This window comes from Mercurialis annua, linkage group LG3, assembly GCF_937616625.2.
Source record: "Mercurialis annua linkage group LG3, ddMerAnnu1.2, whole genome shotgun sequence".
NCBI classification, from domain to species: domain Eukaryota; kingdom Viridiplantae; phylum Streptophyta; class Magnoliopsida; order Malpighiales; family Euphorbiaceae; genus Mercurialis; species Mercurialis annua.
This window is the reverse complement of record NC_065572.1, coordinates 17,362,190-17,434,278: the sequence shown is the minus strand read 5'-3', so window position 1 is coordinate 17,434,278 and position 72,089 is coordinate 17,362,190. Positions and strand designations below refer to the sequence as shown.

The 72,089-nt window shown below is 38.4% G+C and overlaps 1 protein-coding gene, 1 long non-coding RNA gene and 1 pseudogene across 2 annotated transcripts; 1 reads left to right on the top strand and 2 right to left on the bottom strand.

Annotated features, from left to right (window-relative positions):
* The window catches only part of LOC126675032 (cytochrome P450 72A397-like), a 2,516-nt pseudogene extending 1,765 nt beyond the window's left edge, over positions 1–751 (bottom strand).
* A 34,872-nt stretch (positions 752–35,623) lies between these two features.
* LOC126674361 (uncharacterized) lies at positions 35,624–36,276 on the top strand. Its single transcript, XR_007639517.1, has 2 exons — positions 35,624–35,871; positions 35,946–36,276. It is a non-coding gene; the product is annotated as an uncharacterized LOC126674361 (long non-coding RNA).
* Positions 36,277–36,303: 27 nt separating this feature from the next.
* On the bottom strand, positions 36,304–42,197 carry LOC126674360 (pentatricopeptide repeat-containing protein At4g35850, mitochondrial). The gene is made up of 13 exons (XM_050368804.2): positions 42,089–42,197; positions 41,881–42,016; positions 41,630–41,792; positions 40,756–40,821; positions 40,569–40,666; positions 40,221–40,338; positions 39,926–40,135; positions 39,718–39,794; positions 38,767–38,860; positions 37,816–37,881; positions 37,661–37,738; positions 37,389–37,490; positions 36,304–36,830 (listed from the first exon to the last, which is right to left on the bottom strand). The coding sequence occupies exons 1-13, from the start codon at positions 42,114–42,116 to the stop codon at positions 36,732–36,734; spliced, it is 1,335 nt and encodes a 444-aa protein (XP_050224761.1). The 5' UTR covers positions 42,117–42,197; the 3' UTR covers positions 36,304–36,731.
* Positions 42,198–72,089: the final 29,892 nt, after the last annotated feature.

Sequence of the window (72,089 nt, the reverse complement as noted above, 5' to 3'; positions counted from 1 at the left end):
AAAAAACATAAATAATTGAGTGTTAACCTTTAACTTCTCTTGATGGAATGCTGGGTTGATGATCTTTCTGTGCTTAACCCATTTGTGGCCCTCACGAAATATAAGTCCTGGGGCTAACATCTTACCCTGTGGATTCAACCTTTGCTTCTTAAAATCACTTACCTTTGTAAGAACATCTTTTATATGATGAGGGTTCATGATATTCACTCTGGGAGTTGGTCCAGCCCAATAAAAACAATTCTTACCTGCATAATTTTTACATAAAAATGCATGACCAAAAACTGAGAGTGAGTAGAATTGATGAGACAAGATTACCATAGGTGTGAACAAGTTGAAGGAGAAAGGGAGTGACACGAAGTGCAACATTGTCAGAGAAATGAATAGGCGAAGCAGCAGCTTTGTTGGTCATAGCCACACTCTGTTTCAAGTCTCCATAGAAAAACCTGTATGAATTGCCTTTGAGACCTTGTTTTTTCAGATCATTTTCAAGTTTCTTGGGTCTAAACCAGATCCAGTTGAGTAATTTGCATGCCCAGGTTGCTATCACCGCTAAAACAATGGAAACTGCAATACCCACCATTAATATTCTGAAGATTTACTTAGTTTCTGCGGAGAGGAGTACACTTTTTTTTATGAAAAAGAGAATCTTGAGGAGAGTGCTTGTGTTTATGCTAAAGGAGATGAAATGATCATTACAGTTTTGTTTGGTAGCCGTTGCAATCAATGGAGGAGTTGTCTGAACTGTTAAATTCGGATTTTAGTTGAAAAGACACTTCACTCCAAGTCGGACTACCAAATGCTATCAACTTTTTCTGGATTTACCAATGTTGTCAAACCCGACCCGACCATCGAACCGGTGAGGACAGAGGTTCAACTGGGGTTAAACTGTGGTTGAACCGGTATTTTAATATAATAATATACTTAATAGTTATTGATATAATTTTTTAGGAAAAAATATTTTATATAATAAAATTATATATTTATAAATTATAACATATTATTAGAATAATAATTTAAAGAATATGAATATATTTTGGTGAAAGAGTTATATATATGTATATGATATAAATAGAGATTTTATATAAACAAAAGAATTTGGCATAATGATTAGTAGTGCACACAAGGGACAACAGTGGGCAGAGTTGGACTCCCACAATTCCTCTCATTTTTAATGAGGATTTGTACACTTTTTGACCAAACCGGTGGCGGGTTAACCGGATTAATTGTTCCAAATTATCTGTTACCCGACTAGTTTGATAAGAAAAAAAGGGGTTTCTAATATTGCGGTTATTTGGTGCAGCCCGAATCGACGATGTGACCGGTTTCCGATTTTTCGGTCGAACTGGCTGGTCCGGTTCGGATTTGACAACCATTGAATTTACACGTACCATTCTCTTATATTTTGGGATTATTTGCAAAATACATGTTTATCCTAAAATATTTACAGCAGAATTGGCAATCTTTGAGTAATTTTTGTCGCTAGACTATTCAGTAACTTATTGGGCTTCTTACATATATACCTCATTTGTAAGAGTTAATTAGACAATATACTACAATATATCATTTTAATTTCAAAGATACTGGCCTAGGTTTCACTTTTGACAAATACGTTTTGATTTTTTTTTATTAGATTTCTACCTTTTTGGTTTTTCACAAATATTTCTTACTCCAATAAATTCCTTTAAAGCAGCAAAACCTAATTTCATTCAAGAAACCTAATTAACTCGCCGCCTCTTCTCTTCTTCTCATCCCGGCGCCGCCTCTTTTCGTCTTCTCTTCCCGTCCTCTTCTCTGAGCTTGAATCTCACTCACTCACGCCGTCGTCATCTTCACTATTGCTGCTATTGAGATTTTCGATCTTTCTTTTCTGTCGCTGTCAAATGCCGTAGCCGCTCTCCGTCTCGTTTTTGCTTCCGCTCCATTCCACCGCTCTGCCGCTTCTGCTGCGTTGCGCCGTTCGAAGATGCCGCTCCCTTTTTTTGCTAGTTGCGGCTGCTCTCTTTTATAACAGGCTTTGTTTTGTTCTTTGATGTGGCTGAATTCTTGAGTTTTGTTGGGTTTATTGTGGAGGTTGGTGGTGGATTGTCGTGGATGTATATATATAATCAATGTTTAGCCTGCACTATAGGTGTTTGAAGAAATGCTTATGAGAATTATAATATTTTTTGGGTGTTGGGTATCTAATGGTTAACATTGGGTAAACCGTTTGGTAACTTTGTAATAAATTTTATTTTGAGTATATTATTAATAACATCGTTAGTTAACTGGTTGTCGTCGCCGGAGGTGGCAGACCTGTTGTGATGAAATTTATTTTGTTGCTATTTAACCAATCGTTAGTTAACTGGTTTTTCTTTTGTGAATGACGGTGGTGATGTGGTGGTGGTTCGATTTTTGGTGTTGCACTTCATGCACTCTAAGTGTTTGAAGAAATGCTTATGAGAATTGTAATGTTTTTGGGTGTTGGGTAACCAATGGTTAACATTAGGTAAACCGTTGGATAACTTGTAATAAATGTATATATTATTAATAAAAGCGTCAGTTAACTGTTGTTGAATATTTTTTGTTGCTATTTAATCAATAGTGTACTAAAAAATACACCAATAACCTTATTTTTAGTACATTGAAGATATTTTTTATATTTAAAATTTTAAAATGAGAGTTTAATTTAAATAAGGTATGTGCAATATGAGAAAAAATTTATGTTGATTTATATAATAATTAAATTTGGATATATAATTCCTAATTTTAATAGTATTTTCACCTAATTTAAATTGCTTATCAGATTTTATTATATAATATTTTTCTATACAATTTAATGATTTTTTTTATCAAATCCAAGCAATACATTAATGGCACGTTGCCTTTTACTATTATACAAAGTGACGAAGTGTAGTTAATCCATAAACTTAGGTTATTAGACTATGTATTTTTTTTTTAATGTGAGGTATGACTCAGGCCCAACTTGGCCCTACCTTACATCCGTCTCTGATATCAGAGAACTAACGTCTAATAAGAAACTGAACAAAAAATAAAGGGTTAATTTTTAAGAAAATCACGAACTTTACACGAAGTTTTATTTTAATCATGACCTTTAAAAGTTTACATTTAAAAGCACGAACTTTCATTTTATTTCAAATCTATCACCGAAGTAAAATTCGGTGTATTTTATCTACTAAAAATTCCTAATCCTACATACTCTAACTGAAAGATAATAAGATTTGATGTTGATTAATAAGTTGGGTCTTTCATTAATGGTTTAGTGAAGAATTTCGTCAATAAAAATACATTGAAATGATGAATTTGAAACAATATGAAAGTTCGTACCTTTAAATGGCAACTTTTAAAGGTCATGATTAAAATGAAATTTCGTGAAAAGTTTGTGATTTTTTAGAAATTAACCCAAAAATAAACGGCAATTAAAAGGAGAGTTATTTTGGTAAATAAAAAAAAACAGGTAAGCCTAGTTAGAAAACAAATTCATAAAAGAAAAGTCGAAAACCATTAGGTAAAGTTGTAAATAAGTTAGCGAATAGGGTATTGTAGGAAATTACCACTTATATTTTCTCTCTTTTTGCGCCATATTAATAATAATTCAGATTGGGAGGGGGTCATGTTCACGATCTACACCGTTTATTATAAAATGAACGGTGTAGATCAATTTGATTAAAATTGTACTTTTTTTATCTACACCGTTTATTTTACAATGAATGGTGTAAATCGTAAACATTACTCTTGAACTTGACGGAATCCCAATCCAAATAACCCACATTAAAAAATGTCATTTTCTCTCTCTTTGTTTCTCTTTTAGCACGTTGAAGTTAAGGTCATACTAGTGCTTCGTTGTTGTCAGTATGACGAGAAAATGCTCCGGAAAGATGATTGCTACTCCAGTGACAAAAACGACTGAGAAAGTGAAAAAGATTGGCGAATTTAAATAGATTGAGATAACTGAATGTAGGGTTGAAGAGGATTTTCCAATAATTATTAGTGAGCAAATTGAGGAATGCAATAAGTTGTTAGAGAGGGGATCTAATGAAGTTGAAGGTCCATAAGTGATTGCTAAGAAGACTGCCGAGTGTGATGATTATGAGAAGATGGAGGATGTAAAAAAAACCAAAAGAAACAGAGTAACCTGTTTGATAACCGGCTGAGAAGTGAATCGAGTGAGTGAAAGTTTATTCCTCCCTCGATTAGGGATCGTACAAGATTTATTAGTTTCAATTCAAAAGATATTGTCAAGGAGGAACATAGATGGAAAAATGCAGTTGTGGGATGTGTTTATGGTATGTATCCTAAATACGAGAGAATCAATGCATTTGTGAGAAATAGATGGGAAAAATTTGGATTGTTGAATGTAATCGAAATCAATACCTCGATTTTCTTGTTTGAGTTCTAATCAAAGGAGGATTGCAGTAAGGTTTTGGGGTGTGGTCCATATACATTTGACTAGAAGTCTTTACTATTGAAAAAATGGCAACCAAGAATGTCTATGGACCCAAGTGAGATTAGATCGGTGCCGCTGTGGTTGCAACATCCAGGTCTGCCTTGGGATTCTAGTCTCCGGAAATTTTGAGCGAAATTGGAAGTATTTGTGGTAAGCCTCTTTACTAGTGATAAATGTATGATTAACAGATTGAAACTAGGATTTCCTAGAGTCCTGGTGGAGATGGAAGCAACTGGTCCTTTCCTAGTTGTGGTTGAGCTGTGTAACGAAAATGGTATATCCTTTAGACAGATTATAGTATATGAGTGGAAACTATTGATATATGAGAAATGTTGCATAATAAGTCATTCAAAAAATATATGTAGAGTAATTCGGGATACCATAAAAGCTCTAGAAAAGATAGAGAGCCAAGAAGCTTAAGATGTTGAGAATATTAATGACAAAATTGAGCATGTGGAAGATAGAATAAGTAACATTAGTATTGAAGCACATATTGTTATTGAGAAAGTTATCATCAATGAGAAGCCTGTTATCCATAAGAGTCCTAGAACCTCTAACTCTTTTAGTTCTTTAGTGATTGACCAGATGGCATTGATAATCTAAAGGGGAAGGATCATTGATGAAGTTTGAATACGTAAGGGAGGGAGTAAGGCGAGGCTAAACTCTAGGCTTCTAGATGTAGATAGATGATTGAAGTCTGTAATATGAGGGGGATTAACAATCCAATCAAGCAATTTGAAATAATTTCTTTTATCCATAAAAATAGTTTAACTATTGTTGGTATTGCTTAAACTAGGCTCAATTTGAATAAATGGGAAACCGTTTGGAGTAATTTGAAGAATAAAATTAGTGATTTGGAGTTGATTAATAACTACGCTTGCTCGGTTTTGGGTAGAGTTTGGATTCTGTTTGATGGTAATAGAATTAAAGTTAAAGATATTGTTGTTCTTAGCCAGTACCTTCATTGTAGAATTAAGAGTGAAGATATGAATTGTCGGTGTACCTTTGTCTATGGTTCCTACTTGACAGTTGGGAGAGTTGATTTATGGAGTCAGTTGATTGATGTAAGCAAGATGATGATTGATAAATGGATTATCTTATGTGATTTTAACTCTATGACGAGCAATAGGGATAGAGGTGGAGGTAATGAGATGGCTAATAATCACACAAAGCCCCTGACTTTAGGGGTACCTTACGACAAACCCCCTGATTTAAAAAAACGATCAGTAAACCCCCTGATCTTTGTGTCGGCGCTCGCTAAACCCTTTTTGGACAAAAATACCCATGGCGCCGTCTTTCTTGGTCAACTGACTTAAAAAAATCTGACGACGCCGCGTGTCAGTTGACACGTCAGCAAAATATCTTAAAATTTCCAAACACCCAAAATACCCCTAAAATACCCAACCCAACTAACCCCAATCAATAAAATCTAACCCAATAAAATCTAACCAAACTCAACTCAACCCACTGTTCTCCGGCCACCACCATCCGCAGCCACTATGGCCGGCAATTTTTTTCCGGCCACCGAGGCTGTTCTTCGTTGAAGAACAGATCAATCTGTTGTTCAACGAAGAACAGACCTAGATGAAGAACAGACTGATCTGTTCTTCGTTGAATAACAAATTGAAGATGACCGAAAATTTTACGGTCATCTCGGAGAAGATGACCGGAAAATTTTCGGGCGGTGGTTGGGGTGGCAGCGGTGGTTGGATGGTTGGGTTGGTTATTGTGGTTAACCAAATGGTTATTGGATTGATTTGTTTTTTTTCTTTTTCTAAATTAAATTAGGGGTATTTTGGTGTTTGAAATTTTTAAGGTATTTCGCTGACGTGGCGCCGTCATATTTTTTTTTTTTAAGAATGGCAGTTGACTGAAAAAGACGGCCCCAAGGGTATTTTCGTCATATTTGGGGTTTAGGGGGGGTTTAGCGAGCGCCGTCACAAAGATCAGGGGGTTTACTGGTCGTTTTTTTAGATCAGGGGGTTTGTCGTAAGGTACCCTTAAATTCAGGGGCCATGGGTGATTATTAGCCCAATGAGATTGATGAGCAGGCTGCAGATCAGTTTAAAAACAAGATTATTGAATCTAATGTTGGTGAGCTAAAGAAAGTGGGGAACAAGCTCACTTGGACTAATAACCAAAATTGGCTTGATAGAATCTGGAGAACTATAGATTGGTGCTTTGTTAATGATTGTTGGCTTGAGGATTGGAATAATTATTTTTGTGAAGTTCAAGCTCCTGGAGTGTCTGATCATAGCTCTATAGTGGTCAAGATGCAGAATAACAGGGAGAAGAGAGTATTTGGTTTAGAATTCTTTAATGCTTGGTATGACCACCAGGACTTTTTAGATATGGTTAAAAGAGGTTGGGATGTGGATAGCTCTGGGTTCTATATGTACAGAGTCTACCAAAAGCTGGAAAAAAACTAGATGCGAGCTTAAAAAGCTAAATAAGGAAGAGTTCAGTGACAATTCTATTAGAGTTGTTAAAACTAGAGAGATTCTTAGTAAGCTTCAAAATGATCTTCAGGCCAATCCTTCTAGTATTGAGCTAATAGATGAGGAAAGAGCAGTTAATAAGCACTTCCAGAGACTAATTAGGTAGGAGGAGAGTATATTGAGATAGAAATCTAGAATGAAATGGATTTCTTTTGGGGGATATAAATAATAAGTTCTTCCATAGATGTATGAAGCAAAGAGTTACCAAGAAAAGAATAGTGAGACTAAAGGTCAAAAGGAACTATATTGATGATTCTGAGCAGCTTAAGGAAGAGATTCTTAAGCATTACAAATTGTTCTTTGGGGAAAAACTGTTAAATAAAAGAAATGTAAATCATGTAGTCTTTGATGAAGGATGTCTGGTTAACAGTGATGAGAATGATATGTTATGCGATAATGTCTCTGATGAAGACATTAAAAGAGCCATGTTTAGTATTGATGCTAATAAAGCCCTTGGGCCAGATGGGTTTGGAAGTGCTTTTTTTTTTTAAAAGCTGGAGGTTAGTGGGTGGGACATTTCTAGAGTTGTTATGTTGAAGCAAGCTAACTCCACCATAATTATGCTGATTCCAAAGATGGATGTTCTTGATTTTATTAGTGACTATAGGTATATGGTTGCTGCAATATCCTATATAAAGTTATCTCAAAGATTCTGGCCAAAAGATTAAGCAGTATTTTGGATAGAATTATTTCTAAGAGTCAATCAGATTTTGTCCCTAGGAGAAACATAGCAAATGACATATTACTAGCCCATAAGTTAGTTAGAAACTATCAAGGACACAATGAAGTTTCCTATGCTATGAAAGTTGACAAGTAGAAGGCTTATGGCATTATGGAGTGGGACTTCATTGTGGAAGTTTTACTAGGGTTAAATGTTGATAACAAGTCCATTAAGTTGGTGATGAATTGCATAAGAAGTGTTATAATTTAAGTTCAAGTAAATGGAGAAAGTTGTGGATGTTTTCAAAGTGCTAGAGGCTTAAGGCAGGGGGACCCTATCTCCCCCCTCCCCCTTGTCTTTGTGTTATGCATGGATTATCTTTCTAGAAGCCTAGAGCTGAGCACCTTAGAAGGTTCTGGCTTTAAGCACCACAAAAGCTACAAGAAGATCAATCTCTGTCACTCTTGGATTTCTAAGTGCCTATCATATGCAGGTAGACTTCAGTTAATTAACTCTATTCTCCTTAGTATGCATGTGTGTCGGTGTTTAGTGTTTATTCTGCATAAGTCTAAGATTAATGGTGTTGGGGAAACATTCAAAAGATATTTGTGGCATGGTATTAAAATCAAAAAGGGTAGTCTTATTAGTTGGAATATTATTTGTTCTAGCAAAAAGAGAGGTAGGCTTGGTGTTAAAGCTGTGTTTATATGGAATGTAGCAGTTGTGGCTAAAAATGTTTGGAATATTATTTCCTTTAAGCCTTCCCTTTGGACTAAATGGGTCATTATCAACAAGCTTAGACTGTCTAGATTTTGGGGTATTGCTAAGCCCTTAGACAGCTCTTGGACTTAGAGAAACATGCTGAAAGTGAGACCAATATTGCTCCTATATTTGAGTACAAGTTGGGGAACGGGGAAAAAATTTCTTTTGGGGAGATCATTTGGTGGATGGACAGTCTGTGGAGGATAGATTTAAGGGCACAGACATTAAAGGTTCTGATATTAAAAAAGCTACCAAGATCAGTAATCTTTGGAAGAATGGGTGCTGGTTCCTGCCTAACCCTATTGATGGTATCACTAGTGCTGCTTGGGATTACATAAAAGATAATTGTAGAGTCAGTAGTAAGGTGAATGATCATGTGATTAGTAGAGCTAAAACTGATGGGAAATTCACCATTAGTAGTGTCTGGAAGAGCCTGGTGCCTTTGTCACGATCCAAAATCGTGGGCCGCGACCAGCGCTAGGGAACGCGAGTGGTTGCTCGGGAACCCGTAGCAAGCCTAAAAACGAGTAAAAACTCTTTTTTAAAACCGATAATACAATCAATCATAAAACGATTTCATAAAGTTTCTTAAAATAATTACTTGAAAACGTTGAAACCACTTTCTGAAAATCGTTGCACAAAACTTGGAAACCAGAGTCTTACAAAGCGATACTACATGTCCAACACTCCCCTATTTCAACTCGAACAAAATATCATAAAAACTAGTTCAAACCACATTGTAAAGTCAAACAAACAACGGGTATAAGGCGCAAACAAAACTTTATTAAAATAAATCATTGGTCAGAATACATAAACATATAACCGTTTACTACAAATTAGATCTACTAGGTCAGTCGACACTGAGTGAGTTCGTATTTATACAAGGTATTATAAACATAAATTGCAATAACATAACACAAACTAATATCCACTCTGAAAACACACATCAAAGAAAACCAACAATCTGATCCGATCAAAACCCTAATCTTAAACTCATAATACCATATTGAAAGTCTAAATCTTTATCAAAATATATCAATCAAATCAATCCAAGTGGTAAGTTCCCGAGATAGTTCAACCGAGTTAACCTTCAGCATGTGACTTAGTCCCGAGATAGTTCTGCCGAGTTAATTCATGTCACTTTTATTACCCAAGGTGTGAGTCTCGAGATAGTTCAACCGAGTTAACTCACTAGATACGGGTCCCAAGATAGTTCTACCGAGTTAACCTCGTATCTACCAAACATAATCATCCTTTCCATTCCCAAACATAAAATGAGCTCACATCAAACATTTCTAAACACAAACATCTAGACTCTTAACAGCACTAGTGATCACACAGTCCTATTGGCGCCCAATAGGTAGCTTGTATCTTCGGATCGCTAAACCAAACATCACACTTTACAATCAATTACTAAATCAAACATCATCCCAAAACCATATTGTATGCAATGCATTTAATTAGATCATAGTAGCAACACACTAATCAACTTAGAAATACACTACGCAAAGTAAATAGAAAAATCAAGAATTGCTATCCAAAACCAAACATGTAAAGCAACTCTGTAATGCTCCTTGAACTTCTGGTCCCGCTGGTAGTTGTCTATTCGAATCCAGATCGAAAACGATAACAAAATGCAATTAAAACCAATCTTAGTCTAGGAATATTCTAGACACCAAACTCACAACAAATAAATTAAATAATATCGCGTCGAACTTGTATCAAACTCGCCTCGACATAAAATCGATAATCTTTAACTTAACAATTTCGTTTGTTAAATAACATTTTTCGAATATTATTTAATTAGCTAAAATAAATAAATTATCGAGCTAATACGATACTTAATTTATTAAATCACTTTTTCTATTTTTATAATTAACTTTATCTCTAAACGTTATCATATTAACCGATTAATTATCGAACTAATAAAACTTCTAGTTAAAAAATCAACTTTTTCCAAACTGTTTTCGAGCCAAGTTCGGCCTGTAAGACGTCAGATATTAGCCTGGAAGTTGCTTCCCTGGGCTGGTTTAAGGGCTGCTGCCCGCACCATAAATATCCCTGGTTCTGCTCCTCGCAGCAGAACCGAGCTTGTCGAGACCTATTCTGACGTGCACACGCCATACCCAACACATTTCTGACAAGAAAATGCTATAAACGACCACCAAACGCCATACAATTTCATCTCACCATCAAACACCAAATCAGAAAATTATATTTAGTTAAACTCAACAAAACTCACAAAATACACAACCAATCTTAATTTCATAAGTTATAACTTGAGGATGTATGAGTTAGCTCTCCAACCGAACTTGAATTATCAAAAACCGATATCGGAAATGGAAGAAACACTCCCCATTGTGACGATTGCTCCAAGAAAACACAAGGTTGGTGATGGTGTTGACGGTGTACACGGCAAATTGAGGTTTGGAGAGTTAAGGTTTTGAATTTTGTAACTTAAAGAAAAATGATGATGATGAAGTTGAGTTAGTGGAGGATTATGTGTATTTATACTAAGGGTTTAGTGGGCTAAAAGAATATGAAAGTCCTTGCCAAAATACCATTTAACTCAACCACTAAACATCTTATTTAATTTAATCCAAATTGATTTCATAACGAAATTTTGACGATACTTTCTTAATAATAATTAACGGACTTTGGTATAGTAAATTTAGTTTGGAATCTTGATTTTTTTTATTTTCAATTTTTATTTTTTCCGTTAATCTTAACCAAGTTAAATATCCAATTTAACTTATCAATTCACAATAATAAAAATAGACATTCCTTTGTCTAAAATCAAAATATTTTAATTTATTCTCGATCTCCTTGACATTAATTATCGCAAATTAGGACACGTGGTAACACTTAATAGCCTTATAAATACGGGGGTATTACAGCCTGAGGGAAGCAGGGTGATATCCCTAGATTTTCATTCATAAGTTGGATGGCTATGCATAACAGATTGGTTACTAAAGACAAGTTTAAGAGGTGGAAAATCATCAATGGAGAAGTCTACAGCTTGTGTAATGTAAAAAAAGAGAATAGGGAGCATCTATTCTTTGATTGTAGGTTCTCGAGGGAAATTTGGATGCAAATTCTGGAGGCTAATCACTTGTAAAACTACCGACCTTTCAATTTTTTTTCAATAACACTCTCACTTTGTAAAAACTTCAATAGCACTCTATTTCGCGTTTTTACGTTTCAATAGCACCCTAAATTTAGAAAAATAGATGATTTTATTATTATAAGGATTAAATTGTGTAAAATAACTAAATGAAAGGATCATTTTATATCTTTTTCTAATTGAACAAATACAAACAAATCCCTTAACTTAAAATACATCCAAATAAACTCTCTTCTCCACTAATTTAAATAAAAAATTAAAAAATATTAAAAAAGATTCCCCTACTTTTTTTCCGGCATCTACCTCACCCCGCCACCTAAAACCCGACGCTTCTCCTCCATCGTCCTCCATGGGAGGACGAGCTGTTCTCGTTCTCCCATGGAGGACGAACAGAGCTCGTCCTACCATGGAGGACGAACAGAGCTCGTCCTCCCATGGAGGACGAACAGAGAGGACGAGCTGTTCTCCAGATCTGTCCTCCTATGGGAGGACGGACAGATCTCGTCCTCCTACGAGAACAGATCTCGTCCTCCTATAGAGGACGAGTTCTTCCTCAAAAACAAGGAAGAACTGTTGTTCTTCCTCAAGAACGAGGAAGAACAGTGTTCTTTCTCAAGAACACTGTTCTTCCTCAAAAAAATATGGCGAATCGTGGCCGCGTTGGGTCCGAAAGAGTCGGTAACGGATTCGAGGGAGGTGGCGATTGGTCGGAATTTAATTATTTTAATTAAATAATTTTTTATTGTTATCCATCTTTAAATATGGAGAAAATAGTTCTTTTGTAGTATTTATAACATTAAATATTATTTAGAATATGTGGTAAATGTAAAGGACTTATATTGAATTTTATCCAATTGAAAAGAGTTCAATTTAATGCTTTATGGTGTTATTGAAACGTAAAAATACGAAATAGAGTGCTATTGAAGTTTTTACAAGGTGAGGGTATTATTGAAAAAAAATTGAAAGGTCGGTAGTTTTACAGGTGATTAGCCAATTCTGGATAAGATGTGTATCGATAGAAGGACTTTTTCTTGGAGCAAAGAAGTCTCCTTCTTCTCCATAAGAGCAGTTGGCATATTCTTATAACCCAGTAGGAGAAGGAAAGCTTTCACAGATGCTGTTTATTACATTTGGAAGGCCAGAAATGACATGATTTTCAATGCGAAGAGGACAAGAGTTGAAGATTTTGTAAGGGAAATTATTGATTGTATTTAAGTTGCTTTTGCTTTTAGCTTTTTCTGTTGCTTTCGATGTTGTTTGAATCAGTCTTGTGCTGAATAGTGTTTTTTTTGTCTATAGCAGTCTCTACTCTTTTTTGGTGATTTGCCAAAAAAAATAACCCACATCATCCCTAAAACAACTTGTCATTTTTTCGGCAACACCTAAGAAGCATTGAAACTTTGACAAAGTTGCGTATTCTGTTTCGGAAATACTTTGAAAATTGAAAATTCTCAAAAACTCTCAGAAACTCATTAGGAAATGTTTCGAGCCGTTTCTGTAAATAAAAAAAATAGTCACTTGTAAAAAAACCGAAAATATTCTCGAATAAATAATTTTTTAATCAATTATCCATAATTTCTATTATTTACATTATCCACAATAAATCTTATCTTCATATTTTTTTTTTGGGTTTAATTATGTTTGGTTTATTTTATTGATTGGCAAAAATATATAAATAAAATTTAATATATATAGCACTTTATAATTTATAATAATATAATATAATATAACTGATGGATACCGAATCCTACAGTAAATATAATGGAGCCGAGTCACAGGAGATCCACTCTCAGGTGATACCGGACTCCCCCTGTAGATCCTAAGATATGAAGGAGACGCCGAATCCCTTAAGATTTGGTGATATGCCAATTGATACCGAATCCCTTGAGATTCGGTGATATGCCAATAAAGACCGAATCCCACATGATCCGCCCAAAGCGCGTTAGGTCCGGGATTCGGGTAATCGACCACGAATGGAAGTATTGTCCTATTCGGACACAAACACTATATATGGAAGGATGAGCTCTACTTTAGGAAGATAAGACTATTTAGGAAGACGTTCCTAAATAGGACTCTTATCAGATTAAGGTAGATCTCGACAAATCAGGAGAATCCCTACGATATTGCCGAATCCCTACAAAGAAGGATTCACCTGCCTATTACGACTCTACAAGGTATATTCGACTACTATAAAAGGAGCACGAGGTATGCCTAGAATCACAATTACATTCATATACACAAAACGCGGCTCAAAGCTCTAGACTGACTTTAGCATCGGAGAGTTAATCGGACAACCATCGTCCGGTTAGCTTCTACCTTGTTTTGCAGGTCTTACTGACCGGTTCAGGAGGCAGACTCCATCAATTGGCGCCGTCTGTGGGAAAAGCTTAACCAAACTTCAAAAAGAAGGAGCTTTTCTGAACTCAAAAACAAATTTCATTGAAGAAGATGACTTCTGAAAGAGTGAACCTGAAAGACAAACAACCAATGGACCCAAAAAACACTCCGGAGATAATCAACGTGACGGAAGACGGGCTTCACAACTCTGGGGAGAAAAGCAATATCGGAGGGCCCTCTTTTTCAACACCTCAATACCAAACTAATCCGATGAGGGAAAGCAACCCAATTGCTTTCAATCTGAACACTGAAGAACAACAAGCACCGAGCGTAGCAGCACAAGATTCGTACAACGAAATGCTGAAAAAGGTACTAGAATCGGTCCAAGCAAATCTGGACAGATTGGATAGCGAAGCTAAAAGAACAAATGATAGGCACGAAGAAACCATGAAAATCCTGAGGGAAAATTTCAGCCCTACAGCTCCCAGAAGAAGAGGAAGAACAGAAAACGCAAACCCAAGCCGCCGAGAGACGAGAGCAGAAAACAATAAAAGCAAGGAACCCCGAACCAGAGGGAATGAAGAAAGAAACGAAGCAAGAAACCAACGAGAGAATAGAACAAGCGATGAGGAAAGTCCGAATAGAGACAAATCTAACGAGGAATCACCAGAGACACCCAGAATCGAGCATAACCAGGAGGACGCCCGAAGTGGTTTGCATTCAAAGAGAGACGAACGAAGAGAGAAGGAAAAAGAAGACGCCCCACCAAAGAGCAAGCGACAGGAGAGAGATGCAGGGAAAGAACAAACTAAGAAAAAACACCAAGACGGAGAGGGCAAATCGTCAGAAACACCCCAAAAAAGCAAGGCCACATATGTAGTAGAAGAAGATTTGGAAGAAAAGATCGCCAAAGCACTCAAAAAACTAAAATCTGAAGAGTTGGACATAGACGATCTCCGGTTGAAAGGATCCCCCCTCTCGCCCGAGATCATGGAGGAAACCATCCCACACAGCATGAAGCTGCCGATCCTGCCAACTTTCAATGGGGAAGGAGACCCCCGAGATCATACATCTAGATTCACAGCGACTATGGGGCTACTCAGCGTATCAGACGCCATTCTATGCAGGGTCTTCCCTACCACACTCACGGGCACGGCCCAGAGATGGTATAACAAATTAAAATCAGGCTCAATCAAGAGCTTCGCTTCGCTCTCAACAGAGTTCCTCAATTGATACCTCACAAACATCCCAGCAAAGACTACTACTAGCATCCTAAGATCCTGCATCCAAGAAGAAGGAGAAACCTTACGAATCTACATTGAACGATTCAACAAGCAAGCTATGAAGATTGACAACCTGAACGTCGACATGGCGACAGAAGCATTGCAAGAAGGGACGCGATTCGGAAAACTGGTGGACAAGCTACTAGTCAATAAGCCCACGACTTTCTCGAACTTGATGGGCATAACCCAGAAATACTTCGAGCTAGACGAAGGGCGAAGGGCGATTCGTGGAAAGGAAGCAAAAGGAAAAGAGTCAAAAGAGAAGTCCAAAGAAAAGACCAAGTCCAAACCTGATGACAGGAGAGGAAGGCCAGAAGAGAACAGACGATTCGCCTCCCAGACAAGATATGAATCGAGATATGATCCCAGAGATGACGAGAATAACTTCACTCCGCTAAACACCAGTCGAACTAATGTCTTCATGTGGATCAAAGAAAATGTCAAAAACGTGGTATGGCCACCAAAGATGAAAGCAGAGATAAGAGACACCAGAAAATACTGCAAATTTCACGACGATTACGGACATGAAACGGATAGCTGCAGAGACTTAAAGGTCGAGATCAAAAGGATGATCGACACAGGCGAGGTGAGGAAATTTGTGGCCCGAAAAGAGAAGAGCAATGACAAAGGAGAAAAAAGAAGCAGAGAAGACAAGCCAAAAGAGAAAGAAGACGAACGCCCATCCAAAATACTGGGAACCATACACATGATCAATGGAGGAGGACATAGCAGCTCTACGATCAGGAGAAAGCAGAGGAAAGAAGTGATGAACATTAGAGAAACTCACATGCCACCGGTGATCTTTGATGTAGAAGACTATGAATACGTCAAAGCACCCCACAACGATGCTTTGGTAGTAACTACTATCATTGAAAATTGGAACATGGAGCGAATCCTAATCGACGAAGGAAGCGCGGTAAACCTTATGACAAACGCAGCGTACAAAATGCTTGGAGGAACAGCGTCAAGGCTACGTTGTCACGACCCAATCTCAGAGCCGAGACCGGCGCTAGGGAATGGGAGTGGTTGCTCCGAAACCCGTAGCAAGCCTAAAAACGTAAAATAATTTCTCGCGAAACATAAACGTCATGCATGACATAAATAAACACGTATCATGCAGAAGCACACATGCCAGGCACATATATCCTCTGGCAGTCACAATATAAATAACGCAGCAAGCGTAAACGTTTAAAACTTTGAAACGTTAAAGTTATATTTACAGAAAACTACACATACAAGCTGACTTGCAAAATACTTATCTACTGCAGCTCTAAGAGTAAAGTACTGTTTCTTTACATACTCAAAAATACAGACTTCTGGGAGTAGGATAGAAGTCCGTTGCTTCAAAGCGTCTTTATCCTGAAAGGAAATCTGTGAGGGGTCAGTATATTGGGATATACTGAGTGAGTTCATATATTTACTAATAAGTATTCAAATAAAACATAAAGTCGTAATCAATCATATGCAGCCAAGTACAAGATCCGATTGAAACCTTAATCCTCGAACATACTAATAATCAATCGATCAACCCAATCATAAATATCAATTGCGAGTCCAACTCGCTGGTGGCCCAGCCACTAGATACGGGGACTTCCAGGCTACACCGTAGCCGAGTTCACTCTACGTATCGAAATCATAACCCAATCGTAAATTTCATATTCATCATCAACTCCCAGCTGAGTTATATCAAAACTGGTGATCACACAGTCCTATTGTCGCCCAATAGGTAGCACGTTCCATCGGATCAATACTGGTTTCAAATCCAGCATATGCAATTCGTATAAACGTTTCACATATAAAACATGCGATTCAATTAATAAGCAATATAAAATAATTGCTTAAATAAATACTTTAAAAGCAAATCGTATAAACTCACAGAAAACGCTTATCCAAAAATACGTCGGGGCTTTAGAAACGTCAAGCTTCCCGAGCTCCTGGTCCAGCTCCTTCTTGTCTCACTGGATCTAAAACAATTTCAAAACATTTGACTCACATCAGAATCCTATTCTAAGATTGACTCTAGACTCAAGACTCGACACGTTTTACTTTCATTAGTCGTCGTGCTTCTCACGCATATCCCATTAAACGATATCAAACTCGTTTACGGATCGTAAATTACTTCCAATTCAATCTTCTTATAACCTCATTAGGTTAACTACTATTCGATTTCTGATTCAATACGTGAATTCCATTAATTCAATCGAAGTACGAAGACTCAGGGTGCGAGAATCGAAGGGTGCACGCTCGTGCAGGGAGGTACACGTTCGTGTACCTTGGTACACGTTCGTGTACCATATGATGGTACACGTTCGTGTACTTTAGTACACGTTCGTGTACCATTGATGGTACACGTTCGTGTACCACAGTACACGATCGTGTACAGTCGTGCACGATCCCCCGGAATCAATTTCCGGGGTTTCCGACCTGCTATATACGTAAAAACGCTCCAAACTCAGCCAAAACGCGTATTCTAAGCTCAAAACGCTATATATCAATCCTATACTCGATAAAACGATAAAATCGTTTCGTGGCCTAAAACTTTGAATCGATATAACTTAAAATATAATCAACAAAACGGTAAAACGTCAAGCTTACCGTGATTCGCCTCGAGAGTACGATCAATTCGAGCTATTAAACGTCGAAAATGGACGAGAAACGGAATCGAGCGACGGATCGATCGGAAACGAGCGAGAGAAATGAGAAAGAGATGAAGAATGAAGACTCTGGATCTTTCATTCCTTCATCTGAAGGGTTTTAGTACATAATCGGCTAATTTTCACTTTGGTCCTTGAAACTTTTCAAAAGTTTCAATTTAGTCCAAAACTTATTCAATTAATCTTTCTATTAATTCAAATACGTATTATTTATCTCCGAATAAATAATACTAACTCAAAAATATAGATTTTCATCGAAAATCCTCCAATTTCTATTTTCGGGCTTAATTGGCTAATTTGCACTTTAGCCCCTAAACTTTTCAAAATTTACAATTTAGCCCCAAAATCTCTCCACATCCAAATTTTCAAAATTAACTCCTTAAATCCCGCTAATTGACTCATTAAATTTTATTCTGAATTTCCGATATAATTAAATTAAATTCTCCTTAATTTAATTTATCGGAAATCACGACACGTGGCACGACTTAATTACCTTAAAATATTTTGGGGTATTACATTCACCCCTCCTTAAAATAAATTCGTCCTCGAATTTAAAATTTAGCCACGTACCTTGAGTAAAAAGGTAAGGATACTTCTGTCTCATATCCTCTTCTGTCTCCCACGTGCACTCTTCTACGGATTGACTTCTCCAAAGAACTTTCACCATTGGAATCCTTTTCGTTCGTAATTGTCGTATCTGCGTGTCGACAATCTGCACTGGCCGTTCTTCGTAAGTTAGTTCCTCGCTCACGTCCACCACTTGTGGTTGAATTATTCAAGAAGGGTCTGGTACATATTTCCGAAGCATGGAAATATGAAAGACAGGATGAATTTGCGACGTCTCCTGTGGCAAGTCTAGCTTGTAGGCAACAGAGCCTATGCGCTCCACAATCTGATATGGTCCGACATATCTCGGAGCCAATTTACCCTTCTTTCCGAAACGAATAACTCCCTTCATCGGTGATACTTTGAGAAATACGTAGTCTCCGATCTGAAATTTGATATCTTTCCTCTTGGGGTCCGCGTAACTCTTTTGTCGACTGGAAACAGTATTCAAACGCTGCTTTATCAACGGAACTTTTTCTGACGTAATCTGGATAATCTCTGCTCCAGTGAGCTTCCGTTCACCGACTTCATCCCAACAGATAGGAGAACGACATTTGCCACCGTATAACGCTTCGTATGGTGCCATCTTGATGCTTGAATGATAGCTGTTGTTGTAGGCGAATTCGACTAGAGGTAGGTACGTATCCCAACTACCTCCGAAGTCTAATACGCAAAGTCGAAGCATATCTTCTAACGTTTGAATCGTCCGCTCAGACTGACCGTCTGTCTGAGGGTGAAACGCAGTGCTGAAATTTAATCGCGTTCCTAATGCGTCTTGTAAGCTCTTCCAGAAATGAGAGGTAAATACGGAACCTCTGTCTGAAACGATTGATACGGGGACTCCGTGTAGGCTTACGATCTTATCGATATAAATCTCCGCCAACTTTGCTGCAGAATAAGTCATCTTGATAGGAATGAAGTGCGCTGACTTCGTCAAACGATCCACAATTACCCAAATAGAATCAAAACCTTTCTGCGTCTTAGGCAATCCGATTACGAAATCCATCGTAATTTTCTCCCACTTCCACTCTGGAATGGGTAAGGGCTGAAGAAAACCGTAAGGTCGCTGATGCTCTAATTTGACTTGCTGACAAGTCGGGCATTTCGCTACGAACTCTGCGATGTCTTTCTTCATTCCGCTCCACCAGTACGTTGTCTTGATGTCGTGGTACATCTTCGTGGAACCAGGATGAACGCTATAGATCGTTCCATGAGTCTCCTCCATGATCTTTTGTCTCAAGTCTTCCACATCTGGAACGCACATTCGATTACCATACTTCAAGATTCCGTTGACGATACTGAAATCTTGACTCTTTTCTTGTTGAACTTCCTCAATTAAATGCTTCAATTGAGGGTCGTCTGCTTGCAACTCTTTGATCTGATCTATCAACGTCGATCGTATCGTTAACTGAGCCATTAGGTTTCCGAGAGATGAAATCTCAAACTTAACCCCTTGGCTAAACATCGTATGAATATCGTTAATTAATGGCCTCCGCCATGTTGTTGTAACGTGCGCGAGACTTCCTGCCGACTTCCTGCTTAAGGCATCTGCCACTACGTTGGCCTTGCCTGGATGGTATTGTATCGTACAATCGTAGTCTTTCAGTAGCTCCATCCATCTCCGCTGTCTGAGGTTTAACTCTCGTTGGTCAAAAATGTACTTGAGACTCTTATGATCCGTGAATATCTCGCACGTGGCACCATATAAATAATGTCTCCAAATTTTTAGCGCGAAAATCACCGCTGCTAACTCTAGATCATGCGTCGGATAATTCGCCTCGTGCTTCTTAAGCTGTCGCGATGCGTACGCTATTACTCTACCGTGTTGCATAAGAACACATCCTAGTCCAATTCTTGATGCATCACAGTAAACTGTTAATCCTTCCGTTCCTTCTGGTAGCGCCAAGACTGGTGCCGTTGTCAGACACTCTTTCAGTTTCAGAAAACTGAGTTCACATTGGTCCGTCCAATTGAATTTCGCGTTCTTTTGAGTTAACTTCGTCAAAGGTACAGCGATCTTCGAAAAGTTCTGTACAAATCGTCTGTAATATCCCGCTAAACCAAGGAAACTTCTAACTTCCGTAACTGATTCAGGCCGCTTCCATTCTATCACAGCTTCGATCTTCTTTGGGTCAACCTTAATGTCGCTTTGTGAAACCACATGACCTAAGAAAGCCACTTCCGTTAGCCAAAATTCACATTTAGAGAATTTGGCGTAAAGCTGATGCTCTCTTAGCGTCTGTAGTACTATCCGCAGATGTTGAGCGTGCTCTTCTTCTGAACGTGAATAGATCAAAATATCGTCGATAAACACGATTACGAACTGATCCAAGTACGGTTTGAATGTTCTATTCATCAAATCCATGAAGGCTGCTGGGGCGTTCGTCAATCCGAATGACATAACGAGGAACTCATAATGTCCATATCGAGTTCGGAAAGCAGTCTTTTGTATGTCATCGTTACGAATCTTCAATTGATGATAGCCTGACCTTAGATCAATCTTGGAGAAAAACTTCGCTCCTTGTAACTGATCGAACAAATCGTCGATTCTAGGTAACGGATACTTATTCTTAATCGTCACCTTATTCAGCTGTCGATAATCGATACATAGTCGAAACGATCCATCCTTCTTTTTCACGAACAACACTGGTGCACCCCACGGGGATACACTCGGTCTAATGAAACCGCGATCAAACAATTCTTCTAGCTGATCCTTAAGTTCTTTGAGCTCTGCTGGCGCCATTCGATAAGGAGGTATCGATATTGGCTTCGTGCCAGGAGCCAATTCGATACAAAATTCAATCTCGCGATCTGGGGGTAATCCAGGTAATTCCTCTGGAAAAACGTCTGGATATTCCGACACAACTGGCACGTTACTTAAATTTATACTTTTCTTCTCCACGTCTCGTACTACTGCTAAGAATCCTTGACATCCCTTCTTCAACATACTACAAGCTTTAATAGCTGAAATAATACTCGTAGAAGATTCCATCTTATCACCCTGAATTGAAACCGCTTCAATTCCAGGCGTGTTAAACGTCACCGTCTTCTTCCGACAATCCACGTTGGCATAGTGCTGAGCTAGCCAATCCATTCCTAGTATAACGTCAAAAGCTAATACTTCGAGTAAAATTAAGTCGACTAACAAATCTCGTCCTTGAACTTTCACAGGACAAGACGGGTAAACGATACTAACTTCCACACTTTCGCCAACTGGGGTAGCTACGGATAAAGGATTCCTAAGGTACGCTGGTTGCACTCCTAACTTACTAGCAAAACTAGGCGAAACAAACGAATGCGTAGCGCCCGGATCAAATAAAATTAATGCGTCTTGAGAAGCGATAGAAAAGGTACCTTGCACCACCGCATTGGAAGCCTGAGCCTCCTGAGGATTCAGTGCAAAGACCCTAGCCTGACTTCCGCCAGCCTGCGAAGTCTGGCCAGTACCGCGTCCTCCGCCATTTCTTCCTCCTCGATTCGCATAACCACGGCCTCTCTGGCCAGTAAAAGTACTTCCTGTTTGATCATATCCTGACACTATCTGCTGCGCAGTTCTCTGCTGCTGATAGGAAGGCTGTACTACAGTAGTCATCGAACCCTGAGGCATCTGCCTCGGACAATCTCTAGCAAAATGGCCCTGTTGACCACAGTTAAAGCATGCTCCATTAGCAGTGTAACATGCGCCATAGTGCCTCTTATTACAGTTCAAACATAAAGGAACTCCGCCTCCCATGTCACTCATTGATCTGGCACTAAATCCGGTGCCCGAAGTGCTGACTCTAGTTCCATACCGAGCTCTCTTATTTCTCTGTTGACGTGATGGAGGTCGAGAATAACTCCCAGCATAAGATCGGGTAGGTGCGCTCTGTACGCTGCGAAACGTATTATCTCTCACAGGTGCAACATTGGAAGGGTCAGGAATTCTTCCAAAACGGATAAGAGAAACTTCCATTTGCCTAGCACTATCAATCAGTTGCACTAAGGTCCTTCCGATATCAGACGTCAGACTCACAAATTCAGCTCCTAGACCCTCTACAAACCTTGAGTTCACTCTGACTGGGTCTGTAGTCAGGTCTGGTGCAAACCTACTCACTCTAGTGAACTCCGTTACATACTCTTGCACAGACCGATTGCCTCTACTCAGGGTCAACCACTGACTACGATAACTCTCCGTCACTGCATATGGTAAAAAGTATTCCCTAAAGTGGTTTGCAAATTCAGCCCAGGTCATAGTATCCATGGTTGGCTGAATATGCTGCTGAAACCAATCTTTCGCAGGTCCTTTCAATGACATTTCCACCATAATGATGGTCTGTCTCTCATTAGCTTGCAGGCGTCGAGCATTACGTTATACTTCTTCGAGGAAATCAAGAGCATCGCCTGTACTGTCAAACTTAGTTGGCTTGAGGCGCATATAAGCCAAAACGATATCTCGGTCAGTGAAAGCCACGTTACGCAACTGTTGCTGCTGTAGTTGCTCACGATGCATATTCTGCACCTCAGCCTGATTGGCTTGCATAGCCGCAATTCCCGTAAGGAACTGATTCAGATCAAACCCCACAACATTAGGTTGCTAGGCTTGCGCTTGCACTCCAGGTGCCTGCGCCTGGGCCTCTTGGCCACCTCCTCCTCCGTGAACAGAAGACTCATCTTGAGCTTCTGGATGGACGTCATGCGCCCCTTCTATAACATTACGTGCTGCAGCGGCAGCTCGCTCTACTTCTTGTCGTTGGTCAGACATCCTGACCATGACAAACAGCGTTACTTAGCCACATAACCGCATATTATCGCAAACGCATACCGTAATAAACGCGCATCTCATCACAAGCGAACACACACATAAGACAGACTCACATCCTAGAGGGAAAGCTGAAAGTTTGAAAATCAAACGAATACGTAACAAAGACAAGACTCGAGTCCTATGTGCGGCAGTAGAATCCTAGGAAAATCAATCACTCTTCTAACATAAGCAATGGTAACTGGACCATGCTCTGATACCAACTTTGTCACGACCCAATCTCAGAGCCGAGACCGGCGCTAGGGAATGGGAGTGGTTGCTCCGAAACCCGTAGCAAGCCTAAAAACGTAAAATAATTTCTCGCGAAACATAAACGTCATGCATGACATAAATAAACACGTATCATGCAGAAGCACACATGCCAGGCACATATATCCTCTGGCAGTCACAATATAAATAACGCAGCAAGCGTAAACGTTTAAAACTTTGAAACGTTAAAGTTATATTTACAGAAAACTACACATACAAGCTGACTTGCAAAATACTTATCTACTGCAGCTCTAAGAGTAAAGTACTGTTTCTTTACTTACTAAAAAATACAGACTTCTGGGAGTAGGATAGAAGTCCGTTGCTTCAAAGCGTCTTTATCCTGAAAGGAAATCTGTGAGGGGTCAGTATATTGGGATATATTGAGTGAGTTCATATATTTACTAATAAGTATTCAAATAAAACATAAAGTCGTAATCAATCATATGCAGCCAAGTACAAGATCCGATTGAAACCTTAATCCTCGAACATACTAATAATCAATCGATCAACCCAATCATAAATATCAATTGCGAGTCCAACTCGCTGGTGGCCCAGCCACTAGATACGGGGACTTCCAGGCTACACCGTAGCCGAGTTCACTCTGCGTATCAAAATCATAACCCAATCGTAAATTTCATATTCATCATCAGCTCCCAGCTGAGTTATATCAAAACTGGTGATCACACAGTCCTATTGTCGCCCAATAGGTAGCACGTTCCATCGGATCAATACTGGTTTCAAATCCAGCATATGCAATTCGTATAAAAGTTTCACATATAAAACATGCGATTCAATTAATAAGCAATATAAAATAATTGCTTAAATAAATACTTTAAAAGCAAATCGTATAAACTCACAGAAAACGCTTATCCAAAAATACGTCGGGGCTTTAGAAACGTCAAGCTTCCCGAGCTCCTGGTCCAGCTCCTTCTTGTCTCACTGGATCTAAAACAATTTCAAAACATTTGACTCACATCAGAATCCTATTCTAAGATTGACTCTAGACTCAAGACTCGACACGTTTTACTTTCATTAGTCGTCGTGCTTCTCACGCATATCCCATTAAACGATATCAAACTCGTTTACGGATCGTAAATTACTTCCAATTCAATCTTCTTATAACCTCATTAGGTTAACTACTATTCGATTTCTGATTCAATACGTGAATTCCATTAATTCAATCGAAGTACGAAGACTCAGGGTGCGAGAATCGAAGGGTGCACGCTCGTGCAGGGAGGTACACGTTCGTGTACCTTGGTACACGTTCGTGTACCTTGGTACACGTTCGTGTACCTTGGTACACGTTCGTGTACCATATGATGGTACACGTTCGTGTACTTTAGTACACGTTCGTGTACCACAGTACACGATCGTGTACAGTCGTGCACGATCCCCCGGAATCGATTTCCGGGGTTTCCGACCTGCTATATACGTAAAAACGCTCCAAACTCAGCCAAAACGCGTATTCTAAGCTCAAAACGCTATATATCAATCCTATACTCGATAAAACGATAAAATCGTTTCGTGGCCTAAAACTTTGAATCGATATAACTTAAAATATAATCAACAAAACGGTAAAACGTCAAGCTTACCGTGATTCGCCTCGAGAGTACGATCAATTCGAGCTATTAAACGTCGAAAATGGACGAGAAACGGAATCGAGCGACGGATCGATCGGAAACGAGCGAGAGAAATGAGAAAGAGATGAAGAATGAAGACTCTGGATCTTTCATTCCTTCATCTGAAGGGTTTTAGTACATAATCGGCTAATTTGCACTTTGGTCCTTGAAACTTTTCAAAAGTTTCAATTTAGTCCAAAACTTATTCAATTAATCTTTCTATTAATTCAAATACGTATTATTTATCTCCGAATAAATAATACTAACTCAAAAATATAGATTTTCATCGAAAATCCTCCAATTTCTATTTTCGGGCTTAATTGGCTAATTTGCACTTTAGCCCCTAAACTTTTCAAAATTTACAATTTAGCCCCAAAATCTCTCCACATCCAAATTTTCAAAATTAACTCCTTAAATCCCGCTAATTGACTCATTAATTTTATTCTGAATTTCCGATATAATTAAATTAAATTCTCCTTAATTTAATTTATCGGAAATCACGACACGTGGCACGACTTAATTACCTTAAAATATTTTGGGGTATTACATACGTCGAGTCCCAATTCCGCTATCAGGACTCGGTGGCCCCTCCATCAATCCACTGGGAGCAGTCACCTTGAAAGTAATAATCGGCCCAGAAAGAGGAATCAACAAGAAAGTCATGTCACTATTTAACATAGTAGACATGGAGTTAACATACAACGCCATCCTAGGAAGACCTTTCCTCCATGATTCGGCGGCAGTGACTAGCATAAGAGCGTTGGCAATGAAAATACCAACTGAAAAAGGAGTAGTGACGCTGAGAGGAGACCAAGGAATAGCCAAGAAATGCTATGACGAGTCAGTAGTGGATCTTCAAGAGAACAAGACCGAAAAGAAGGAAGAATAGGAAAGGAAAATGACCCATCATCGGTAACGATTTTATGTCTTACCAGATGGCGTCAAATCTATCTTTAATATTTTGTATGCAGTCTTTTTATCAATAAAAGTTCAATTTCCCTACTATATGATTAGCCAGACGAATCAATAAAGAAATAAAAATCAAGAACAGCCACGAATGATTAAATCAAAGATGAAAGATGAAAAAATGAGTTAAAGATCAAAATCAAGAAAGGCAAAATCACCAAACAAGGAAAATCAACATGAAAAGGCTGATAGCCAAGAAAACTGAGTTCAAATTAACTCAAGGCAAAATCGCCCAACAAGGCGAATCGCCACAAAAGGCGGATTGCCAAGAAAAACGAGTTTAAATTAACTCAAGGCAAAATCGCCGAACAAGGCAAATCGCCACAAAAGGCGGATAGCCAAGAAAAACGAGTTTAAATTAACTCAGAAAAGGCAAATCGCCAAAAAAGAGTTTAGATTAACTCAAAACACAAAAGATAAAGAGTTTAGATTAACTCGAAACAAAAACAAAAATAAAAGAGTTTAGATTAACTATATAAAAAAAAACAACGCCAAGAAAAGGGTTTAGAATAACCCTCGAGGCAAGACAAGTACATAAATGAAAAACTGATATAAAGCAAAAGCGCACTTTTGAAGAAGCACGAAGAAAATATATTCATAAATTGCGAATTACAAAAGAACAAAATTCGTACATTATGAAATACAATCAAAAGAAAAACTACTGGACACGGTCCTTAGATATCTTGACAAGAAGGTCACGAGCGATGGCCTGGGGATCCAACCCATTAACTCCAGAAAGATCAATATTAGGATTCTGCTCCAGAAGTTTCCTCCCAATCGCAAGGCGATACTCGCTTATCAAAGCAGAATAAAAAGCCTTCGTATCAAGTAAACGGATGTGAAGACCTTCAACCTCCGACCTTAGCTTATCCCTCTCCCCACCAACAAGGGTATTGATTCGAATAAGCTCCTCAATCTCTTGAGTCAAGTCATTGGTTTTCTTCTCGATCACTTTGACTTGGCGATCGTTAATTGCATCCTGCGCCTTAAGTTGCGCCAAAAGGGAATCATGCTCTTCCAAAGATGCCTTCAACTTTTCCCTCTCAGACTCGGAAGTCGCCAAAAGAGAAGATAGACGCTCGACCTCCTCCTCAGCACACTGGCGGCGGTCATTCAATACCAAAACAGATTGAAGAGCCTACAACACCAAAAAAAAAAAGATCAGTAAGGAAACAACAGAATCAAAAAATATTATATTCAAGAAAGAAAACACTTACAGAGAAACCATGAAAACAAGCCAGATCGGAAAGCTCCTGACCCGGCCTAGAACAAAACCATGTGACATCATCAGGAATCGCCAAAGTTCGGATGTATTCCGCCAACACTCTAGGATTAAGCAAACTAGCGGGATTCTGACCTTCGACCCACTGCACCAAATCTGGGGCAGAAGAAGAGCTTCCAGGAAGACTCTCCCTCGATGGAGAAACATCGCCAACTCGACGTCTCTTCCTAGACGGAGAATCCAGGTTTCGACCCAAGGAAATCTCTTCCGAATCAGTAACAACCAGCCCACCTGAATTCACATCCCCAACTCCCCCCGAGACAGTAAATGATGCTAGAGGGGGAGGTAGCGATGGGACCGCCTCATCACCTACTGGATCAGCCAAATCATCATCATCTACAACAATAACCTCATCGCCCGCAGGCAACGCTATCTCGACGGAAACAATGGGAACATCAGCAGGAATTACATCCACATCAACATCGCCAGGAGTAATGTTGGCGATATGAGCGTCAGGAACGCCCATCGGAACGTCCAAATCTACTTGAAATCCGGAAAGAAAATCGTCAGAAGAAGAAGACATCCTACAAAAGAAACATCAAAAGAATTTAAGCAAATTAATATACCTTGAATAAAGGAGTAGCAAAGATCCGCCAAGCCTCGAGGAGGATCCTCCAAAGGAAACCATCGATGCCGAAGATGACTATTAACCAAGACATCTAGAACAGGACGCTGAATAGCACCATAGAAAGATATGTCGAAAGCAAGTGTTGACTCAGATAAACTTAAAGGAGACGGACAACTCCGAACTTGATGAGAAGAAAAACCATCCGAAAAATGAAGAAAAGCAAAGTTATGGTAAACAATAAAGAAACGCCTCCGCCAGCGACTGGTCAGGCAAGGAAGATAAATACGAGATCGCCCTCCTCTGCCAAGGGCGAAAACGAAGCAACCATCGCACTTCCTAAAATCTACGAAATAATACAACACGTTAAGAGAAGGGGCATAACCCCGAAGCCTACACGCCTCCGAAAAGGCGAGCACTACTTTAATCGTGCCGGGATAAAGTTGTCCCAGAGCAACCTTTAAATCCCTGCATACTTCTACTAAAAACGAATCTAAGGGAAACCTAAGACCAGCAGCAAACTGCTCCTCAAAAAGAACCGCCCTATAAGAGGAACCCGGAGAATCGGAGGCAGCCATATCGGCACCAGGTAATATTGCCCTATAGTCGGAAGGAAAGCTATACTTAAAATAGATATCTAAGACTTCACTCCTACGAAGCTTTGATCTGGTAAAAGCCATAGTAGCGCATGCATCTTCCACTCGACTAAGAGGCATCCTAGAACAGGAAATCACAAATATAAATACAAAATAAAGATCAAACAAGAAATATATTGAAGAACACATTGAAGAACACCAAGAACAGAAAAGGAGTTTCCAGAACAACGATCATGAAGAACATATACAAGCAAGAAAACCATCTTAACATCCAAGTAGCGAAAAGGAACATACCTGAAGATCTGGAGAAAACAAGTCATGAAGAACCAAATGATCAGACAAAGAACGAAGAAGAAATAGTTGCAGAAATAAAAAAACATTCGAAAAGCAAGTGAGAGGGAAAAGAAGAAATGCAAAGAGATTAAATATGAAGAGTTTTGAATAAATCATTAATCATTAAATCACTAAATGTTGACACGTGGCAACACAGAATCTTACTAAAGAAGAAACGTCACCCACAAACATATGAAACGACTCGCCCGGAATACAAAGCGACTCGCCCGTATAAGAGGACTCAGCTCCAAAAGAGCTAAAATCCACTAAGGCATGAATACCAATTACTTCAGCTCACTTGCGGGGGGGCTAATGATGGATACCGAATCCTACAGTAAATATAATGGAGCCGAGTCACAGGAGATCCACTCTCAGGTGATACCGGACTCCCCCTGAAAATCCTAAGATATGAAGGAGACGCCGAATCCCTTAAGATTCGGTGATATGCCAATTGATACCGAATCCCTTGAGATTCGGTGATATGCCAATAAAGACCGAATCCCACATGATCCGCCCAAAGCGCGTTAGGTCCGGGATTCGGGTAATCGACCAAGAATGGAAGTATTGTCCTATTCGGACACAAACACTATATATGGAAGGATGAGCTCTACTTTAGGAAGATAAGACTATTTAGGAAGACGTTCCTAAATAGGACTCTTATCAGATTAAGGTAGATCTCGATAAATTAGGAGAATCCCTACGATATTGCCGAATCCCTACAAAGTAGGATTCACCTGCCTATTACGACTTTACAAGGTATATTCGACTACTATAAAAGGAGCACGAGGTATGCCTAGAATCACAATTACATTCATATACACAAAACGCGGCTCAAAGCTCTAAACTGACTTTAGCATCGGAGAGTTAATCGGACAACCACTGTCCGGTTAGCTTCTACCTTGTTTTGCAGGTCTTACTCACCGGTTCAGAAGGCAGACTCCATCAATAACCTAATATTTTTGTTATTTATATTTTTTTTACGTTTCGTGTCCTTCATTTTAAAGAAATGTGGTTTTTCCGTGTCTGTTTCATATCATTTTTGTTTCTGTGCTACTTAGGGCTAGACTCATATATCAGACCCTTGTACTACTTTTAATTTTTTTAAAGGATCGTAGGCGAATCTGAAAAAAAATTATAATTAATTTTAAATTAAAATATTTAACCAACTCAAGGATTATATGAGAATACGTATCTGATGAGTTGATTTCAGCAAAGCTCGTAAGACTCGTGCAGACTAAATATGACAACACGTATTTGATGGTCCGTTAAAAAAATTCCCTTAATATCAATGGGAGTTGGTCCAAGTGGTAAGCGGCTTGGTATCGCATAAGCAAGGTCTCGGGTTCGAGTCCTTGTGAATGCTGAAAATTCCCACTGGAAGACTAACCCACCATGCCAGGTGCGCGACACGGGTCGGATCCGGATTAGTCAGGGCGAAGCCTTGAAAACCGGATGGGCTTACCAAAAAAAAAATTCCCTTAATAATAAATGGTTTGCTCAGATATTCAGATGAGTAAAATTGAATTATAAAGACTAAGTACAAGAGTCCGTGCTAATTTGGAGAAGGTGGCAAAAATTAAATTTATTCTTTATGGATACGAAAAGCTCTCTAGCTAGAAGGTTAAACAAGTCCAATGATGTTCAGTAGAAATGTGGAGAGTAACTTTGGTGCGGCTATTGTGGGGGTCCTTAATGTTAGAGTGGTGGAGGATTAAGGCAAGTACCTTAGGTTGTCTTCGCTTATTGGTAGAAATAAAAGCCAAATCTTTCAATTTATCAAAGAAAGGATTTGACATAAGGTAAAGGGTTGGAATGCAAAATACCTTTCGAGAAGTGGTAAGAAAGTTCTTATTAAGTCCATTGCTCAAGCCGTAGCAAATTATATTATGAATGTCTTTTTAATTCCGGTAGGTTTGTGTGATGAGCTTGAACGAATGATAACTTTGTTTTGGTGGAGTAGTAAGCGTTTTGAGAGGAAGGGCATTAAATGGGCTAAGTGAAATAGACTTTGTTTGCTTAACAATTCGGTGGTTTGGGATTCAGAATAATCCATGATTTTAGTATTGCGATGTTAGGTAAACAAGCTTGGCGTTTAATTTCAATAAAGGATACCTTAATGGCTAAGGTGTTTAAAGCTAAATATTTCCCTAATTCTAATTTTTTGAATGCTAAGTTGGGATCCAATCCAAGTTATATTTGGCGTACTATTTTTGAAACGCAATCGATTATGAGAAAAGGAACAAGGATTGGAATTGGGGATAGAAAGAGCACGCGAATTTGGCAAGATCCTTAGCTTGACGGTCCGCACTCGTGTCTCATCACTAATTCGCAGCCCAATATTCACAAGGAAGCAAAGGTGAGCCAATTAATGATGGTTGAGGAGAAGGCATGGGATATTGATTTAGTGGTTGATTTGTTCTCTCCGGATGTTGCAGCTAGCATTTTTAAAATCCCGTTAAGTATTAGGGATATTGAGGATAATTGGTACTGGATGCCGGATTTAAAGGGTAAGTTTTCAGTTAAGAACTTTTATAGGTTTATTAAGGGAGAGGTTTCAACTAGAGCAGATAATGTTTGGAGATAAATATGGAACATGCAAGTGCCGATGCACATTAAGAACTTCTTTTAGAGGGTTTGTGCTACTTATTTGCCTACATGCAATGCTATTGCCACAAAAAGAGTGTCTATTTCTGCTTCTTGCCGTGTTTGTAACTGTTTCGATGAAATAGTGATGCACTTGTTTGCTAAATGCTCTTTTGCAAAGGATTGTTAGAGGAAAGTTGGGTTGGGTATGCTGGAGGTTGATTGCTTATGCTTCTTGGAATGGGTCTCGTGTGGTTATAGGAAATGGACTCTGAATCTTCAAGTTTGGCAGCGATGCTTTGTTGGCATTTATGGAGCAACAGAATCAACTTAGTGGTTGAAGAAGGGGGTGTCGATTTTGGAGTTGGTAAATTCAGCAGGCCATCAGTTAATTGCTTGGCAAAAATCATAAGCTACTAGTTCTCTTTGAAAAGTTATTACCATGGAGAAGGATGATGGGCAAGTCCGGTGGTCCAAACTAGTGGAAGTTTTTTTAAAATAAATGCGGATGCTAGTTGTGGTAAGGGTGGGAGTTCTATTAGTGTAGGGTATACATTGAGGGATAGTAATGGAGTTTTGTTGAGAGCAAGGGATGTGAATTTTAGGGGCAGTTTTGAGCCAATAGTGGCTGAAATTATGGGAATTCGGGAGGCCCTAAGATGGTTATCAAACTTATAATATGGTGCTTAAAGTACTTAAAAGTTAAAAAAATGAGATTTTTTTACAAATAAACCCTTAAAAGACAATTTTAGGTTGATAATGTAATATAGGGGCGAACCAACCTCCAACGCCTTAAATATCCCTAAGTCCAATGAAGATCAAATCCGGCCAAAGGCTCAAACAACTATCCTGGCCCATAAGCCAAAGGACCTCTAAGCCCGGATCATGAAGCCCGGACTATAGACACTAGATCAAAAGGCTCAAAGGCCCAATAAGAATAATATTTAGAGATACCGAGATATGGACATTTTGTAGCTCGTACTCTTACTTTAACAGTAGAACTCACTCTCTAATGTTCATACCTACATCACCGAGATACAAGTAAATCCACACATTACTTGCTTAACAAGAAAAAAGAGGACCACCAAGAATTCTCTGACACGCGCGAGATACCCTCGTGTCAGTTATGCCTGACACGTGTTCGTTATAGAATAACAGGATGGGCAGCTCAGTAAATCAGAATGGGGACTAGAGAAGAAACATCCAACGAAAGGAAGACCTTCTATATAAACCAACTTATAGCTAAACCTTAAGGTATCTTCTTTTTTTTTTCTTATATTTTACATCTCTTTCTCTTCTCTTTTCTTTTGATAATAAATTGTCTTGATCATCGGAGTGAACGAAAGAAAATCCCTTATGGTGTTCTTTCTAACTGTTGTTTGTGCACTTCAAGTCTCTAAACCACCGTAGATCTACCTTAGAGCTTTAGTAATTTATCACTTAGTCATGTCCATATGAAACTCTTTTCCTATTTTTATTGTGAAAAGGGGCAAATATGCCCCTATCGTATAGGGTGTGGAGCAAGTAGACTATTTTTGAATTTTGGATCTCAATTAAACCCCCTAACGTTTCAAAAGTAGGCCATATAAGCCCCTCTATGTAACAGCGTTTACAAAACGTTAGTTTCTGCCTATGTGGAATGTCTTTGTCATATTCCACGTGGCCAAAAGGGGGAAAATATGCCCCTATGGTGTATGGTGGGAACAAGTAGGCCCTTTATGAATTTTCGATCTCCAATGAGCTATTAACGTTATAAAATCAGCACATTTAAACCCTTTTATCTAACACCATTAACTAAACCCTTTGTTCCATTACTCCATATCTACGTGGAATGTCCATATCATTTAAAATCTCGGATAAAAAATTTCACGTGTCATAGTCATTTTTAAAGTTAAAAAAACATTTTATTTGCAAATAAAATTTTATGGACCTTTTTAGCCCTCTTCCATATAGGGTCTTTAGACGAATAATGTACATAGTCCTTCCATACAAATAACATGTATGTTTGTCTTCTGTTTAAACCCAGCTGGATTCAAATAGACAGACGTATGGTATGTTCGTTAGTTCGAACCTAGGTGGAATGCATGTGGGCTGAGTCGATGGATTTTGGTAGTAACCGGTTCAAGGTCCCGACAGACAAATATACTTGTGATAAGTTCCCTCAATCATGAGTGTAAACGACCGAGGTACTGGGTTGTGAGTGATGCTACTCCATATAAGCTGCTCTGGGCAGTGGAGTTCAATATCAGAATATGAGATCGTCTATGAGCATTGAGGCAGGTAAAATGGGACTCCTACAGAGTAAGATGGGAAGAGAAAGTCTAATGCAATGCAGAAGGTGCAAAATATATCTAGTAAATGAATGTGATCGATAAGACGCAAGTCGTATGGTTGTGTCCAAGGCAATTGTTTTTGAAAACACTTCGATAACATTTTGGGTTTTTAATGTTTAAAAACAGTTTGATCGTCCCTAGTGGAGTTGCCACTATGAGCGGAGCGGGGTTTGAGAGCCGCTCGCTTAGGCTTATGGCTGACTTCGGATTTGGAAAAGTTTTAAAAAAATGGAGTTGCCACCTAGCTAAACTAGGAAATACCTTTTCTACCGACTAGACACCCTCACGCGGTTATGGGTGAAATAATCGTGCATCGGACCAAAAGACCGGGTTGATGAACACTGCCAAAACTTTTATACTTTGGCTTATCGATTATATTCATTTACTGGGTATATCTTTTATATCTCATCATAATCATACATGCAATCCACGTGATAATGTGATGGAAATGTAAAAAAGTCTAGAAAGTTGGTAATGGAAAGCAATAAAGCATGTGAGACGCGCATATGACTCGATTTGGACTGGCATATAAGACATGTAGCAAATACTCCTAAATAAACATCTAATCATGGGTTTCTATCATGTAACAGACATAGGTGGGTCTTAATCATATTGCATGCACAAGGACTAAATCGGATGTATATATGATATTGATTTCAATGAGGTCATCTTGAATGCCTATACAACCATTATTTACTTTTGATGGCAATCCTAAGATTTCTTAGTGATTTGCTGGACTTGCTCCTGTTAATATTGGATCTGGACATGCTTTGAAAAGCACATAAACATTGCAAAGATACACAAGTGCATTTGTTATACATACAAGGTTAGGAATACTTTTTAACCTTGAAGAACCAAAATGTCTGACACTCGTCTGGAGTCTGTCTATCTGTGTGATCAGAATCTAGAATCGGTCAAAACATGGAAGTTCTTTGTCTCATCGATACGGATCCACTAGTTTAAACAAGGGTCGATTCCGAGTTCAAACGAACCTGAAATTGCTTCTAGAAGTTTTTGGTCTCTAACGGGCTTGGATTTCAGGGACTAGATGATGGGACAGGTTATAAAAACGGCTTTACAACCTAAAATATATTGGGTCTGGCCCATTACAAAAAAGAATATAAAACTACAACTTAATACAGAATCATGACCTCAAACTGGGCCCAATTTCGAGCTAAAACAAGCCAAGAAACACGAAAACAAGTTCTAGAGCGAATATGGAACATATGGAATGGTCGGTTTAGTCCGTCAAACTTGCAAATTGGCCCATAAATTTCTAGGGCATAGCAATTAGTTCGATTTCTCAGACTTCATTATGACCCCTTTGGACTTTTATATCTATTTGCAGCTAATTACACTTTAATCCCTCAAATTTATCAATGTGCACCGATCTAGCACGCTTGATTTCAAATAGGTGGACCACAAGCTCGACACCCGGACGAATTTCTCTAGAAATCATCATTGGACGCTTTAATACTTTATCGCCTTTTATCAATCCAAAAAAGGGTGTCTACAATTTGGTTTAAAATATAATATGTACAAAGTACAAAATATAATAAAAGTTTTATTCTATATACGAAGTTTAAAATTATAAGAGTCAAATTGATTTTTGAAAATTTTTAAGTGTTAATTTGACAATAAATTTAACAATAATATAAATATTAAGAATCTTTTTTAATCTTTTATCCATTCCACAATAGAGTGTGTATTTCACTTGCGGGGATGAGAATGGAGGAAGGTGTGTTTGAACCGGTTTGGCATAGTTGTGGGTTGAATTAATCCTGTTTTGCAAACTTGGACCTATTTGATCTTTCGTGCCAAGTTGAAGTAGTGAATTGATCCTTTGTTCCAAGGATAATATCTAGAGATATCAAGATATAGACATCCCATAGTATGTACCGCTGCTTCAACTGCAAGACCCACTCTCTAACATTCACCGAGATATAGATAAATCCACACATTACTTGGTTGGTAAAATAAAAAAAAGAAAGCACCCAAGATTTTCTGATATATGAAATATTCTTTCCCACACACGAAATACACCCGTGCCATCTCTCCTGACCTGTGTCCCTAATGGAATAACAGAATGGACAACTCCGCAAATCAGTATGAAGATTAGAGAAAAGGCCTCCAATGAAGAGAATATCTATATAACCCACGTTATAGCTGAACCCAAAGGTACCTTCTTTTTTTCACATTTTACACTTCGTTTTCTTCTCTTTTCTTTCTATACTAAACTGACTTGACCGTAGAAGTATGCAGCCGGGTACTCTTTCCGGTTCTCTCTGACATTTGTTCGTGCATTTAAAATCTTTGGACCGCCGTGGATCTACCTCAGAGATTTTATAATTTATCAAGGCTCCCTAAATGCAACATACAAGATGTTTTAATGAGTACCAATGAACTTACTCAATGAGCTGTAACTCAAACGGTGTAAGCATTTTGCAACAATCCACTAGGTCGTAGGCTCAATTTCTCCACAAGTGCTCCCCCTCCCCAATTATCAAAAAAGATGTTTTAATGAGTTTTAATGTATCATTATAAAATAAATTAATTATTTAATGAAATAAAAGTTTAGAAAAATTTAGTCCTTCAAAATCCATAAAAAAATTACGAGAATTGTGAAGCTCAATAATCCTGTGATAGGTAACATTATTCTAAAATTACACTTATAAATCAATTAATTTAGTTTGCACCAAAGTTGAGAATAGCTATATGAAAATGGTATGCAGCTTAGAAGACGGGCTGAGTAATAGCTGCTTGTTTAATGAGCCTGATCGAATACCCAAAGGAAAAGTTAATTCAATACGGATATTAAACCTGATGCAGTACTAAACTACTAGAGGAGAAAAAGTTAAAGATAAAAACAAGCAAACAGCGGCCAAATTTTACTCTTATGATTGATTGATTGATTGATCACCAATTTGGTTGCCTTCCATTGTTTAAGAACCAGAGCAGAGTCAACTGTCATTTCTTCACTGATAATCTGAAGCTCTCATTTTCAATGCCCTTGTTTAATACATCAAAAATGTAGACAATTATTGTCGTCTTGGTCCACCTCCAAATCGTGTACGTAGGTTGTCATAAATACGAGAAACTTGCAACAGCCGTGGATCGTCTCCAGGTATCTCACGTTCCTGCGCTCAAAGTCATTTGACCATCAATCAAATAAGCAGATATATTACAAAAATCAAGACCCTGTTGCTGTATTTGAAGCATAAAAAGCAAGGGATATAACTAAAAGTTGCAAAGAACAATTGCTATGCTTCTCGCTTCAATTGCCGCTTTTTTCCTTACTACGTCCTCAAGTATCTATTTTGAGCTTTTTGGCTCCGTAAGTCGGGAGCTGATTGGTGTAGGCCAACTCAAACTCACATAAATGTCGCAAAAGGTTTATGATCCTTTTCAACAATTTTCATCGTAAGAAATGAGTAGCTTGGTCGACTTGAATGTTCACAATTTCTACTTTGAACTATTTTTTCACTTTAAATAATATAAAGAAGAACAGCCGGTTAAAAGACAGCGAATCTTTTTATTTATATGCTTATCTATTTTATTATATTAATAGATAAGCATATAAATATCAGAGGAAAACATACTGCTTCACAGCAGCAATATACGTACTTAATTATTTAAATAGAATAAAACAATTGATTAAAGAAAAACATCTCCAACATGGAGGCAAGAAGACTCACTTTTAGACCATTGTAATATGCTTCCACGGATGATAATGAAGGAATTATTTTGCGAGCTTGCATCAGGTCCCATATATAATTAGCTGTTGTATATCCACCGGTCTGCAAAATATAATTACAAGTCATTGGCAGTTAAACTTAAATTTTCAACTGATAGATTTTATTTTATTTTGATGAATAACTGAAAAGTATAAGAAATGGTTCTTTCCACTGCCCAGCAAATTAAGAAATGAATACCGACATAAAACAGAATCTACTGGCAATTTCCTCACCTTTTCACCAGCTGCTACAAGGAGGAGATCACTTCCTAGTTTTGGACTCAAGAAATAGTTTCTGGAAGTCATGTTTACCTGCATTTTCCAAGAATCCATAGAATAAGCATAGTCATCACAGCATTAGAAAACAAGGGATAATAGCCCAACCATACCAGTGTATCCTGAGCAAGTTGCATTCCCTTGGGAGTATACCCTACCATGGCACCTTCTACAAGCGTCTACAACCACATAAGTTAAATAATCTCAGGATGACCATATTCTGAAAATTTGGGATAATAAAGAAAAAGAAAATAGTAGCTAGAATAGATTACTAAGAGCCAAGAGTAACAGAACATATATACTGGAACCAGCAGGCGCGAAAAAACAGGCAGCTACTCCAAAATTCACAATAAAGCAGATGTAAGGAATATATAGAATCAAAAAACCCATTTTCCACTAACAATTAGACTAGATCAAATCTCAGACTGAGCTTAGTTTCCTATATTTGATCCAGCCTGGACCAACTATTTGGGCCTACTCTTTTGAAAAGGGCTGGCCCAATAACATATGTATACTTTTATATGTGATTTGCTGAGCTTACAGGAATGAGGTTCCCAAGCCAGCTTGGAAATATTTAGGTTTTCCCAGTTTGGGATAGGGCTTCGCCTGATAGAGAGAGGAAGGCCCAACCTGAAAATATCCTGCCCAGGAGGCCTGAACCCATGAACAGGTCTACTGACACCCCAAACTTTTCCATTATTTGCACCAGGCAAGCATAAGTCACTTAAGAACAAAAGAATGATAAGTATGAAGAATGATGCAAACATAAATCATTTCAGAGAACAAAGGAATGATAAGAATGAAGAATAAGGCTAATTTTGAAACTCATATTTACAAAAAAGAAACTCTACCCCACCAGTACATCTGAATTCTAGTAACAGAGTGACATGTAGTTACATCCATCAAGTTGTGTCATTACTCGTTACTATTTTATCCCTTGGATTTGGCCATAAAACAAAAGCAACAAAATAGTTTTTCCTATTATAATATTAAAATTCAATTTACAAGATATATTAAAATGATCATCCGACTTCTAACATGTAGTTTTTGTTACCAAAACATACCGTATATAGTTCAATTGCAGGAGTCCTTCCGGAATTCATGTATTCTTCAAAAGTTTTAGCACCATTGTCAATGTCTCCAGAATGTAGATAACACCTAGGTACAAATGGGATTATAAGACAATTTAAACTATTGTACGGTTGAAAAGTGCAACTCAAAAATCAACTTCCAGGCAATAGCTTTATTATCCCAACAAGGCGAGGTACTAGACTATTATCATTTAAACAATTTCAACTAATGCCTCCTTTATTGTCCAACTATTGTTCTCATATTGGCATATGTTATACTAATTCAACTGCACCTATTGACTCTGAATATAAGATGAATGTATCAAATCATTCAGCAACTTCATCATTCTCATCTTTTTCTAACTTACAAAATTCAGACTATTATCTCTAAGTGTGTATTTCTGGTTCTTCTCTTCTCTGACAAATTAAAGGTACACTTTCTAAACTTCTTTGTTTTCACTATGGCTATTTTATGGAGAATATCTTTGATGCAATCATTACCAGGCTAACACATACATCTTTCTACCTGTCAACAAAGTGTATTTTATTATGGAAGAGCCATGACATTATTCCCCATACAATATATTTATATGCCTGAGCCTCATGTGATATATGCTATGCAATAGAAATGGAGCTCCTGGTCACTTTAAACTTTAAGGGTGTGTTTATCTATAAAAAGGTGTGTAGTCCTACTTTCTAGTTGTCAAGATGGAACGTTTAAGAGGGGGAAAAACAAGTAAAATTATCAGTGCAATAACATAATAGTTTCTTAGAAAATTGATCCCTATTTAAGAGTAAGGATAAGCATGTACTAAGAATTAGATATAAAGCCACATAAATCTACATGTACGCCAACATAAATCATTTTTACTGGTACATTCTTCATTAATGGTGTATAGCTCAACTAAAAGCTAATGACTATGAATACGTATAGACAATAAATACCTCATTGTTTGCAACACAATAAAGACATCTGGAGTTTTCCCATCCTTCTTAAGCATTTCTAGAAGAGTTTCCATGGCCTAGTACAATGTAAGCATAAATCATATTTTTGGCATACAAATAACATAAAAAGAGAGCCTGTCAAAACTAATCAAAATATGAGTATTTAGTTATAGCAAACGAAAATATAAATACAGATGTACAAAAGTACCTCAACATTCCTAAGTTCTGCACAGGCATGAAATGCAACATGATATACGGTTAGTTGCTTAACTATAAATCCTCCTCGCCTGTGAACATAGTCGGCAGTTGGTAAATTATATAATTCCTCTTCAGATACACCCATCATTACATTTTCGGCATTGTAACTTGATGATTCAGCAGATGACCATCCTTTTGATTGCTCAACAAATTCGATTATCTATGAAAAAAAAATCACATTAGAAGAGCTTTGAGACTAAGATGATGAAAGATCTTCAAAGCAGAAATAACTTTTTTTTAATTACTTTCTTTGAGGTATCATCGGATAGTGGCTTCTTGTTCATGTGTGCAGTAATCAATCCTGCATAGCAGAACTTGTTCAAAGCAGCACCAGCTGCAGTCATATCACGGACAATAGCATACCTGTAAAGATATTTTTAGACAGTAAATACCTCACTGTTTGCATCACAAAGAGGACATTGGGAGATTTTGCGGTACTTAAGCATATTTCTAACATATTTCCTAGTACAGAAAAAGGCAATTCTCACTAGCGTAATACAGAACAAGTAGCCATATAATTAAGGAAGTCGATAACACCGAGTCACTGGCTTAAAATAAAGAGAACAAACATAGAGCAAGAGCGAATAGCATACACTCGATCTAATCGGCCAGCTGCTGCACATGCATTAAGTAGACACACATAAGTTTGTCCATTTGGCTTCACTTCATTTTTCTTCATTTCTTCAAAAATCTTAATATGGCAAAAGAATAAGTTTCATAACAAAGATGGTTTCTAAAGTATCTGACATGAGAGTATTTAAATTTGTAGCAAAAGTATACCTTCACTGCCTGGTCAGAATTGTTGCATTTGGCACATGTGGAGATTAAAAAGTTGTATAAAACTACCTGTTACATAAAGTAAAATCCATATCAATGAACTGCAAAATGTTCTACCAGATTACTGTAAATAAACTTTTTATCCGATCTGACTAGTTTCAAACATTATGTTAAGCAAATAAAAACTGCAACTTAGTTTGAAAAATTTCCGTTAAGCAAATAAAAACCGCTGCTCAATTTCCTCTTCAAAGAAAAAAAATAGAAAAGTTAAATTTCCCAGTTTTTAGATAAGGACAGGGATAACTTGACCCAGACATTCCAAGTATGAAAATCTCACAAAAAGAAAAATCTAAAAGAAACTTTATTTGAGTTATGGAAACCCAAACAAATTCTTCCATGAAATTTCTTTCAAATTTCAACAAAGCATTTTGATGTAAAACCCAGAAATGTACAGAGACGTTTATGTCACATCCCAAATTGCTTGCTAGTGTGTGCTTTTTGCAATATTCATCACAAATAAACACTATTACAAACCAGAAATGTGATAATTTTAATGCTAGGAGCACTTATACACCAGTAACCAAGCAAATCTATTAACTAATTTAGTTCTGTTATATATCACTGTACGAGGCTCATCATGATAATCCGAGGAGAAGTTTATGGTGGACAATTGCATACCTTATTACTTTAAATCTCTGAAAAATATGAATATAAAAATTTAATAGTTCAGTTTTTCCGTCTTAATATTTATAGCACTGCCCATCTTAAAACTAATATTTTTTAAATTTTGCCCATCTTACAAACTTTAAGTTCAATATTGCGGCGCATAGAGCTGAAAAATGTAAACATTGAATAAAGGAAGACAGGGAATACGTACATCGGGAAGCAAACCCGTAGCTTTCATTTGATCAGAAAAGAAGAATGCATCCTGCAATCGAGCTCCTTTCATTGTGCCAACAATCAAGGAATGAAAGGTATCTCGACTCGGCTGTACTCCATCCAGCACCATATCATCGTACACTTCTCTCAACAGATAATGCCTACACTTCACCATTTTTCATTCCATCCTTATTATACAGATTCCATCAAAAAAAATGAAAAGAGTTAGCGAGGAAATGATTAATTGACCTGCGTTGAGCAGTGACAGAACCAACAACTGTATTGTACTCCGACACATTATTTGCGTAGTTCCGTTTCGCGTACTCTTCCGTTGACGCCGCGTAGTAACGGCGGCCTAACCGTTTAAGCAGCGGACTCCGGTGACCTACAATTTAATTGTAAATGGTTATGTTTGTATTGATTGAATTGATTTGAGGGATATGATAGAGAGAATTACCAAAAATTGATTGAATTAGAAGCTTCATGATTTGAATGAGTGAAGTGAAGAAAATAGGGTTTTACTGCACAACAGGTTTAGTATTTTTCTTCATTCTAACGCCTCGTTTTGATTTCAAACTCGTCGTTTTGATATCAAACTCGTCGTTTTGATACATACATTCCAAAATAAACATGAAAAAAAAAATTCACCTATTTTGAAATATATTTATAAAAATATTTTGAACTTTCAAAAATTACACTTCCTGTACTATTTAAACCATTTTAACTTATTTTTATATTTACAAGATTACTAGAAATGGAAAATTGGAAGTGTGGGGGCAGCAGGTAGTGGTTCCTCGGCGACCACTCGGCGAAGTACGGTGACTGTTCGTTGAAATTTGGCTGACCAACAACAATTAATAGTGATATGTTTACCAATTGTTAACTAGTTGATAATTGACTGTTGACTGTTGACTGTTGAATGTTTGACTTGTTAATTTTATTGTAGACCAAATGTTAACATCTATCATATACGAGTAGATCTTAAGTGGATTTTACGTGAATTGTAAGTGCATTTACTCTCCTGAACACAATAATATAAAATCCATTAAAAATCAAGTCAAATTTACCATGTGAATCCATTAGATTCATGTTAGTTTTAAATACTCAAAATAATTAACCAAAATCCACTAGGGCCTAACTGCGGCATTTTCTACTCTTCAAGTGTGGCCGATAGCAATGGTTTTAAATGAAAACGTTTTCGCGAAGTAAAAGCATCGCCAAAAGATGTAACTGCTACCTTGTCGAGTACTACGGGCAAAAAGAAGTCGGGGTTGTAATTGGTTGAAGATGATGACATAAACATGATGATCAAGAGCTTTGCATAAAAAATTAAAAATTATGCTGCCCATGATTCGATTTTGGATAGAAATGCCGAGACTACTGAGTAGTCCTACCAACAATAATAAAAAACTCAATTCGAACCTCCAAGAAATGGAAACTCCTTGGATGGTTCGTGTCCTTAAACAATTTGAGAGCAATTATTGCCCAAATTTGCTATATTTGGCGGAACCTCGACTTCACTATAATGAAATCAATCGATTCAGGTTTATTTTTTCGTATTTAAATGGTATTATTGTTAACACTAAAAAATATAGTGACGGCCTTATCTTATTATATTCTGGAAGAAGAATTCAAATAATGAGTAAGAAATTTTTTTAAGATCATATTGACTTTGATATGTCTAAGGAGATCCTTAGTAAAATTTGGAGGGGAACAAGTGTTTGTGGTTGGCCAACAGCCCATGACCGGTGTTAGTGCTACATTTGGGACCTATTAAAGCAGATTTATAGGTCAAGATCTAGTATGTGGCTCGTATTTGGTGATTTCAATAAAATTCTTTTTGATAATAAAAAATGTAGAGGTCGTGACTAGGATAACAGGGATACGGAGGTTCTTAGACGGGTTATAACTTAAAGTGGCACTAAAGATCTTCTATGCCTTTTTTGAGTTGAGGCTGTTATTCTGGGGCTTAAGTAATTGCAGTGCAAAATTCCATCTCCTGATGGTATGTTTGTTTTATTATTTACCTCTTATTAACATATTGTTGGTGATTATGTTACATGTTTTGTGCTTGATTTTATAAATAGTGGAATTATGTCTTCTAGGCTTAATCATATGCTCATTTCCCTAATTCCAAAGGTTAAGTCTTTATATGAAAGACTTCGTTCCTATTAGTTTAAGTAATGTAGTGATAAAAGAAAAAATCTCACATGATTTAATAAGATAAAACATCACATGGCCATTTTGTACCAACATTCCACATTGCTAGTTTATAAGGAAACCTACTCAACAAGTCTCTAAATAAAGGCAAGCAAACCTATTATTATAGCAAGTTAAGCTTTATTGCCTCTTTTATATAGTACTTTTCTATATTATATTGAGATAAAAACTGAATTAAGCTTTGGAGTGGATTTCAGACCAAGAGTCTGAAATCCTATCTGACCTTATTTGTCTTGTAGGACACAACTCAAAATTCACCTAAGTATCAAATTTGTCATGAAGCGACCCAGAAGACAAGACGATCTCAGACCATATCCATCATTTGGCGCCGTCTATAGAAAACGAATAACTTTCTTATAAATAAATTTTTGATGTTCAGATTCGCTGAGAGATCTACATCTTTCGGAAGTCTTCAGCAAGCGGCAAGAGGCTAATAGGTTTATTCCAGTACTTCTTTAAGTAAATGGCCTATAATAACATGATGTAGGAGATACGCCCAACACATTAGATAATTAAATTAGGAAGTCTTTGCTAGAAAATTTATCCTTGTATATTTTAAATATTAAATTCCGATATATAAGTCTAAATATCATTTCATGTGAGACCAGTGATACATCCAAATTGTATAATGTTGGTCACCTACATTTTTACATCCATTTATAGAAATCTTATATGGATATAGATACGCCCGATACGCAAAACATAAATACCCTGTAAAAACTATATGATACTCTCCTTTTGGAATTAAGTGTCAGAGGTAGTCATTTTAAGCACCATAATGTTATAATTCATGTTATATTATGAATTGTTTTACACTTGATCTACTATAAAGCACAGGTCGACCTATCGGTTATTAAACCGAATTCAAGATAATATCAGCTACAAACGGGCAACGTCCCATACAGAAGCGGCACTCGATGAAGAAAAAGGAAAATTCTACAAACGGGCAACGTCGCGTACACAAGCGACACTCGATGAAGAAAAAATAAAAATTCTATAAATGGGCAACGTCCCATGCACAAGCGACATTCGATGAAGAAAAAAGAAAATTCTACAAAAGGGAGCGGCCAAAATTTATTGAGAAACATTTCTCAAAAGGCATCTGCCAAAATTTATTGAGAAACATTTCTCAAAATAAAAATACAACAAACGGGCCATGTCGCGAATTCAAGCGAAAATCGAGCAAGAAAAAAGCATAATACCACAAACAGCCCACGTCCCGAACTCAAGCAGCAATCGATAAAGAGAAAGGCATAATGCCATAAACGTGTCACGTCCCGAACTCAAGTGACAATTGATCAAGAAAAAGGTATAATGCCACAAACGGGCCACGTCTCGAACTCAAGCGATACTTGATCAAGAAAAAGGCATATGCCATAAACGGGCCACGTCTCGAAGTCAAGCGACACTAGATGAAGAGAAAGATATTCGTCAAAAACGAACAACTCCCTGAATTCGATAGACATTCATGTAAAATAAAAAAGAAGAATAGATAAAAAAAATAGATTATAGGAAACAATGGCAAACACTACATGCGGGCACTGTCCAGACACAAGAGGAAACTCTAAACAATAACAATAAACAAATACATGCCACAAAAGTACCGCCTGAATAGAAGAACCATACATAAATATATGCACAATTCAGACCCCTAGATGGAGAGTGAAACTCCTCGCTCAAGATTTGAGAACAAGATAGAGTAAGGCACACGACCATAACAGATCTGACACAAAAAATATTACACGAAGACCGGATTTCTGAAATGATGAAAGATCCAGACATACAAAGAAATATTATATAAAGACCAGATCTCTAAGATGATGAGAGATTTGGACATGTAAAGAAATATTATGTGAAGACCGGATCTCCGAAATAACAAGAGATCTAGACATACAAGATTATATTATATGAAAAAGTTCAATACCATATCTTCACAATGATGAGGGATCCAGAAGTGCAAGTAAAATATTATATAAAGAAGTTGAAGACCGTATATCCTCAATAATTAAAATTCGGCATACATAAATAACAATGAACAATTTGAAGATCAAACCTCCGAAGTAATGAGAGATTTGGACATGTGAAGTGGAAGACCATATCTCTTAGACAATGAGAGATCTGGGCATAACGCAAAAAGATTATATGTCGTTGAAGATTGAACCTTTGAAGTAATGAGAGATTCGGACATATAAGAAGCTGAAGATCATATCTCTTAGACAATGAGAGATCCGGACATAGAAGAAGATTATATGTCGTTGAAGACCGAACCTCCAAAGTAATGAGATATTCGGACACATAAGAAGTTGAAGACTGTATCTCTTAGACACTGAGAGATTTGGACATAGAAAAAGATTATAGGTCATTGAAGACTGAACCCTCAAAAGTAAAAAGAGGTTCGTACACATGTGAACTTGAAGACCGTATCTCCACAAGGGTGAGAGATCCAGGCGTACAGGAACAATAATAAAAAAGTTGAAGACCGAACCTCCCAAGTAATGAGAGATTGGGACATGCGAAGTTGAAGACCGTATCTCCATAAGGATAAGAGATCCGGGTGTACAAGAACAATAATAAAGAAGTTGAAGACTGAACCTCCCAAGCAATGAGAGATTTGGACATGTGAAGTGGAAGATCGTATCTCCACAATGATGAGAGATCCAGATATACGAGAATAACAATAAAGACGAAGTGGAAGATCAAACTTCCGAAGTAAAAAGAGATTCGAACATGTGAAGTGGAAGACCGTATCACCATAATGATGAGAGATCCGGGTAACGAGAGATTCAGACACATATGAAGTTGAAGATCGTATCTCTGAGACAAGGAGAAATTTGAACATGTACGTATCATGAATCAAACCAAACATAAATATTTGCATGATACGATAATGCGGGGGGGGGGATTAATGATGGAATAAGATGGTGGCAATGTGATTATGTCATGTGATTATGTTATGATGATGATGCCATGTATGTCTTGGTGTGTGATACCTAGCATGTGAGGTGTCGGATGGTGGCAACACCTATTCTTGGTGTGTAACACCTAACATGTGAGGTGTTAGATGGTGGAAACACCTATGCTTGGTGTGTGACACCTAGCATGTGAGGTGTTGGAGTTTTTCCATAAACTCTTGCCTAAATAGAGGTTGCCTTTGCTCATTCAACACAACACACAACATATTACAACACCAAGTTGTAGAGAGATAAAGATATACTTAAGGAGTTCAAGTAGTCGTTAATCATGGAAAAGCTTGGTGAAGTTTTTTATACATCCGAACAAAGACGTAATCGCGGCGAGAGTTTGAGCTTAGGGTTGCTCAGAAAGAGGAACTCTTGCGGATTACTTCAAGGCGGGGATTTAATCGAACGCATACTCGTGTAGATGAGCTTGAGGTTGCCGTACTATCGGGACTACAAGAATCGTTGGAGAATCGACATAGGTATTCTTACGATTCCTAGATGTGTGCTTTAATAACTAAATGATATGATAATCCATTTGTTATTGATATGATCATTTTTTGGATCCGGATTATTGGAATTTCGAATTTGAATTGAATTATGCAATTCGGACCCTCGTGTCCCGCTGCGCCAACGCATCCTACATTCTTAGTTTATAAGGAAACCCATTTAACAAGTCTCTAAATAAAGGCAATCTAACCTATTACTATAGCAAGTTAAGCTTTATTACCTCTTTTATATAGTACTTTTCTATATTATATTGAGATAAATACTCACTTAAACTTTGGAGAGGATTTCGGACCAGGAGTCTGAAATCCAATCTGACCTTGTTTTTCTTGTAAAACACGACTCGGAATTCACCTAAGTATGAAGTTTGTCACAAAGTGACCCGGAAGACAAGACGATCTCGGACCACATCCATCAGTTTACAAAATTATCTCTAAAGCATTAGCAAATCGTTCGGAAATAGTATTCTCTTCTTTTACATAATTCAAAGTGCTTTTGCCTGACCGATTAATTATTGATATATTATTATAGCCTTTGAGATTTTCCATTCCATGAAGCATATATAATTAGTAAGAAGGATATAACAACCCTAAACCTGATATGAGCAAGGCCAATAGTAGGGGGAGTTGACATATTTGAAATAAATTACGTGTAAAATGGGGTTCCTTACATACTTTATTAGTCTTATTGTGTAATGTCTCTGTTTTGTTACCTTTCCTTTTCATATTAATTGTCATGACCCAATCTCAGGGCCGAGACCGGCGCTAGGGAATGGGAGTGGTTGCTCCGAAACCCGTAGCAAGCCTAAAAACGTAAAATAATTTTTCTCGAAACATAAACGTCGTGCATGACATACAATAACACGTGTCATGCTGAACACACATGCCAGGCTTACATATCCTCTGACAATCTCAAATATCAAAACGTAGCAAGCATAAAACATTTAAAACTTTAAAACATTAAAGTTATATTTATAGAAAACTATACATTACAAGCTAACTTGCAAAACCCTTATCTACTGCAGCTCTAAGAGTAAAGTACTGTTTCTTTACATACTTTCAAAAATACAGACTTCTGGAAGTAGGATAGAAGTCCGTTGCTTCAAAGCGTCTTTAACCTGGAAGAAAGTCTGTGAGGGGTCAGTATATGGGAATATACTGAGTGAGTTCGTACATTTACTAGTAAGTACTCAAATAAAACATAAAACAATATTCAATCGTATGCAGTCAAGTACGAGATCCGACTGAAACCTTAATCCTCAAACATACTAATTATCAATCAAGCAACCTAATCATTAATATCAAATTGTGAGTCCAACTCACTGGTGGGTCCAACCCACTAGATACGGGGACTCCAGGCTACACCGTAGCCGAGTACTTGCTCGTATCGAACTATACCTCAAATCTCAAATTTCATGATCATAGTCAGCTCATAGCTGTATCGAATCAAAACTGGTGATCACACAGTCCTATTGCCGCTCAATAGGTAGCACATTCCATCGGATCAATACTGGTTTCAAATCAAGCGTATGCGCAGTTCACATAAAAGTTTCGCATATAAAACATGCAGTTCAAATATAAAGCAATATAAAATAATTGCTTAAATAAATACTTTAAAAGCAAATCGTATAAACTCACAGAAAATGCTTATCCAAAATAGTTCAGTGCTCGGAAACGTCAAGCTTCTCGAGCTTCCGGTCCAGCTGGTTCTTGCCTCGCCGGATCTAAGACGATTTAAAAAGAACAATTCAAATCAGAATGCTATTCTAGGATTGACTCTAGACTCGAGACTCGACACACTGAGTTCTCATCATGTCTTACTCGATTGACTTTCATTTAACTTAACAAATCTTCGATTTAGCTTCAATACAGCTTTAGGTTTATTATTAAACCTAACCTCTTAATCATTAATTGAACATTACAATCTCCCGTTTGTTTCTTTGTTATCATCGTCCAAAAGCTTTAAATCAGTTCAAGAAACGTCTAATCCAAGTTCTAGGCATCAGGAGGGGTCAAAAACGACTGAGGGGGCCCGAAAATGACCTTGGCACGACGTGCCAAGGGGTGTCGCGTCGCGACAGCGAGGGCAACAACCCCAAATTCGCACCAAATGTCACCAAAACTCATTCTGACGTGCTTAACGACTTTCCTAACATATCTAACACATAAATAACGTCTAAATCCATTCAAAAACACAATAGAAACGTTTAAATCGAATCGAATATGTAATCTATCATTTCAAATTGTTTTCTCATCAAATATACTCAATTAAACGGAGAAACGACTTGCTTACCGTGATTGCCCTTTGGAATACGATCGATTTGAGTTATAAAGCGTCGAAAACGGACGAGAAACGGAAACCGCGCGACGAACCGTAATGAAAACGGCGAGCGAGAGAACTGAAAGAAATGAAAGTGATGGTTTCTGGATGATTCCTTCAGCTGAAGGAATTATATATATTCTGGCTAATTTGCACTTTGGTCCTTGAAATTTTTCAAAAGTTTCAATTTAGTATAAAACCTATCCGCTTCCAAATTTTAAACGATCTCCGATCGACTCGAAACTTTTACCATAAATACTATAAATTATTTCATGGACTTTAGCGAAATAATTATCATTACGGGATTTATAATTTATTTTATATTAATTTTCTAAGCTAAATCCTCAAATCCCGCTAATTGACTTATTAAAATTTATTCTAAATTCCCGATATAATTAAATTAAATTCTCCTTAATTTAATTTATCGGAAATCTCGACACGTGGCACGACGTAATTATCTTAAAATATTTTGGGGTATTACATTCACCCCCCCCCCCCTTAAAATAAATTTGTCCTCGAATTTAAAATTTAGCCACGTACCTTGAGTTAATAGATATGGGTACTTCTGCCTCATATCCTCTTCTATCTCCCATGTGCACTCTTCTATGGACTGACTCCTCCAAAGAACCTTCACCATTGGAATTTTCTTTGTCCGCAGTTGTCGTATATGCGTGTCGACAATCTGCACTGGCCGTTCTTCATACGTTAATTCCTCGCTTACATCTACCACTTGCGGTTGAATTATTCGAGAAGGGTCTGGTACATATTTCTGGAGCATGGAAATATGGAAGACAGGATGAACTTGCGACATCTCAGGTGGCAAGTCTAATTTGTAGGCAACTGAGCCTATACGTTCTACGATTTGGTATGGTCCGACATATCTCGGAGCCAACTTGCCTTTCTTTCCGAAGCGAATAACTCCCTTCATTGGTGACACTTTGAAAAACACGTAGTCTCCGATTTGAAATTCTATATCCTTCCTCTTGGGATCCGCGTAACTCTTCTGTCGACTGGAAGCAGTATTCAGACGTTGCTTTATCAACGGTACTTTTTCTGATGTAATCTGGATGATCTCTGCTCCAGTGAGTTTCCGTTCGCCAACTTCATCCCAACAAATAGGGGATCGACACTTGCGACCGTATAGTGCTTCGTAAGGAGCCATCTCAATGCTCGAGTGGTAACTGTTGTTGTAGGCGAATTCGACTAAAGGTAGATACGTATCCCAACTACCTCCGAAGTCTAGTACGCATAGTCGAAGCATGTCTTCTAACGTTTGAATCGTTCGCTCAGACTCGCCGTCTGTCTGAGAATGAAACGTAGTGCCGAAGTTCAATCGCGTTCCTAACGCGTCTTGTAGGCTCTTCCAGAAATGAGAGGTAAATACGGAACCTCTATCAGACAAGATTGACACGGAAACTCCATGTAGGCTCACGATTTTGTCGATGTACTCTTGAGCTAACTTCGCTGCCGAATATGTTGTCTTGATCAGTATGAAGTGTGCTGACTTCGTCAAACGATCCACGATTACCCAAATAGAGTCAAAACCTTTCCGTGTCTTAGGTAGTCCGACTACGAAATCCATCGTGATTTGCTCCCACTTCCACTCCGGGATGGGTAACGGCTGAAGAAATCCGTAAGGCCGCTGATGTTCCAATTTGACTTGCTGACAAGTCGGGCATTTATCCACAAATTCCGCGATATCTTTTTTCATTCCGCTCCACCAATACGTTCCCTTGATGTCATGATACCTTTTTGTGGAACCAGAATGAACGCTATAAATCGTCCCATGAGTCTCTTCCATGATCTTCTGTCTCAAGTCGTCAATGTCTGGTACACACATTCGATTGCCATATTTCAGTATTCCGTTGACGACACTGAAATCTTGACTCTTCCCTTGTTGAACTTCCTCAATTAGATGTTTTTATTGAGGATCATCCGCTTGCAATTCTTTGATTCGATCTATCAACGTCGATCGTATCGTTAACTGAGCCATTAAGTTTCCAAGAGATGAAATCTCGAACTCAATCCCTTGGCTGAACATCGTGTGAATCTCGTTGATTAATGGTCTCCGCCATGTCGTTGTAACATGAGCGAGACTTCCTGCTGACTTTCTGCTTAAGGCATCTGCCACGATGTTGGCCTTGCCTGGATGGTATTGAATCGTGCAGTCATAATATTTTAGTAGCTCCATCCATCTCCTCTGTCTGAGGTTCAACTCCCGTTGATCGAAAATGTACTTCAAGCTTTTATGATCTGTAAAGATCTCACACGTGGCGCCGTATAAATAATGTCTCCAAATCTTCACTGCTGCTAGTTCTAGATCATGCGTCGGGTAGTTTGTTTCGTGCTTCTTAAGCTGCTGTGAGGCGTATGCAATCAATCTACCGTGTTGCATAAGGATGCATCCTAGTCCAACTCTTGACGCGTCGCAGTAGACTGTGAATCCTTCCGTTCCTTCTGGTAATGCTAAGACTGGTGCCGTTGTCAGACACTCTTTCAGTTTCAGAAAACTGAGTTCACACTGGTCCGTCCAGTTGAATTTTGCGTTCTTCTGAGTTAATTTCGTCAATGGTATAGCAATCTTCGAAAAGTCCTGTACGAATCGTCTATAATATCCCGCTAAACCAAGGAAGCTTCTAACTTCCATAACTGATTCAGGTCGCTTCCATTCTATCACAGCTTCGATCTTCTTTGGGTCAACCTTGATACCGCTTTGTGAAACCACATGACCTAAGAAAGCCACTTCCGTTAGCCAAACTTCACATTTAGAGAATTTGGCGTAAAGCTGGTGCTCTCCTAACGTCTGTAGTACTATTCGCAAATGTTGAGCGTGTTCTTCTTCTGTACGCGAATAGATCAAAATGTCATCGATGAATATGATCACAAACTGATCCAAGTACGGTTTGAATATCCTATTCATCAGATTCATGAAGGCTGCTGGCGCGTTCGTCAATCCGAATGACATAACGAGAAATTCGTAATGTCCGTATCGAGTTCGAAAAGCAGTCTTTTGTATGTCATCGTCGCGAATCTTCAACTGATGATAGCCTGATCTCAAGTCGATCTTGGAACAGTACTTCGCTCCTTGTAACTGGTCGAACAAATCGTCGATTCTAGGTAACGGATACTTATTCTTAATCGTCACCTTATTCAATTGTCGATAATCGATACATAGTCGAAGCGATCCATCTTTCTTTTTCACGAACAACACTGGTGCACCCCATGGGGATACACTCGGTCTGATGAAACCGCGATCAAACAACTCTTCTAGTTGATCTTTTAGCTCTTTGAGCTCTTCTGGCGCCATTCGATAAGGAGGTATCGATATTGGCTTCGTGCCAGGAGACAATTCGATACAAAACTCAATCTCACGATCTGGGGGTAATCCAGGTAATTCCTCTGGAAAAACGTCTGGATATTCTGACACCACTGGTACATCACTTAAATTTGCACTTTTCTTCTCTACGTCTCGTACTATTGCTAAGAATCCTTCACATCCCTTCCTTAACATACGACAAGCTTTAATAGCTGAGATAATACTCGTAGAAGATTCCATCTTGTCACCCTGAATTGAAACCTCTTCAATTCCAGGCGTGTTAAACGTTACTGTCTTCTTTCGACAATCCACGTTGGCGTAGTGCTGTGCTAGCCAATCCATTCCTAGTATGACGTCAAAAACTAATACCTCAAGTAAAATCGATTCAACTAACAAATCTTGTCCTTGAACTCTCACAGGACAAGATGGATAAACGGTACTAACTTCCACACTCTCTCCGACTGGGGTAGCTACTGACAAAGGATTCCTAACATACGATGGTTGCACTCCTAACTTACTAGCGAAGCTAGGCGAAACAAAGGAATGCGTAGCGCCCGGATCAAATAAAATTAGTACGTCTTGAGAAGCGATAGGAAAGGTACCTTGCACCACAGCATTGGAAGCCTGAGCCTCCTGAGGATTCAGTGCAAAGACCCTAGCCTGACTCCCGCCAGCCTATGAAGTCTGACCAGTACCGCGACCTCCGCCATTCCTTCCTCCTCGATTTATGTAACCACGGCCTCTCTGGCCAGTGAAGTACTCCCTGTCTGATCATACCCTGATGCCACCTGTTGCGCAGTTCTCTGCTGCTGATAAGAAGGTTGCATCACAGTAGTCATCGAACCCTGAGGCATCTGTCTCGGACAATCTCTAGCAAAGTGACATCGTTGACCACAGTTAAAACATGCTCCACTAGCAATGTAGCATGCGCCGTAGTGTCTCCTATTACAATTCAGACATAAAGGAACTCCGCCTCCCATATCACTCATAGATCTGGCACTAAATCCGGTGCCTGAAGTACTGATTCTAGTTCCATATCGAGCTCTCTTATTTTGCTGCTGACGTGATGGGGGTCGAGAATGACTCCTAACATATGATTGGGTAGGTGCGCTCTGTACGCTGCGAAGCACATCACTTCTTATAGGCGCAACATTGGAAGGATCGGGAATCTTCCCAAAACGAATCAGAGAAACTTCCATTTGTCTAGCGCTATCGATCAATTGCACCAAATTTCTCCCGATATCAGACGTCAGACTCACAAATTCAGCTCCTAGACCCTCTACAAATCTCGAGTTCACTCTGACTGGGTCTGTAGTCAGGTCTGGTGCAAACCTACTCACTCTGGTAAACTCCGTCACAAACTCTTGCACAGACCGATTGCCTCTACTTAAGGTCAGCCATTGACTACGATAACTCTCCGTCACCGCATATGGTAAGAAGTATTCTCTAAAGTGGTTTGCAAATTCAGCCCAGGTCATAGTATCCATGGTTGGCTGAATGTGCTGCTGAAACCAATCTTTCGCAGGTCCTTTCATTGACATTTCCACCATAATGATGGTCTGTCTCTCGTTAGCTTGCAGACGTTGAGCGTTACGTTCTACTTCTTCAAGGAAATCAAGAGCATCACCTGAGCTGTCAAACTTAGTTGGCTTAAGGCGCAAGTAAACCAAGACGATGTCTCGATCAGTAAAAGCAACATTGCGTAGCTGTTGCTGTTGTAGTTGTTCACGATGCATATTCTGCACCTCAGCCTGATTGGCTTGCATAGCCGCAATTCCCGTAAGAAACTGATTCAGATCAAAACCCACAACATTAGGTTGTTGGGCTTGCGCTTGCACTCCAGGTACCTGCGCCTGGGCCTCTTGGCCACCACCTCCTCCGCCTTGAACAGAAGACTCATCTTGAGCTTCTGGATGGACATCATGTGCCCCTTCTATAACGTTTCGTGCTGCAGCGGCAGCTCGCTCTTCTTCTTGTCGTTGGTCAGACATCCTGACCAAGACAAACAACGTTGCTTTGCTACATAACGCATATCATCGCAAACGTATATCATATTAAACGCGCATCTCATCACATACAAACACACACGTATGACAAACTCACATCCTAGAGGGAAGGCTGAAAGTTTGAAAATCAAATGAATACTTAACAAAGACAAGATTCAAATCCTATGTGCTGCAGTAGATTTCCTAGGATTCCTAGAAAACTTTCATCACATAACACTTTACTGAAATAAGCAATGGTAACTGGACCATGCTCTGATACAAACATTGTCACGACCCAATCTCAGGGCCGAGACTGGTGCTAGGGACTGGGAGTGGTTGCTCCGAAACCCGTAGCAAGCCTAAAAACGTAAAATAATTTTTCTCGAAACATAAACGTCGTGCATGACATACAATAACACGTGTCATGCTGAACACACATGCCAGGCATACATATCCTCTGACAATCTCAAATATCAAAAAGTAGCAAGCATAAAACATTTAAAACTTTAAAACATTAAGGTTATATTTACAGAAAACTATACATTACAAGCTAACTTGCAAAACCCTTATCTACTGCAGCTCTAAGAGTAAATACTGTTTCTTTACATACTTTCAAAAATACAGACTTCTGGAAGTAGGATAGAAGTCCGTTGCTTCAAAGCGTCTTTAACCTGGAAGAAAGTCTGTGAGGGGTCAGTATATGGGAATATACTGAGTGAGTTCGTACATTTACTGATAAGTACTCAAATAAAACATAAAACAATATTCAATCGTATGCAGCCAAGTACGAGATCTGACTGAAACCTTAATCCTCAAACATATTAATTATCAATCTAGCAACCCAATCATTAATATCAAATTGTGAGTCCAACTCACTGGTGGGTCCAACCCACTAGATACGGGGACTCCAGGCTACACCGTAGCCGAGTACTCGCTCGTATCGAACTATACCTCAAATCTCAAATTTCATGATCATAGTCAGCTCATAGGTGTATCGAATAAAAACTGGTGATCACACAGTCCTATTGCCGCTCAATAGGTAGCACGTTCCATCGGATCAATACTGGTTTCAAATCAAGCGTATGTGCAGTTCACATAAAAGTTTCGCATATAAAACATGCAGTTCAAATATAAAGCAATATAAAATAATTGCTTAAATAAATACTTTAAAAGCAAATCGTATAAACTCACAGAAAATGCTTATCCAAAATACTTTAGTGCTCGGAAACGTCAAGCTTCTCGAGCTTCCGGTCCAGCTGGTTCTTGCCTCGCCGGATCTAAGACGATTTAAAAAGAACAATTCAAATCAGAATCCTATTCTAGGATTCACTCTAGACTCGAGACTCGACACACTGAGTTCTCATCATGTCTAACTCGATTGACTTTCATTTAACTTAACAAATCTTCGATTTAGCTTCAATACAGCTTTAGGTTTATTATTAAATCTAACCTCTTAATCATTAATTGAACATTACAATCTCCCGTTTGTTTCTTTGTTATCATCGTCCAAAAGCTTTAAATCAGTTCAAGAAACGTCTAATCCAAGTTCCAGGCATCGGGAGGGGTCGAAAACGACTGAGGGGAGTCGAAAATGACCTTGGCACGACGTGCCAAGGGGTGTGGCGCCGCGACAGCGAGGGCAATAGCCCCAAATTCGCACCAAATGTCACCAAAACTCATTCCGACGTGCTTAACGACTTTCCTAACATATCTAACACATAAATAACGTCTAAATCTATCCAAAAACACAATAAAAACGTTTAAATCGAATTGAATACGTAATCGCGATACGGTTTCGTCGTAACCCATTGTTTCAAATCGTTTTCTCATCAAATATACTCAATTAAACGGAGAAACGACTTGCTTACCCTGATTGCCCTTCGGAATACGATCGATTTGAGTTATAAAACGTCAAAAACGGACGAGAAACGCCGCGCGACGAACCGTAATGAAAACGGCGAGCGAGAGAAATGAAAGAAATGAAAGTGATGGTTTCTGGATGATTCCTTCAGCTGAAGGAATTATATATATTCTGGTTAATTTGCACTTTGGTCCTTGAAATTTTTCAAAAGTTTCAATTTAGTCCAAAATCTATCCGCGTCCAAATATTAAACGATCTCCGATCGACTCGAAACTTTTACCATAAATACTATAAATTATTTCGTGGACTTTAGCGAAATAATTATTATTACGAGATTTATAATTTATTTTATATTAATTTTCTAAGCTAAATCCTCAAATCCCACTAATTGACTTATTAAAATTTATTCTAAATTCCCGATATAATTAAATTAAATTCTCCTTAATTTAATTTATCGGAAATCTCGACACGTGGCACGACGTAATTATCTTAAAATATTTTGGGGTATTACATTAATGGTCAAGTAGAAAAGTTTTCTCAAACCTAGAATAGGCTTGCGGCAACATGATCCTATTTTCTATATCTTTTTACGATTTGTACAGAATGTCTATCAGTAATGATAAGGAAATCAGTGAAAGATAAAAGAGATGCATGGTATACGAGCTTGCTTAGGAAGTCCTATTGTATCTTGCTTTTATTTTTGCAGATGATAACATTCTTTTTACTAGAGCATGTACTACATAGTGCCAAAAAATATTGGATATTCTTAAGACTTATGAGACTGAATGGGGCTAGAAAGTGAACTTGGAGAAATCTCATATCTCCTTCAGCGGCTATAAAAATATGTGTGAGCAGAGCGGGGTTCGGGGGCCGTTTGCCCAGGCTTATGGCTAGCTTTCAATTTGGAAAGGTTTGAAAAATGGAGTCGCCACCTAGTTCAACTACGAAATGTCTTTTATACCTATGAGATAACCTTACTCGCTTATGGGTAAGATTATCGTACGTCGGACCAAAAGACTGGTTTGTGCATCCCCGAGACTCGTGTGCGTGCTTATTAGTTACTGGTTTATTTACTGGACATATTCAATTATCTCATCTCAACAAATAATAGCAGTCCACATGATATATTACTGGAAAGTAAACATGTCTAGAAAAAGCAGTAAACAAGTAGACTCACATATGACTCAATCTGGACTGGCATAGGAGGCAAATAACACTTATCCCTAACCATACATCTAAACCTAGAAGTTTCTATCAGGTAATCGATTAATGGCTGGTCTGGATCGTTTTACATGTATAAAGCCTAAAACCAGATGTCTACGTGAGATTGATTTTATTTTAAGTCATCTTGAAAGCCTATACAACCTCTAATTACATTTTTCATGCCAGTCCTATGATGTCTAAGTGATTTGCTGAATTTGATTGGTTTAATTACCAATTTAACGTGGTCGATCCTTTAGCCTGTTAATATTTAAAATTTTCATGGTTTTGGAAAGCGTTTTAAACAATTTCAACACACACATGGGCAGGTGCTTAAACATGCCAGGTTAGAAATACTTTTAACCTTGTCGACCAAGAGTGTTTGGCATTGGATATCGTCTAGCAGTTAGTGTGGTCAGAATTCGGACTCGAACAGAATACGGAAGATCTTTGACTTGCCGATACAGATCCACTGGTTTGAACCCGAAATTGGTCAGTAGCTACCCCAATTTCGGGTTCATCCAAAACAGCTAGAAACGCAACAAATATGGCAATCATGGCATTTTATGCTAGAAACATGCATTCTAAGCGTCTGGATTAAATAATATCAACATGTGATTATAGCAACACATATAAAAAAACAGCCTATATCAATACTTCTAATGTAATCATATTGAGAATTTAAAGGCATGGCAATCATGGCAAAGGCACTTTATATCAAAGAACACAATTTTAGGCAATTTCACAACAAAACAACCTAGCATGCATTCTAATATATCAAACTATCAGTTCTAAATTATATGAGATAAAAAGTGACGAGAGAAAAATTTGGGTCCTCACAAGTACCTTGTTGAGTCCTTGGCTCGTTTTCTAGTGATTCAGATATGGAATCCAGCTTTGGATCAGTGCGTAGTAGCTTGTTCTTGAGTAATTAAAGCGTTTTTAGCTTAGATATGGAGTTTGATTATATGTACATGTGTTTCTGGTCCAACCTTTGGCTAGGCTGTCTAGGGGGTTCTATTTATAGGGGTGAAATTAGGGTTAGGCTTCCTAGAGTCTAAATTAGATTAGAATTTTATTCGCTAGAGTTTTAGATATACAAGAATGGGGAAATAGTGTGAAGTGATGAGATGGGTTAGAGTTAGCATTAGGCTAGACTACCATTTTATTAATTAATTTCGAATTATTCTTGTAGGCTAAGAAAACAATGGTTAAAAGTTATTTTTGGTGCCCAAAAGTATTGAATCAATCTTAAAGACTTTCTAGGACCCTATGGGTTTGGATATGGTCAATTTTAGTTAGTCAAACTTGCAAGTTGACTCATAAACTTCTAAGATATTGCAATTAGTCCACTTTCTTAGACTTAAACTACAATTTCTTTAGATTGTTATAGGCTATTTAAGGCTAGTTACGTTTTAATCCCTCAAGTTTGCAGCTGTGCATTGATCACGCCTGCTTGAATTCAAACAAACGAATCGATAGCTCGTCACCCGGATAAATTTCCATCATTGGACTCCTCAATCCTTTATCATTTTTTTACCTGTCCGGAAAATAGGTAACTACAATATGACGTCCATCCAAGATGTGGGCCAACTGCCGAATATCTAGGGTTCCTACAATTATCTACAAATTATAAAAAGTTATCTTCAGTTATCTAAAAGAGCCCATATGGAAGAAGATGAAAGGGTGTAAAAAAGGGGTTGTATAAAGCAGGAAAAGAGGTTCTTATCAAGTTTATTGTTTAAGTTATACCTTCTTATGTCATGAGTTGTAATTTACTTCCCAAGTCTTTTTATGACGAGCTACACAACGCTACAAGTAATTTCTAATAAGGTAATTTAGAGGACCATAGTAAACTTCATTGGTAAGTTGGGATCTTTTATGTAATTTGATGGAAACCGAACCTAACGGTCCGATACATGACCTACGCGTTTGAACCCTATCAAGTATGGAAGATCAATTTAAGCTCAGACAAATAATCGAATCCTTTAGGATTTACCCATCCTAGGTGAATACCTTAGGATTTACCCATAAAGTTCACCCATCTTATGTGAATCGCGTAGGATTTGCCTATAGGGTTCACCCATCAAGACTGATCCTCTTAGGGCTCGGCCATCTTACAATTTGAATAATTATACAAGATCTTATCTTATCCAAACACAAATTTCTTGTCTGAATACAACTCTAATATCCATATAGAAGGTTCTAGCATTATCTAGAAGGATCTCTAACCATCTACAAGATAAATGGAGAATCCTACTCAAACTGCATTAACTACAATATTGGAGTCCTAATCCTACTCGGATATAGGAATCCGAATTCTACTTGGACACTAGCTACCAAGTATTGCCCTCCTACTACTATAAAAGAAGCATGAGGTATGCTTAACAACACATTATTATTATAATTATGCTACAAGCTTTTAAATTATTCATAAAGCCTAGACTGACTTTACCATCAGAGTGCTCATTGGACAACCAACATTCGATCAGCAGTCTAACCCTTATTTTGCAGGCTAGCCCGCCAAGAAGGAAGACTCCATCAATTGGCACTGTCTGTAGGTGTCACGACGCAAAATCGAGGGCCGCGACTGGCGCTACGGAACGAGAGTGGTTGCTCCTGAACCTGTGTCAAGCCTAAAAACAATTAAAACTTTATGTAAAATCGATCGCACAATCATACATAAACCATTTTCAGAAAACTTCTTTAAACAATGACTTGAAAATGTTGAAACCACTTTCTGAAAATTATTGCACAAAAACTTATAAACCAGGGTCTTACAAAGCGATACTACATATCCAACACTGCCCTGTTTCAACTCAAATAAACTATCACATAGACTAGTTCAAGTCACATTGAATGGCCACACAAACAACGATTGTAAGGCGCAATCAAAACTTTATTTAAATAAACCATTTATCAGAGTATGCAAACATATAATTGTTTACTACAAACCAGGTCTACTACTGATGACTGTTGCACTTGAGTGAGGAACAAAGCTTTCCATGAATGCTTTGCACTAAGACTTCCGGAATATAAAATGGAAGCTCGATCACTTAACACCGAATCAAACCTGAAATAAAAACACTGTGAGGAGGTCAGTCGGCATTGAGTGAGTTCGTATTTACACATAGTATCATAAATACAAATTGCATAAACCATTATTAATAAATTTCGAATTTATTCTTATAGGCTAAGTAAACTATGGTTAAAAGTTATTTTTGGTGCCCGCAAGTATTAAAAAAGGCTTTTGGGACCCTATGGGTTTAGGTATGGTCAATTTTAGTCCGTCAAACTTGCAAATTGGCCCATAAACTTCTAAGATATTGCAATTACTCCAATTTCTTAGCCTTAGACTACAATTTCTTTGGATTTTTATTGGCTATTTCTGGCTAATTACGTGTTAATCCCTCAAGTTTGCAGTTGTGCACTAATCACGCCTGCTTGAATTCAAACAAACTAATTGATAGCTCGTCACCGGGACAAATTCCTTTAGAAATCATCATTGGCCGCTTCAGTCCCTTATCACTCTTTCCTTGTCCAGAAAATAGGTGTTTACAGTTTGCCCCCATCTTTAACGAGAATTGACAAAGTAAGTCAATTCTTGTTAAAGAAGTAACTCGCTATTCGACAAGCAATAAGGATATTGCCCACCATCGGAGGTACTCGTTCGCTAGTGATTTGGTAATGCCCTACCCTGACCATTACCGGTCTTGGCACATGACTCTAGCTTCACGCCCCTTGGCTCTGGTCTACTCCGCATTTGGCAAAGAGTAGATCTTCTCAACAGTCTTGAAGGTCATCCATTGGGTTCGGACTGCCTGGTGTGTGTGCCCCGTGGAATGGAGCTATAAACTCTCAGCCGTCTTGAGAGTGATCCAATGGCTTGGACCTTGGTAATTATCTTGTCTAGTTATTATTAGGTTTACAGAAAGGACAACATCCCCTTAGCTGTCCCAAGGGCCAACTATTCCATATGTGCCTAGTTATTATCCTGTTTGGTGCCTCCAATGTTTATAGAGGGAACATCATCCCCTCGGCCATTCCAAGGGCCACCCTATTGTGTAGGTGCCTAGATTCCGTAGTTATTCCGCAACTATCAAAAATGTCTGAGGTTTATTTGAATTATTGCAGATAATATCTGGGTGTCTTCTTGACATTCTCCTCTGTACGGAGTTTTACATGTAGGGACAAGCCATTGTTATGATGTTCTAGTTGCGTTTTGCAAATACTGAATGAAGTGGCGATGTCTTTCTATCATATCTAGGTGTCTTTCTACCGTATCTTGGTGTCTTTCTACCATACCTCGATGTCTTTGTGCCATATCTTGATGCCTTTCTATCATGCCTAGGTGTCTTTCTACCATAACTCAGTTTCTTTCTATCATAACTCGGTGTCTTTCTACCATATATTGGTGTCATTCTACCATTGCTTTGGTGTCTTTCTACCGTATCACGATATTTTTCTACCATTGCTTCAATGTCTTTTTACCATTGCTTCATGTCTTTTTACCATTGCTTTGGTGTCTTTCTACCGTATCATGGTGTTTTTCTACCATTGCATCAGTGTCTTTCTACCGTATCGTTTTGATCCTGTCTTCTGGGGCATCCTGCTCTGTCGAGGAAATTACTCGTTCTGATCCATTAAGGAGGTCTTCTAGTAGGATCCACTAGGGAGATATTCTGGTTCGACTATTGAGGAAGTTTTCGGTGTATTTTTCTAGAAAAGCTTCTCTGGTACAATCCACTATGGAGTTATTCTGGTGTATCCATTGGGGAAGTATTCTGGTCTATCCACTAGGAATTTTTACTTTTTAATCTGTCTTACGGGGAAGTCTTCTGGTTGAAGTTCGTTGGTTAACCCACTTGGGATTTTTTTTTCTGATTTGTCTTCTAGGGAAGTCTTCTAATTGATCAACTAGTTGGTCCACTGAGGATTTTTATTCCAGTTAGTCCAGTTGGGAGTGTAGACACTCTACTTCTAATCCTCTGGGAGTTTTTATTTTTGGTTTGATCCTCTAGGGGTAATCTTGTGGTCTTGCCAGATCCTATAGGGGAATCTCCTGGTCTGTCCGTTGAGGAGGTCTAGTCTTGTCAGATCCTCTAGGGAAATAGTATTATTAGATCTTCTAGGGAAGTGATCTTATCGAATCCTTTGGGGAGTATTTTTTTCTGTCCGTTGAGGAGGTAGTATTGTCTGATATGCTGATGGGACTGAGGATGGTTGGTTATCATGCTCTACCGAGGATGAAACTTGATCCGGTAATCGGATTCGTTAATAGTATGTATCATTTGTATCAGGAATGCTTCATCATCCACCCCCTCCGAGGTTGAAATTTAGTGTAGTCCTGGCATCTGGGATTTAAAATCCAAGTTCTAGTGTTCGTAGATATTGAAAACTCGATTCCTAGTATTGAGGATCTGAAAACCTGTGGCTCTGGTATTGAGGATCTGAAAACTCGTGGCTCTAGTATTGATGATCTGAGAACCCGTGGCTCTAATGTTGAAAATTTCAAAACCCGTGGTTTTTGTGACGTATGATCATCATGATAAATACATCTATGAGATGTTAGGGTGTATACCGTGGGTAAAAGGGCGTGATCTCCGGTATGCTGAGTTATTTGAGCGTTATCGCGGTTGTATGTCGAGGAATGAACGTGAGGTTGACCGGCTTGCTCGGATCTTCATATTTTATTTGTTGGGGAGCGGGTTATTCTGCAACTAGAGTTCGACTCTCCCCATGTGTGTGTTACAGGCGCTAGAGGACTTAGACTAGGTCACGTCCTATGCCTGGGGGTCTGCTGCCCTTGCCCACCTCTATAGTAGAATGGACCAGGTTGTCCATGGGAGATCCCGTCTCTATGGGATGTGGCCCGCTGTGCATGTGAATGTTTCTTCGAAACCCTCAGTTTCTTTGTGTGTTTCTATATCATTTTTATGACTCTACTTTGTGTTTGCCTCTTTTCTGATTTGGCCTATCTAGTCCGGTATCTTGACTGGATTTGGTGAGCTGCCGGGGCCGGGCATTCCTCTGCCGTGTTTCTGGAATTTCTCCCGCATTTTGACTTTTACTTAGAGAGCTGAGCATAGAGACCGGATGAACGACCTGGCATGGATCGATGTAAGTGTCAATCTTTTTTATGATTACTTTTTACTTAAACTGTGATGCTAATCAATAGCACTGTTGCAAGTGAACTAGATCTGGAACACCCCTCCGGGGGAGCATTGGCCTCGTTGGTTTCAGGGCGCTATCAACAGATTTGGTACGCGCTATTTGATGCGTGGACCAAACTGTCAGTCTTGGTTTTTGAGGGAGTGCGTGCTCCACTAGTGGGTCAGACCCAATGCTCATATGCTTCCCGGGGATCTGCCTCTGTCAATGATGCGTGGTAGAGACTTCGTATTGCCTCCTCTTCGTTCTGATTTGAGAGGTTATCCGGCTACGGAGCTCATGTCTGCTCCTCACTTGATTTATCTAGACAATCTAGTGAGATATCGTCTTTTGGGAAGATTGCCTCTGGTAGAGGTGCTAGGGCGTCAGGTGCCTATTGTTCCAGATATTCCAGTGCAGCAGGCGGTTGCAGGGCCATAGGTATGTACCAATTCGTTGTTCTTTTACATTTCTGGACTTATTCTGGATATCTTTCTGATTCTCTTTTCTAATATCTTCTCAAGGAAGAGGTAGGCTAGGAGCCTATGTCGTTTGTTCTAGAATAGATGAGCGTGGATCTCCTTGTGAAATTCTAGCTAGCAAAGGAGATACTTCAAGCTCTCTGGGGATCATTATTAGTTTTTTGTGTCAGATACCGGAGGCGTGTTCCCGTTATAGTGATGCGCATGGGCCTATGCAAGATTCTATTCTCACTATCTATCTTGCGCACTCTTTTGCGCATGCTGATTGCACCCATGTGAGTCTTCTTCTAGTACTCGGGCTTTTATTTTTGATGTAACTTCCTGTACGCTTAACTGAGTACTCATTTCTACTTTACAGGTGCTGGTATCAGACGTCATTCAGGTGTCTTATGCGGCCTATTACTGGCAGTACCGGTTGTGTAGTGTATCTGCACAGATGAGGGTAAAAATGCAATATGCCTATAATTTATTCTAAACGTATGCATGTATGCAACTATAGCTCTGAATGCTCTGTGGTTTTTTGCAGTATTGCATTGATGATTTGGAGGAGAGGCTGCGGTAGACTGAGCCGGGTCTTACTGTAGTTGAGATGACGTTTCTCCAGATTCCCCTGTGGTAGAGGTGTTAACTCTGGCGGTGGACTTGGAGCCCGTGGTAGTTGCGGTCTTGGAGGCCGTGGCGGTTGTGGAGACCATTCTTCTTCTTCTGGTTGTGCGCAGACTGGGTGCGACGATGATGACATGCCCTCCGGGAGCGATGGTGGCGATACGGAGCTACTGGTACAAGACTGGGATTCTCACGAGTAGGTCATACCCCTTGTAATTGTTTGATATTTCAGATATTGTCCTACTTTGGTAGTGACCTTATGTATGTCAATAAACTATTTCATATGGTTTGCGTTGTGGATGCTTCTTCTATTGAAATCCGTCTTTGTCTTGCATTCTAGATGCCTCATTTGTATTTCTACCTTGTGAGAAGAAGTCTGATGTTCTATTTTTCGCTAGATACAGCCTTGCTTTTCTGGTGTGGTAGTTAGGAACCCATACTCCTATGATGTTTTTTCGGTGATGGAGATCCGATGCCCCCTAATTGCTGGTTGATGGAGATCTTATGCCCCCTGATTTCTGGTTCACAGAGATCTTATGCCTCATGTTATCTAGTTGGTGGAGATCTGATGCCCCCTGTTTTCTGGTTGGTGGAGATCCGATGCTCCTCTGTTCTTGATTCTAGGGAAGACTTTGATGCCCTTTGCTATCTAGTATTTCCGTCTCTGGATACTTGAGGCATGTTGCCTATTTGGATACTTCTGGTATAGAGGCCTATCGCCTATTGTGAGGACTTAAATGTCGCATGCTATCTAGATTTCTATGTCTGGATAGAGGATGCATGTCGCCTATATGGATACTTCTAGTATAAAGGCATGTCGCCTGTTCTGATTCTTGAATTGGAGGCCCGACGCCTATTCTGATTCTAGATTTGGAGGCCCAGCGCCTGTACTGATTGTGAAATTAGAGGCCCGACGCCCGTGCTAATTCTAGAATTGGAGGCCCGACGCCCGTGCTGATTCAGGATATAGAGGCTCGATGCATATTGATTCTTGAGATTTGTTCTGATTATGGAGGCTTGCCGCTTGTTCAGAGCGTTGAAATTTGCAAAAATTGGCCCCATTTTTCATCTTTCCGTGGAAATAACTTTATCGTATGTTTTTTCTAGACTCTGGTTTGTCCCCTCATTGAAGCATTCAGTTTTTTTGTCATGGAACTGATGATTCAATGAAGAGTCTTAGCTACTTGTCCTGGACTCTGGATTCTGCTGTCTGGTCTTGGCAGGACCGATCTGTTGTTTCTATAATAGTTTGCGACATTTCAACATAAGAATATTCCTGAACTGCATAATTTATCGATAAATGTTTTCATCCCATTGTCTCATGGATTGTGATTTTAGAATTTTTGGCCATTTGTCTGTTGTTTCTAGGTACCTGTGCTGGTCAATAATTAATATGCATGCCTGATAGAAGATCTATATTCTGGCTCATTAATATCCGGTACATTAATTGAGATACTTTTTGTTTCAAGTGATCATACCCTTGTCGTCAATTTACTCCTTATAGAATTCCATGATTAACTATTTTCCCTCTCTCTTGCTTTTGTTTCGTAACACTTTGTAGCATTGTTTATAATCCTTAGGAGGACATTAGTAATATCCTCCTTTCATTTATTACACTCTGAGATGGTCGTCTGGGCAGTTGATTGTTTTTTTGTAGTATTATTCTCTCCTTTTTTTTATCTAGGTATAGCGACCTTTTTGATTTTCAATTTGAGTTCTGCCCTTTTTCTTAATGGGATATTTTATTCGCCTTATATTTTTTATCCGAGAGGTTCTTGTAGATTCTCTCAGCTGGATGTTACCATCTCTTTGAGACAGTTTATTCGTTTGTAATTTCACTTCCTTGCCTTTTAGGGGTAGAACCTATTGAAACAGTATTATCTATGGACTTCGATTTTATAGTTTCCCTGTACCGAACATTAAATGTGCTGGTTATGTACAACTCGATTCTATCACACATGCACGTATGTCGATTGAAAATAACATGCCTGTTCGTCGACACATCACATAGATGACCAGAATTATAGTTCATCATCGACTCTAGAACTTGAATGCATCAGACAAATAAAATTGTTTGAAAATATTCAAATGCAGAAACAGGTTTGCCGAAACTCTTGGCTCGTAAGAGAACAAAACTTTGAATGACCCAAACGTGGGCTGGGTCATCACCTTCAAAGGGTACCAAGCCTTTAATAGAGTCTTGCTGGAAACTCTACTGCTCCATTCGGTTGCTCTAGAAAGCTAAAACCTCTATTGCTCTATCTGGTTGAAACCTTCGCCTTTCCATTTGAATGTTCTGGGTCACTTAAGCTTTTGTTGTTCCATCCAGTTGCTCTTGAAGGCTGACACTCCGTTGTTCTTCCTGGTTAGAACTTTTTTCGTTCCATCTACTTTGTTGTACCATTCGGTTGCTTTCATTACTAGAAAACAGTCGATTAGAGACGAATTTGAAATTCGTCGTTAAAAGTGAAAAAACCTGTCGCTAATCTCGCCAATTTTTTTTCACTTTTAAAAGTAATACATTTAGCGACGGATTATTACATCCCTCGCTAAAAGCAATACATTTAGCGACAGATTATTACATCTGTCACTAAATGATTACTTTTAGCGACAAATTTCACAATTCGACGCTAAAAGTATTTTGTTTATTAAAATAATAATTAATTAAAAATAATATTAATTAAAAAATAATTATTATTTAAAATAAAAGTAAATCAAAATAATTAACTAAAAAAATAATTATTTATTAACAAAATAATTATTTATAAAAAAATATTATATTAGAATGCGGGAGTAAAGTATAAAAATTATAGTTTGTTTTTTTAAAAATAATTATTTATTTATTTAAAAATAATTAGTATGAACAAATAATTATTTTATGATACGGGAGTAAATTGTGGGAGTTACTTTTTGTTACTTTCTTTCTTTTTTGTTACTTTCAGTTATATTTAAATATAATATACATAAATATATAACAAGAATCTGAGCTGGTTAAGATAAAGTTATGTGCAGGGGAACTACATGGTTGAGGATTGGGTGGGGGCAATGTGAATGATGTGCGACCTATTGGGAAGTTGGGAAATTTGCAAAAAATGCGGGTGGGTGACAGTGTGTGGTGTATGGCGGTTGGGTGGGTGACGGGGGGCGACCGATTAAAATAATATTTCATTTTATGATTTTAATTAAAAAATTAATTTTTTTTATTTTTAAAAATTAGTGACGGATTTAAATCTATCGATAAATTCGTCGCTAATTTTTTAAAAATCCGTCGCAATTTTTTTATTCTGTAGCTGTAAAGTTTTGCGACCAAAAATTTAGCGACGAACCTTGTCTGTTGCTAATCCGTCGCTAAACTTGTTTAGCGACGGAATTTAGCCATTTAGTGACGGAAAAATCTGTTGCTAAATGGCTCTTTTCTAGCAGTGTTTTAATTTGGAAAGCTGACACTTTCATCATTCTTCCTGGTTAAAAAATTTGTTGTTCAATATGGATTGTTCTGGGTTATTGAAGCTCCTACTATTCAATTCGGTTTCTCTGAAAGCTGACACTGCTGTTATTTTGCCTAGTTGGAACTTTCGTCATTCCATTTGAATTGTTTAAGGTTACTGGAACTTTTGTTGTTCCATTCGGTTGTTCTGGAAAGCTGAAACCTCCATCATTTCGCTTGATTATTATGAGGGTCATTAGACTGAACTTCTATGCCATTTCATGTGTTGTGTTGGAATTCTATCCTACAGTTTGGATGTTATAGCAGTCGAGCTTCTGTTTATGAAGATCACAATACGTGATTGATTAACTTCTAGACTTCTGCATTGATAAGTATTATGCCTTCGAGCTTGGCGGGATGTACAATATTAGTGCTCATCGGATAAGTTTGCTACTTGTCAACTAGCTTCGACAAATTCACTTTGGAAAGCATGTGGAGGCACTGGTAACCTCTTTTGGGTTTATTTTGTAATGTACTTCTTGGCCGATCTATGCTGATTATGACTGCAGACGGTACCTCTGCGGTTGGCATTTCCCGGTTTGATTCTGTCATCCTAGCTGAGTTAACTGATCTGAATCTTCTACTGAAGGAAGATTCTTTTACAAGGCAAAGCTACTTGACCCGTCTGCCTATACGTATCGTTGATGATGGGGTCGTAGGAGACTTTCTAACTATTGAATGACATGTCCGGTAGGATTAAGTTGACTTATCAGGTTGTTTGGGTCGCCGATGCCAGAGTTGTATAAGAGTTAGTAGGAACCCTTCTTTGATTTTTCGGCTATTTGGATCTTCGATTCTGGAGTCGTGGAAGAACCGTTTTCTGATTTTTCAATTTTTGGATCGCCGCTGCTGGAGTTTTGGTAGAACCATTTTCTGATTTGTTGGCTGTCTCGATTCCCGATGTTGGAGTTGTGGAAGACTTTTTGATTTGTCGGCTGTCTAGATCCCCAATTCTGGAGTTGTGGTAGAATTTATGATTTGTCGGCTATATGGATCGCCAATTTTAGAATCATACTAGAACCCCTTCTGATTCGTATGGCTAGTTGATTGACATTCTGGATGTCGGCTGGGTACCTAATAGAGCAGTCAGTAGAATGGCTGCAAAACAACTAGTCAGTGCGTGACACATGTATGCAGTTGAATCCACAAGGGGTTAGTATATGATGTAGGGCATTCTGGTTGCATGATATGCATGAGATGCACATGCACAATATGCAGGGTTAGTTTAACATATAGCACGTAGCACTTAGTAGATAGAGCATAGAGTAGTTTGATATCACATATACCAGTTGTTCCTTCCAACCTTGTTTCTCTCACACACGTGTTCCGAGCGAGGTTTCACTCCTAGAATTTTTTGGTCTGGACACTTGCATCGCAATGCAAAGTTCGACGTTTACCTACTAGCTCTCTTTAGCAGTTCTAAACAGACAAGCGACAATAGTCAATGTAAGAATTCGTTTGTCCCCTTTTGAAGGTGTGCAAATATAGAAAGTGGACCTGGCGGTCCGATTTGAAATCTAGGAAGTGATTTAGCCTAACGTCTAATCAAGTGCATGGCCAAACACTTGATTGGACTCGATATTAGAGGTTTGGCCAAGTGAATGACTTTAACTTGATTAGATATGATATTTAGGTCTGGCCTACCAGGATGTTTTTTTAAAAAAAATCTGGTTTTGAAAATTTGAAAATGTCGTTAGGCTTGACCTAAGACCGAGATTGAATCGTATCCTTTATAAAATGGATTTGGAATCCTTACATTGACATTTATACCTAAGGCACACATTATATTAGGTGTTTTCCTAGAGGATAGTTACTAAGCTGTGATGCATGTGGGCTGAGTCATTAGGTATTGGTAGTAACCGGTGTAAGGCACCCATAGACTGATATACCTTTGATGGGTCTAATCAATCACGAGTATAAACGACTGAGGTACTGGGCTGTGAGTAATGCTACTCTATATAAGACGTTCCGGATGTTGGAGTGCAATGCTAGAGCGTGAGAGCAGGTATAAGCATCGGGGCTGAGAAGGGACTCCTAGATTATAGGGGAGGAGAGAAAGTTGTCTAATGCAATGCAACAGGTGCGAATATATTTGGTAAATAAATCAGTGATCGTTACGGCACAAGCCGTGCGGTTTAGGTCCATGGGAACCGTTTTTTAAAAACAATTATGAAAACGCCTTTATGTTTATGTTTTAAAAACAGTTCATTTTTATCATCTCCAGTTGATTCGCCAATATAAGTGGAGAGGGGTTTGGGGGCCGCTCGTCCAGGCTTATGGCTGACTTCGGATCTGGAAAGGTTTGAAAAAAAGAGTCGCCACCTAGTTCAAATAGAAAATGCCATTTATACCGACTACATAACCTTACTCGATTATGGGTAAGATTATCGTATGCTGGAGCAAAAGGCCAGGTTTGTGGACCCCTCCGAGACTTGTGTGCTTGGCTTATCAGTTACTGGTTTATTTACTATACATAGTCGATTATCTCATCTCAACAAACAATAGCAATCCACAGGATATAATGCTGGAAAGTAAATATGTTTGGAAAAAGCGGTAAACAAGTAGACTCGCATATGACTCAATCTGGACTAGCACAGGAGGCAAACATCACTTACCCCTAAGCATACATCTAAACCTAGCGGTTTTTATCATGTAATCGAGTAATGGTTAGTCAGGATTGTTTTATATGCATAAATCCTAAAACTGGATGACTAAGTGAGATTGATTTTATTTTAAGTCATCTTGAAAGCCTATACAACCTCTAATTACATTTTTCATGGCAGTCCTATGATGTCTAAGTGATTTGCTGGATTTGATTGTTTTAATTACTAATTTAACGAGGTTAGTCCTTTAACATGTTAATATCTAGATTTGGCATGCTTTAGGAAAGCGTGTTAAACAATTTCAACATACACATGGGCAAGCAGTAAACATGCAAGGTTAGAAATACTTTTTAACCTTATTGACCCGGAGTGTTTGGCATTGGCTGTCATCTGGCAGCCGGGGCTAATAATCACCCATGGCCCCTGACCTTTGGCGGTCCGATCATAAAATCCCTGATTAAAAACGATCACAAACCCCCTGATCTTTATGGCGGCGCTCACAATACCCCTTGAGTGAATAAATCTTTGGGTTTTTCAAATTTCGCAGATGTGGCACGCAATTAGTCGTTCTGACACGAAAACGTTGCGCCTATTCCCCTGTACACATGTCTCACATGTGTAAGCTTGTGTCAGCTGACGTTTTGAAGAAAAAAAATTAAAATGACAAAAAAAAGATTTACCAAGATTTTTTAACCTTGTCCTAATTCTTTTAACCTTATTCTTTCTTTCCTTCTCTCTTCTCATTCTTCATCACTCGCAGTCGTC

What these genes read in the sequence shown, in the direction of transcription:
- LOC126674360 (XM_050368804.2), bottom strand. Translation starts at nt 42,116, where the DNA reads ATGAAGCTTCTAATTCAATCAATTTTTG. An exon ending in TCTGTCACTGCTCAACGCAG is followed by an intron (nt 41,793 to 41,880) that starts GTCAATTAATCA and finishes GGTGAAGTGTAG; the next exon opens with GCATTATCTGTTGAGAGAAG. An exon ending in GCTGGCCGATTAGATCGAGT is followed by an intron (nt 40,339 to 40,568) that starts GTATGCTATTCG and finishes ATATCTTTACAG; the next exon opens with GTATGCTATTGTCCGTGATA.